A 71,786-nucleotide genomic window follows, 5' to 3' on the forward strand; every position below is an offset into this window, starting at 1 on the left:
AAATCATTTTCAAATAATAATTAGTCTAGTAATTTTTTAAATAGACCATTAATAGTTAATATTAGTTTTAATGAATGATGCTGGACCGATTTCTATTCTTTTTTTGTCGTACCAAAATTTTGTCGGTCGGAAAATTTGATAGTCATATACATATATTTAAAATATATTTAAAATGCAATAGTTTTCATCGCGATATATTAAAACAAAAAAAAAACAATAAATTAAAAACAACTTCTTTATTCAATATATAAATTATTACAAGTAACTTATCTTAGATGATCACATTTTAATTGACATTTTGTTTAATAATAAAGTCTTTTATGTAATTCTTAAGACTATGAAAGCACGAATTCAGATCCGTGAATATTCATTTTTCATTCAACAAGTTATTTTGATTTGTATGATCTGAGGTATTTTTCAGTAGTAATATTATGTTATAGTCTAGTTTTTATTGTTATTTTATAGGAGTTTTGACAAGCATAATATTTAAAATTAACAATTACAACAAACGGTTCCATGCAAAAATATCGTACAGAGTATAAAAATATCAGTCTTCAGTATTCATTTGATCACTAACAAACAATTATCATACTAAAACGTGAGATTGCTCGTGCCGACTAATCGACGTCCGTGTCCATGGGCTGCGAGAGGTCTGCGGGCGGCGCGAGCAGGTCTGTGGGGGTGGCGGGGTCTGCGGGGTCTGCGGGGTCGGCGGGGTCGGCGGGGTCGGCGGGGCTGAGCGGCGGCGCGGGCGCGGCCAGCGGGCGCAGCGCGTCGCGCAGCTCCACGTAGCGCCGCTTGAAGGCGAGCCCGCAGCCGCGCGAGCGCCGGAACTCCAGCATGACGCGCTCGGCGCCGCCGCCCGCCGCGCGCACGCGCACCGCCCACGCGCGCATCTTCACCGACCCGCACTCGATCGCCAGCTGAACGTGACAAATTATCTACGTTTTAAAAACGTTGCGAAACAATCTGTGTACCTCAAAGAACTCTAAACGTCTTGTCCGGTGGACGATCGCATAAACGATAAAAATGATTCATCGGTGATGGATTATAACATCGAGAAAAACACGGTTTAATAAGCTCGTGGAATCATTGTATCGTTACTGATTTTCAATAAGCGTACATAAAATAAAATGAGCATTAAATCTGTGCATTCAGAGGAGGGGGTCGGGCACTCACGATGCGGGGGTGCAGGTAGCGCCACAGGTAGCCGCGCGCGTCCAGCAGGTCGGTGAGCGCGCGCAGGGCGGCGGGCTCGGGCGCGCGCACGAACACGCGCGTCATGCGGCGCACGAGGCGCTGCAGCGGCGCCGGCCCGCGCTCGGGCGAGCCCAGCAGCAGCTCGTCGCCGCGCGCCGGCTGCGAGTAGCTCAGCAGCTCGTCCATGTCGCGCGCGCTGAGCCCGTCCGCGTCGCCGCCCGCCCCGCCCCCCGCCCCGCCCGCCGGCTGCGAGCTCCACACGCGCGCGCCGTCCGTCGCGTCTGTCGCACAACACACAACACGGCTTAGATACGAGCCATTCACACGGATACACATACGACCTCTGAACTCTTGCTTCTGGCAGAGTATAGCAATAGCATAAAATCACAGTATTACCATATTTCCTACAGTAGTGCGACGAATGTACTTGTGCAGAGAAACGGAGGGGAACTGGCGGGGGGTCGGGCGACGCGGGCCGCGTAAAGCAATCACGCTGAGATTGCTTTACCTATCGCGAAAGGACGACGCAGTCACATGAGTAGAAAGACGGAACAGAGACTAAGCTTCAAACAACCGCGCGAATCGATTGCACTACTACAAGTACGCGGGGCATGTGTGTGTGACCACAGGCCGCTTGTCGCGTACGCAGCGATTCTGGAAAAAACCGGTTTGCGCTTGCACAGGCTGAGGACAGTCTCAGGGTTGATACGACGCACGTTGTTTGATTTATTAGTTGCAACTTGCAAGTTTGAATATCTATATATTATATAAAACTCAAAGGTGACTGATATAGTGATCTATCAACGCACAGCCCAAACCACTGGACGTATCGGGCTGAAATTTGGCATGCAGGTAGATGTCATAACGTAGGCGTCCCCTAAGAAAGGATTTTGATCAATTCTACCCCCAAGGGGATAAAATAGGGGATGAAAATTATTACCATGAAAATTTTTCTTTTCCACGCAGGCGAAGCTGCGGGCAACAGCTAGTTTTAATATAAAACGTAATATTTTATTGTTAAAAATGGTTGTTTATTGTACTGTGTGTATGAATAACACTAGAAAAACTAAAAATATATCATACTTCAACTATCCCAGGGAGTACAATAGGTGAGTAAATATTTTGATTATTACTTTTTCAAGTAAGTACCTACTTGCGTTTATTTTATTAGATCCATTTTGAATAAGAAGAGAATTGTACACGGTGTGTTTTTACCTTTCATTATTATTACAAGTTTAGCATTTGTAAGTAAGTATGTAATGATGTGTAATTATAAAACTATTTAACAAATGTTTTGTTTTATTTGTCTTAACCTATTGTGACAACCCTACCAAAATAGGTAACAATTTTGCACGTTCTTAAGAAGCTTAGTCTCTGTTCCGTCTTTCTACTCATGTGACGCAGTCGTATTTTTTGTGTAATAATTTTATTATACATAGGTACTTACATATTCTGTTATGGCGCGCACAAACTGTTCCGTTTACGGATGTAAATCTACATTGAAATCCCAGAAGGAAACAATATTTCATATGTTGTCCTCATTATTTCCTAATCAGATTGTACATCCCAATGCGAATGCATTACTTAGTTAAATGTTATAATATACAATTAAGAACATCCAAAAATAAAGTGTCCACGTAAATAATATTTAGCAGTGCAATATCTGTAATTATATATTTATGAACAAATAATTACATCAGATTTAATAATCGCAATTATTTTGAATGTACATAGAATAAATGATTTCATCATAATACATATTAATAATCACAATTGTTTTATTTCCCATTTGTTGCAACCCTAGCGTATTTTCGTGTGGCAGCGTAAGTACCTACGCTGGCGGCGGCATCGCGCGACATCAAAGGCGATTCCTTACTGTAGGAAATAATATTGTAATACTGTGATAAAATCATTAGTTAACTATTAATTATTATTCATATATGAAAATGAGGACGAGTTATGTGAAAAAAAACAAAACTTTTATCCTTATAATATTATGGTCTCTTATTAAAAAAATAATATCGATTGACTCAAAACAACAACAAAAATACAAGATTTCTATTAAACCAATCTAAATATTATAATCGTGATAATATTGTAAACTATACGTTTTCAAGTATTATTCTTTTGAATACAGTATTTTTAAAATTATGGAATTAGACGGTAAATAATGAGGTCCGCTCAGTATATGATCAACTTTGAAAAAGTAACACCAAATATAAACCAAAGACAAATGTGTTCTGTGAAAAAAATCATGAAATTTGGATGTGTTATAAACAGGTGCGTGTCAGGCAACGATCAGTGTAGAATATACAACGTAGAATGAAGGAAGATATTATCTCAAACTGACAATTGTTAATTAATTAATTCACGTTTTGCTTAACTGTACCACAATATACAGATACATACAGTAAGGAAACTTCATACAAAATGTTCGAAATGGCTCCCCCCCCCCCCATCAAGCGTGTTTACGAGGGTATTGAGGGGGATCGATAGTAGCGGGTGACACATCCACAGATTTTGAATGACAAAGATACATAGTATAGAAAAAAGTTTAAAGTGATGTCATTTCACATTAAATAAATATCGATTGTTTCAGTTTGTAGCCCTTTCAATAATTATATTTGTAAATACCGTATCTGACTACAAGTTAAAAAGAGACTATTTTTTTAATTTCTATACAAATGATACCTATTAGGAGTCCATGAAGTCTGTTTAAAGATAGCATCTATTTTTTACGCAATCTAGAAGAGCACGAAAATCTAAAAAAATGGAAACCTTAAAAAAATCTTGTTTAAATTAATGTGCATAATTACGTAAATATTAGGGAAGAAAAAGATAGATATTATAATTATTGTATTTTTATCGATACGTGGCGTCTCCACTTTGTCAATCACTAAGCCTGTCAAACTATTTTCTTTTTCATCCTAAAACAAAAAGGTGGAGGTTCTATGCTCGTATAATAATAATTTTAATTTATTTTTGCATATTTTGTGTTTTTTAGTTTAATTTAATTTATCGTTTTAAAAATAATTTAGTAGGTATACCTACATACAAGTATTGTTAATTCTGGTTTAAAATAATTATTATTGAATATATGTATCATACAAATATCAAGCATTATAAATAATTTAGGTAGGTACATTAAATAGCCTTCGGCGTCCATAACGAAACAAGATTTCGAAATACAGTACTGATAAAAACGTATTTACTTTTACAAGCTGTATTAATTCGGATTGTTTCTTCTTGTAAATTCATATTTGGGCTACACCATTTTTGTATTTTAACGGGTTTTAATCTCAAAATTACCACAAAATCGACTGTGAAAAAAAGCAAACAGAAATATACAGGCCGAATTGATAACCTCCTCCTTTATTTTGAAGTCGGTTAAATATCAAAAAGGTAACAGCCCTATAGCTATACGTCATAATTTCATCGCAGGGGCTTAGTTTCCTAACTGTATGTACGTAGTATATATCTGTCAACTGTGACTGTACATTACGTAAAATTAGGCAACTTTTCATTTAAAGACACGGAACACTAAAAAAAAAATAACAAAATTGCAAATAAGAGATTGCATAAATTATAATAATATACATACAACATACATTTCAATTTATTCACGCCATCATCATAGATTTCTTCAAATCTTCAACCGTCGATATGAGCTAGCGCGATGCTTTGGTAATCTAGCTTTATGAGCAAATCACGTCATGGAGCTAAATCGCCAAAGGACCGAACCGAGCCCAGTTCTCGAAGGCGACTGGCGCGAAGCGAAGGCGAGGCGGGTCGAAGCGAAGGCGAGGCGTGGCGTCGGGCTGAGGCACCAGGCGTCTCTGAGACCGGCGCCACTCAGAGTCACCTAGTACCTGACCCGAACGCACCGCATCCTCGAGCCATATACGTCCGTCTCGGGTCCGCTTCTGTATTTTAGGATATCATTTGACAGTACAAAACATAGAAAATAAAAAGGGGGCGGCGGTACCTGTGGGCTCGCGCTCGTCGCGCAGCCAGCGGTGCGCGAGCAGCGCGTCGAGCGCGGGGCGGCGCGCGGGGTCGGGGCGCAGCGCGCGGCGCAGCAGGCCCAGCGCGCCCGCCGCCAGCCTGCGCCACGCGCCGCGCGGCGGCTCGCCCCCGCTCGCGCCCTGCGCCCACGCCCGCCACGCGCAGTACCGCGCGTCCTCCTCGCTGGCGCGCTCCCACGGCAGCTCTGCAAGCGGTCGCCGAATGAGACGCGTCGGCCGGCCGTGCGGGTGCGGGCGGTCCATGCGGCGAGGCTTCGAGGCTGCGAGGAGGCGGCGCCTCGTAACTTCGGTACCATAACTTTAGGGAGCGACAACGCCTACAGCTAGGATACCAAAGAGACGAGAGGCGGCCCGCGCCGGGCTGCACGCGCGAGCGACACACTCTTCGTTTCGATCGAAAGATGCTTTATGAGGTTAGATTCTCAATGGGCCGAACGAGATTCTAAAAGTTTACAATTTACTAGATAACCGAGCTCCGATATCTACGTGTTCTTAATGAGGATTTATATTTTTAATGTATTCGTATATTTTTTGTTTTCAACGGATAAATTTAGTGAATTGAGAACTTAACCTTAATAAAAATCGAGCCAAACCATCACACTCATTTCAGTGACAGATCAAGCTTATGAAGTGAACTTATCATGACATGCAAATTTTTGTGATTTTAATTTAGTTTATGAGCGAATGGTTTTGCTGATTTTAATGACAATTGACAGGCTGTAAAACACTACAAATACATGCATATATTATTACGATAATTAAAAAATATTGTAACACGACAATACAAAATGCAACTAATCCATACATAACACAATCACTATTATAGTAGAGTCATTTTAATAGGCAACATTTGACAGTTCAACAAAATTCAACAACGTAACCTAGTAACGACGGCATAGAATTACTATAGTTACTATTTCGTTTTGTTAGAACTGCACATTTGTTAAACTTTTTTCAATTACCATTACATATTAATAATAATAACCGATACGAGTAATTTTAATATTTGATTTTACTAATAAACCATTCGAAACATAATAAACAATTTCTGATTAAAAAAACTGACGTCGCTATAATGATGTGTCAGTTAACCTTTTTTCTTTTTAAGTACAAGAGATGTTACTCTAAAATTCGAAATGTGATATCTAGAATCGGATGCAATGATTACTTGTGAATAAATATCACCATAAATTATTAATAAATGCTTGTGTTTATAATAAACCAAATATTATTTCTTATTCTTTTAAATTATCTATAAAGTACAGGTGTACTTTAAGTATTCAGGTGAATAAACATTTTTTTTAATTATGTAGATGCCTGTTTCATTTTGCTCCTTTGAATTTACGAAAGATTTGCCTGATGAATTTTAAAATTGCCATATTATGTTTCAAGTCCGATTGACATGTGTTTCATGTCCGTATCGATTAATTCACTTTAATCGATGTTTTTACGCAGGTTACCTCCCTACGAAGATAACATTGATAGACGTCAAATGTTACCTATTAAATTGGCTCCACTATTGTGTTTTTCAGAGAGTACAAAACTTGAAGGGATAGATTATTTAAAATAAATAAACACTAATTTCGAACTGTGTGACATTCCTGGAAACAACATAACACTGGATTTGATTCTGTTGTTAATAATGCACAAGAAAACATAATGTACATACTAATATTATTATGTGTATTACTGATTCATACACATACATAAAGGTTGCTGTTAAACATTCAACTATCAAGTTATAAATTGTATTTTGTTACAGGTTACTGAACACTTATTGTAAAATTTGTATTTTGTACTTGATTACTAAAAAATTAATGATATAAGCCAATATATAAATAGTGAAGCAAAAACATAACAAGAATAAATTTCGATTCCGTTAGAAAAGCACATTTCATATATGATATACATTATACAGAGTGTCCCACCATCGGTATACTAAGCACGAGGCTATAGTTTTGCATACGCAGAGTACGTAAAAAATACTTATAAAATTCCAGACGCATTTTTTTAAATAGATGAATTCAACTAACTTTAACTTTAACTCCAGTGCCTTTAGCCCTAACAAGCAACCCGCCCAACTTTGCCACCTGCACGTGAGCATGCCGGCTGCGCGAAGCTACAGAAGAAAACATGGATTTTAAGCAAAAATTGAGCAAAACATTTTCGACGTAATTTTGTTAAGTATTTTTTACGTGATCAATGTATGCAAAACTACAAGTCCCTTCGCGCTTAGTATACCGATAGTCGGACAGCCCGTATATAAAGATATAGTATTAAGAGGAAATATTTGTTTTTATGTATGTCTGTAATCGTAATAGATTAACTCAAAAATAAAAAGCGATTTTGAAAATCTTTTCACGATAGAATATTCATGAGTTACACAATGGTGCATTTCTTTTTATCAAATGAAATGAAAATTTATTTATTTGTTTGAAAATTAATTTCTTTTTATCATTTGTCAACAAAGGCTGGGCGGCTAGTTAATCTTTGATTACCATAGAGAAGTAAGGATCATTCGATTTGTATATTCAAATAAGTATCGTAGGACGTAAGTGATGAAAGTCAATCATAGACAGTTTATCTCGGTACAGTTTAGCGGTCGCGGGTGTGCGTACCTCCGACGAGCATGGCGAGCAGCACGAGCGCGGCGGCCCACAGGTCGGCGGGCGGCGCGCGGTACGGCCGGCGCGGCGCCGCCAGCACCTCGGGCGCGGCGTACGGCTCCGTGCCGCACACGCGCGACAGCAGCCGCTCGCGCGCGCCGTGCCTGCGGGGGGCGGCGCGTTAGTGGGCGCGCTAGTGGGGCGGGGGGGGGGAGCGGGCCGACAGACACTCACCGGAACAGCGTGGCCATGCCGAAGTCGGATATCTTGAGCGTGTCGTTGTGGTCGAGCAGCAGGTTCTCGGGCTTGATGTCGCGGTGCGCCACGCCGCGCGCGTGCAGGTAGCGCAGGCCGGCCGCCAGCTGCAGCCAGTAGCGGCGCGCGCTGCCCGCCGCCATGCCCGCGTCCGGCTCTGCACACCACACTCCGCTCAGCCCACCAGCCCACCAGCCCACCAGCCCACCACCCGTCCGCCCGACGCGCTAGCCTTCGCCGCCGTGGCCGAAGGCCATTTCAGACTCGCTTCGAATCTATTCTTAAAAAAGAAAATCTAGTCTCTTTTAGGGTCGACGACGGACGAGTGGTCGGAGACATTATTATTTTATAAACAAAAATCTAAACCGCCTTCAAATTGTCAGAAAAGAAAAGCGAATTTATATGTTAAATGTGGTGCCGTTTAAATTCGATTTGGCAACAGTTTGAATCAGAAACACTATCGAAATTTGTTCACCCAATTTCGATTGGACATCGTCGATGTGTATATCGTACTTTTGACAATAATAGTGCGAATTTACAATTTTATATTATAATATTATCTCACTCTTAAGTAACTCTAAAATGGAATTCCTCGGATTCTGACGGATACGGTCCTCCCGGGGTTTCAGTTCTTAATACGAGGAGCTGTGTTAATTATTATTGTTCGTTAAAATCTATCGATGCGTCGATCTAGTGCGCCGCACCCGTCACTGCCGCGGGAGAACCGGCAACTCGTCGAGAGAAGCGAAATGTCCCACCGATACGATCGAAGAGCTCGCCGCCTTGCGCGTACTCGAGGAAGAGATAGTGCACGCCGGCGTGGTGGCGCTCGCCCAGACAGCGCAGCACGTTGGGGTGCCGCAGCGCGCGGTGCAGCGCGGCCTCGCGCGCGCCCGCCGCGCCGCCCGCCGCCTCGCGCACCGCCTTCAGCGCCACGCACGCGCCCGACCGCGCGTGCATCAGCAGCCGGACCCTGCGACCGACACTCCACTTTACACGTCGTCGCTAGTTACATCCTTGTGATACAATAATAATCGTTATGCCTAGCGTTACGCGAACTTCACATTATGCTACCAAGAAGAAATATTTGAGTTCAAATAAAAACAATGCAATATTAGTTGATTAGAAAAATTCTCGGATATAATTACATCTGTAACTATTTCTGCACACAAATTTTTCCATAATGAATAAATTCTAATAGTGATTAAGTTGTACTACACGGTATGCCTTATGTACAATGTTCATGTTTCTAATAATTAGGGTCCGAACCACAGAAGGAAAAACCGGAACCCTTATAGGATCACTGTTGTCTGTCCATCTGTCAGGACCTTAGAGTTTATTGCTATAGAGCGCGTGTCACTATTATATTCTTGCAACGACAACAACTTGCAAGTCTAATTCCGCGTTTCCACTTGCAAGTAGACTTGCAAGTTGCTGTCAGACAGACTGTCGGACATTTCTCGCGGAAGTTTTCTTGCAGGTGGACAGGCGGCCTTATAAGCCCAAATTGGAACATTTTCCTTGACATACACAATCAGTATATAAACAATACCTATCAAAATAAATCAACGAGAAATATTTTGTTTGTTTTTATATAAAAATGGTGAAATGTGCGGTGCCATGTTGTAAAATTATTCCCGTAAGCAAAGTAACAGAAAAAATAATATTTCTTTTCATCGGTAAATAGTTTTTCATTCATAATTTAATCATTTCTGAAAATTTTGAAAAGTCTGAAAAGGGGTTGCGAGAGACGCGGGACGGGACAGCTCTAAGGTGCAAACCCTTTTTCTCAGGAACGTGTGGAAGTATCAAGGTGAAATTATATTATCAAATTTGAAATAGAAGTTTATAGAAATAAAGTTTGATTTTATCACAAACTTAAACTTTAAAGGTATTATAGACATGATTTTTTGATGTGAATTTTGATATATTATGTACATATTATGTAAGCTTAACATTAAAATTATAAAAAATATGTTTTTTTATAATACGTTTTATTTTGTAAGGAACCTTTAGTGCGCGAGTTCGACTCACACTTGAACGGTTTATTTTGTTTAAGAATTATGTACTTACATATATATAGCACAAATTTGGCACAATCCTTAGCATTGCTGTTATTTTAAACATATTTCTTAAAAAAATTTACTGATTAAGTTGTCATTGCTTTGTTTTTTTAATTACATATTAACTTACTTAAAATAAATGTGAAACCAAAATACAATGATGATTAATGATTATGATTTATTTACAATACGAAACTTATAACTTGTAGCCAAATGTATTTAATTTCTAAACGAAAGACAATCGAAGGGTCGCCGGTCGCCATAACGGAAATTCGGCGGATGACATTCATAATTTAATTTTCATTACTTATTTAATTACAATAAAATAATGGGTTGTGTATATTTTATAATCCTAACTTTATAGTACCTACTAGATAAATACGAAAGTAACTCTGTCTGTCTGTCTCATCTTCACGCCTCAGTCACTGAAGCGATTTCGATGAAATTTGGTACAGCGATAGCTTGAGATCTGAGAAAGGATATTGGATAGGTTTTATCCCGGAAATCATACCTAGCGGATTTTCCTTAGACAACGCGAGCGAAGCCGCGGGCCTTAAGTTAGTTTGGAACAAAAGTAGGTATTAGGTATATGTATTAGATAAAATATTTTATTCATTAACATTTAAATCAAGAACGTAAATAGTTTTTAGTTTTATTATTTTATGATTAGGAGCGTATGTCATATAACTACAATATACATATTATTATTATTTTAAAGTTTTAGAATAGTCGGACTATGAAATGCAAATAGTAGCATACCTACGCCATTTTATGCACGGCGCTTATGCCGAAAATACGTGTTTATGTAAAAAACGCGAAGTCTGGCCGCGCGCGCCACTGACCGCGCGAGGTGGATAAACTTTCAAGGATGCTCTCCGCGCCACTAACACTTTTTGTGCGTTGCAGCACCTACATCCGCTTTCCGAGCGTGCCCGCTGGCCCGCCGCGCTGGCCCGCTGGCCGAGCCGGGCCCGCTGGCCGAGCCGGGCCCGCTGGCCGAGCCGCGCCCGCTCGCGCCGCGCCCGCCCGCTCGGCGCCCGCCAGCGCCATCCCGGTACGGTTACGTAATAGAGCTCACGGCTATTTCACATTTTCGATTATATTATCTTACACTTAGCTCACTTTAATAGATTTATTTACATAAAAGAAGACAATGGACGAAATATTAAAACGAAAAAATTTACTAGACACAAAGAAACAAGCAAAGTTTAATCTAGGGAAATGTATAATATTCATCAAAAAATATAAATGCAACTATAGTTTTAAGAAGGCTAAGATGTACCTACACCTAAGTATATCTTAGCTTGATAAAGAAAGACTGTACAGTACCCACAAAGCAACATGAAATAAAACTATCATAACTAACTTACCTATATAAAGATGCAAGCCTTTGATGTGTAAAACAAATCCAAACCTACCTAACGTACCTATATACCTACTTTCTTTGAAAATACATAAAATTTTGTTCATAGAAATACCTAAGTCCAATTTTAATAACATAATAAATTTTTGACAAAAATCTTAACTGCCTTTGAATTTTCAGTCACAAAATTGTATAAAAGACCAACCCGAAGGCACTAGCTCTTAAATAAAAACAAAATTTATTCATTCAGGTGAAAGTTGGTAACAAATCATATGAAAACAGTTGAATTAACTTAAGAAAACCTCCTATATATTTGAAGTCAGATGAAAATAGTTATTACGATTTTTAATTAATACTACTTAATACATATGTACATACATAATATCTTTAATCAATCAATGGATTACATTTACATGAATGTTCTGTACCATTCTATGCTTCAAATTCATTTCAATAAGAAAAAAGAAATGGCCAAGTAAGCTAAGCTGCTAACTTAAGTAGAATATGTTTTTTTTAAACAACAATCCAAAAAAGGATATGCTAGTGCTAATCTCATAAAAAATTTAGTAATTAATAAATTAAATTTCACTGAATATTATAAAAAATAAAATGTTATTTTTTCTGTTGTACCTATAGCTGTTAATTCCTCAAAATAATAATTTTCGTTTGTAACAAGATACCTACCTACCTAATAAACTGACACTATGAATTAACTTTGCATGAACCAAATAAAATCTCTATGTAAGTTTGGACCTTATTCCAAGTGAGAAAAAAAATAGGTAAATAATACGTACTGTTTACATAATATCTTTAGACTGGTACATACCTTTGTTTAATAAATAATGTAAAATACCGTTTTTGGTTAATTATAACGATTAAAAACATTGGCTTTTTACGGATTTATCGTAAAAATAAACTTACTCTCCATAGGCCCCTTCACCCAGCACCTGCGTGACGACCCACCCTTCCACGAATTCGCCGCCTGAAGACATGGCTCCTCGGTCCTGCAACACCTGCTAGCTTTAGCATGGAATTTAGAATCCTAGCTTATGTTGGTGAACCGGCTAACTGCTCAGAAATGACCACGCCATGTCCCGCCACAGAGGTCAAAAATTGCGGTATATAGCCATTTAACGCAAAAAATATTAACAAATTATTACCGGTCGATAGCTCTGCTTTAATATATGCCAGTTGCAGCATTACTTTTTCACGTAAATCACTTAAAATCAGTACTAAATGGCGGAAGGCACGTGGAGTTTAGCGAACAAAGCCTTTGCCGAACTTGACGTCGCCCCGTCGCCTACCTCGCCCGATAACGGTAATCATTATTTCTATATTACACGATAATGATCAAGTATTTTGTAATCTGCAACGACACCGAAAAACATTTGATAATTAATTATTAATCAAATACTAACCTTAGCCGTTCTTACACCATTTTGCCATTTTTCTTTTCCTTCTTTCTACAAATCGTTCACCAATCGGCAACCAACCCGACCGCGCCGTCGAGCTCAATCGGCTTTTTTTTTGCACGAAAGATCAATGGCTAGTCACGTTCGGAAATATAAACACAATAGTCAGTACTTTAGTGAAAAGTTAAATTATTTATTTTTAAATATTACTTTAGAAATATATCTACTTAAATATGCGTAATTTATTATAGTGCAAGTAAAAAATATCATCAATAATTCAATAGACTCAATATTGTAAATATAGGTACAGTTTCTAATTTACTATCTTCTTGATTCATTTTTGTTGTTAGAATCTTATTTTAGACATGTATCAAAATAAAACAATTAATATTATGTTAGTTAACGATTGTAATTTATTTTAATCTTTATTATTAAATAGCTTTAAATAGAGTCTGGCCAGCCAAAGCTGAATCCAGTGTTTTTTGTAGCGGCCACACTATCTGGAATGTTAAAGTTCAGACGTTCGAATATGGTACGGACCGCACCGTGACCTTGGTGCGCTCCGGACCATATTCGATTTTAACCAATACAGCATGAATCCTTAACCAATTATGTACCTTGAATACGTTGTTAATTTAATATAGATCTATATTATAGCCCATTACACCGTATGATTTAAGTTAATATTTTCGAAGATTTAAGAAGCCGGGGCGGGTCGCTAGTTTCCAATAAAACAAGATGTCACTTTTTCGGGCCTAAAAACATATAGTGCGACGTCCTCACTCCTCGCTGTCCAGTAGCACGGAAAAACGGACCGATTGGTACGGTGCGGTCGTGTGGCGAGTCGATCGCACCGCACGAGTGCGGTGGTCAGGTCGTACCAAGTTCGAACGTCTGTTAATACTATTATCATGGCGAAGTTGTGGCGAAGTCATGGCGTTTCTGCGCTATTTAGTTGTCATTTTTGTTGAAAAAGGTTCAACTTATTTGCGAATTCATTGGTTTTAGAGTTGAAATATGGGTAAAACTATAAAGAATGCTGTGCGGTAGCTTTTATTTATAATAATTAGTAAATACAAAGAGTTACAATGATTAGTAAATACAAAAAAAAAAAAAATAATGTAAGTATGTTTTATAGGGCTACCACACCCTTTATTAACTTTTAAATCCTGATTTTTTGTGTTCCTAATGTACCCATATATAGTATGATCACCTCTAAAGAATATCAAAAGTATTAAAAATTTTTTTCCTAACTAAGCCAATGACATTTTTTAAATTTGCCGCCTTTTACTGGGTTCAGCTTTGGCTGGCCAGACTCTACTGGTTTTATCGAACATAATAATTATTTCTTCAGTACAATTACTTTTTTTTATAAAGTGCCACAAACTCAAAAACTTAACTGACGGTGGCAAAAACTGGAACTACGTGCCGCCTTTTTGAAATGTCACATTTGCACAGACTTTTCATACGGAATATTTTGTATAAATAAAAAGTTACATAATAATGTTAATTTACACTTGATTTACACCATTGGTAATGACATTATTTTTACCCTTGCATCCGGGGAAATACTATTTAGCGGCACAGCGGCACTAAAATCGACATCAGTGACACCGTCACCGGGTCAGTTAAGTTTGTGGCACTGTACCCATCTATTTTTTTATCTGCATTCGATGTGTTGTATTCGTAGGTTGTATTATTGGTTGTATTCTTGGTTGTATTGCGTCATGATGTCATTTGAATGTGACATTAGAAAAATACAAATTTCCTTACGTCTAACGTCAGCTAACGTCATCCCTTTTGTACAACTTTTGTACCTAATTGGAAATATTTGTTTTCCATAAATAGATTGAAAAAAGTGAAAATATGGTTTGTGTGATATAATTATTTTTATATGAATAAATGTAATATTCACATTGAATACTTATGTACCTATATAATACTTAAATAATATTTTTTTTCCAGGCTGGATATTCTGAGGATCAGTTGGCAGGTGAGTCATTAGTGATAATAGTAAGGAAAAATTCTTTAATATCTATTGTTATAGCATTCCACAACAAATGTGACATCTACGAACTTAATATGTAAAAGTGATAAGTAATTCTTGTATTTTTTTAAAGTCAACTTAAAAGTAATTGTCGATAAATAAGTGAAACGTGTCGTTAGCTCGTCGATCGCCCTATGACTCACGTCAATCAACGATCTTACCGAAAGCGTCGCCTTTTGCAACTTGCAAGCGCCCTACATTCCATATAAGGTTTGTATTTTAAACACTCATGTCGGAGGCCGTGTGCAGCGCGCTGCGCTCATTGCGTCGTCAAGTTCTCGCTGGCCAACATGTTTATGTACGAACCGCCCACCAAGCTCAAGCTAACATCTGTTGAAGGTTTGTGGTGCTGGGTGTATGTCTGTCTCATAATACACGTGTCTGTGATAATTAAAGTCCCATTCATTTTACAGAGTTTCAAGAAGCCTTTCAGCTTTTTGATTCTCGTGGAGATGGAAAAATTCATGTGGCGCAGATTGGAGATGCCCTGAGAGCCCTCGGTCAGAACCCCACTGAGTCGGATGTCAAAAAGTGTACTCTCCACTTGAAACCTGATGAGAGAATTTCTTTTGAAGTGTTTCTGCCTATTTACCAGGTATTGACATTTCTACTTTGCTATTGGACCAGTACACTGCTACTATATATAAATATATATCCTTTTATAGATATGCCCTGCATTTAAAGATGTTAAGATCCACAAGAATTAGTTTCAAACACAATATACCTATTTAACTAATGTTATTATTTCAGACACAATCAGTATTCTTATAATGATTGTGTCTTTTTTCATGTAAAAATGTACACAAGTGTACCAAATATTTGCACTTGCGACCTCAAGAATCAAGGTGCTCAAGTTGTTTTGCCATACTCTTGTGACCATAATTTTACTTTTTTGGTTTTATGTTAAGATAATAAACTCAGAATAAGTATTAAATTTCTTGGAACAATATTCTTAGTTAAATATAATTTTTGTAATGTGAAAAGCTTAGTATTATTTTCCAAATTGCAAGGTTAAATAAATAAAAATCCCATCAATCCATATTATATCTATAATTTATGAGATAGTTGGCAAAATAAGTGCATAGGTACCACTCCTGTAAACTGCACATTTTTTCAAATTGATATACCACTACAATTAATTACTTATCAATTAAATTTTTTTATTACAAGTATTTTGCCCTAAGTAGAATATCTTGTACATAACTGAGTATAATAAACATGCTCTTCTAATTGCAGTGCTAATTAAGCAATGGTCATATAAACAGTACTGGTAAAGTAAACTAATAGTGTTAGACCCATTCGTAAAAAAGTCTTCAAATAACTAATAATAACGAAATATATCCGAATTCAAGTGATTTTAACTTGTAACAACAAAGCAGTGTTCGGATATCGGCGTTCTATTGTACTAAATTAGTCGAATTGAAATTTCCAGTTTTCAATCAATTTTCAGTCTATCAATTAACATTCCCAATTCAGCTATATTATTTTATTTTCTGTGTTAACTTTTAAATGTAAACCAATTTTATATATCGATGTTTGATATCTGGCGCCAACACATGAGGTGTTCCCATTTTATTAATCGTAGTCCTACTTGAAGTCAGTTCTTTTTATTTTATTTAGAATTAGCGAACTCGATAGGCGTTGTCCTGTCTTGGAGCAAATTGTCGAATCCGTGAAGTTTATAAGGCCGTTATCGCATTTTCAAAATTTTTTGTCGTAAATTTCTTGAGATTTTCTTTCCTAAGGGCTAAGATCCTTCCACTGACACTAACGAAAACATCGAAATAAGAGTTATATGCGGGATTTCAGTTCACATCAGTATTCTTATAATGTTTATCCTCTCAATCATTTAGTTTGTTTATGTTAATGTTACAAATCATAAATTTGCAGGCGATATCGAAAGCTCGAAGCGGCGACACGGCCAATGACTTCATCGAGGGCCTCAGGCACTTCGACAAGGACGGCAACGGCTTCATTTCGTCGGCGGAGCTGCGCCATCTGCTCTCCACCCTCGGGGAAAAGCTCAGTGACGACGAGGTAATTGATTCAAGTAATTTCAATTAAGAGGACATTACATCTAAGCCACGATTGAATTCGTCACTTACATGTGATTCAGAATTTCAAGTCAATTTGATATGAATTCAGATTAGATCAGTAATTAAATGCTGAAATTAAAATATTTGGTAATGTTGTTTGTGAAATTAGTCTATACTAGATTTTCTCCCGCGGCTTCGCCCACATTTTCAAAGAAAAGACCGCATCCCGTTCCTCTGGATAAAAAGTAGCCTATGTGTTATTCTTGGTCTTCAGTTACCTACATAACAGATTTCATTGTAATCGGTTCAGTAGTTTTGACGTGAGGGATTAACAAATATCCATGATCCGTACTACTCAAGTTTGGCGTGTATAATATCAGCAGGATGTTTGGTTGGTTGTAATGCCTTGTCGTGTGGGCAGGTGGAGCAGCTGCTGCAGGGGCAGGAGGACTCGCAGGGCAACATCAACTACGAGAACTTTGTGCATCTCATCATGCAGGGTTGATGCCATCTCTCATATAATAACAAAACTTTAAATACTATATCATTAATTATTATAAGATATTATATTAACTTTATATTTGTAATGTTTTTAACTGCATTGTACTTAGATGTTTTTACAAAACTTGTTTGTGAAATGGGTAATTAATTCATTTACATTTTTATCAGTGGCATAACCGGAATGCGTGTGACGAAACGCGCCTATTCTTACCGTTTTGTTGAAGTCGAACAAATAATGTGACGTTGTAATAATTAATTGAAGCATTGGGTGCAACAAGGGCGTATGTTGTAAAATAGAGTTTCGAGAAAAATGATAATGAAAGTTGTAATGCCTTACATTATTTTAATACTTATAATTTGACTTACATTTACTGTATAATTTATTAGACCCATGATTTAGCAAAAAGATGAAGGTATTATGATTATTTTGAAAAAATCAGAAATATCATAAAATCAATTTTTTTTAACTTGTGTTATCCGCCCTTGTTGCACCCAACTGGTAAAACAGATAGGACGTTAATTTTGCTATTGATTTTGCGTTGAAAATAAAATAAGAAATGTAAGTTAATGTCTATTTATTACAACCACCGTTCAAATATTCAACTTAATCATTTTTTCTGACTTTCGTGGTTTTAATCAGATTCATCAAAATGGACTTTGGCCGTTTTTCCGAGATTTTTAGTAGCGACAGTAATTTCCTTTCTGCAAATGTTTATCTTTAATCCGTCTACTGTTAAAAAGTATTTCCATTGAAAGTTTCAACTTATCAGGCCCAACATTTTCTCTCAACTTTAACACTTTTTCTAAACACGACATTATGAGGGTATCTTGCTGCGCATTGTCACCTATGTTTCAAAAGTTACAAAAAAATCTTCTCTGTGCATTTTTTTGGAACAACACGTGGTAATATGTTAACAAACTTTTCTAGGTATCTTCCTTCCTTGAGCTGGTGTATATTCTTCACCAAAACTTCTCTAACTTTCGGCACGTTTTTTTTTCACATGTTTTCATTCTTCACCTTCTTTCTTCCCCTTTTTTGAGGGGCTCATGTTCGCTCTGGTCAGCATCTGATCTTAAGTCACTTGAATCACTCGTTTCAATCATTTTTTACACAATAAGTTTTTACAAACTGCAGACAGGTCGTAAAGTGTTCGAATTTAAACGCACTTTTGATATCTATGCAATAAGGGCGTAGTGCCACCTTTGACATTATTGATTCTCACGCCATCAAAAAGCGGCTGATCTAAACAAGTTTTCGGGATACGAAACTAGATGGCTCTGTGCATGTTTTGATGTAATAACATCAAAACGGACTTTGGGTACCGAACGCCCTTGTTGCTCCCAATGCTTCAATTATGTACCTATTTCCCAAATGTAAAATGTTTTAACCGTTGTAGATTATAAATAGTTTCTATATGATTTCCATTATTGATAAGTTCAAAATATTCCAAAATGTATTATTAACGTTAGTTATGACTTAGTGGTGTGTTTTATCGTGCAGATAGATGGAGCATTTATTGCCTTTTTATAGTGATAAAATAAATAAACATGATACATTTTATTATCTTTTTCTTTTCTTCCTGGTCTATTTATTTATTTATAACAATCTATAGTCCTGTTAGGTATAGTACTAATAATATTAAGGAAGGCAATGACCCATCCTTCCTTTACCTTCTCGCACGTTGCTGACTGCAGGCTGCAGGCTGCAGGCCGGCGCGCCGCTCATTGGCCATGGACTCATGGTCCAACATGCTTGTTTGCGTAATGTTCATATTTAAGAACGCTGCAGCTGTTGAAACATTAGCTAGGAAAATAACCTATTAACAAATAGTCGAGATAAGACGACTTCAGAATAATTCTCGGTTATTTCCGTCTAGCTTTCCGCCCGCGGTTTCACCCGCGTTTTGAAAGAAAAAACCGCGTAGTTCCCGTTCTCGTGGGATTTCTGGGATTGCGTCATTTTCCCGGGATAAAAAAAAGCCTATGTCCTTTCACGGGTATCAGAATATCTCCATACCATATTTCATGCAAATTGGTTCAGTAGTTTAGGCGTGATTGAGTAAGAGACAGACAGACAGAGTTACTTTCGCATTTATAATATTAGTGTGGATTATATCAAAATGAAGCAAAGTCTCCTTCCGTTACATATAACGGAAGGAGAACTACATATAAAATACATATATTTAGACGCGCTATTTTGTATGTATTTAGACGCGCGCTATATGCACAGTGAAGTTTTCGGAGCCAAAAAGTGACATTCTTGATCTTCACTCTTGTTTCATTGAAGATACCTTGGGGCCTTTTGCTCTAAGTACACGAGTAGAGTTTATTAATTTAAATACTGTTAATTTCGTATTCATATTTTTTTAATTAAACCTTTAAGTATTAAGTAACTAGAACTAGACCAGAATGGGATCACACGGGAGGTGCCAAATTTTCTTGTATTGCAGATAACACAGTTCAATAAAAAGACAAAATTTATTTGTTGCCCTGGATATTTCACACAGTGACCTGGATACAGTTTAGGAATATGTATAATATTCATCAAAATTAGGAAATTTTCTCTTTTTTTTATTTAATTCTCTTATGGCTCTTCACAATACCGGTAAACAACAAGTGTTATTTTTTTCGGTAGATTTTGTTTTCTGCTCTTGTCAAAGTACCTATTATAAATTTATAACAGAATAAATTAAATTGTTTCTGCAAAAATATTTCTATGAACAACAATGTTAGGTTAAGGTTAGGTTGGTATTGAATTGAAGAATGCGAGTAGGTATTACTTGGTCAGCAAAGTGGATATGTCGTGGCCATATCGTAGATTTGATTATCGTAGGTTGCATTTAAAGATGTGGCCAACATAGTTTGACCAGATCTTTAAATCGTCATTGTTTCACGATTTTGTAATCCACACTTGGCCAGATCGTATAAAATATATATAAAATATTAAAAAAAAATCAGAATATTTTAAGAACTTGTTTATTGTCATTTAAGATAGTGCCGCGGCTGTGGCCGGCTATAAGTGCCAGAAGTGTTTTTGTAATAGGATACAGGTTAGGTTAGGTTAGACTTTGATAAACAACGCACGAGCCGAGCGAGCAAAGCGAGCGTACCGCGGCAGCGGCCGGCGAGTGCCAGAAGCGAATCGCTTTTTAGAAAAGAAACAATTATAATAATATAGTAATTAGGATCATGTTAGGATATATAAATATAGTTATAGGATTTTATACGCATTTTTTAGCATTATTTGCTCCAAATGAAATTCTCTACAACTTTGGTCCAGTAACTTTTTGTCGTAGAACTAACTTATAAATAAAGAAGTTAAAAGCGAAAATGTTCAGAAATTAGAGCTATTTATATTTTTCGATATTTTTTTTATCATTTTACGAAGAAGCGATAGGTATCAGACCATTTTTGTAGATTGTTTTTCGAGGAACAACTTTTATATAGTTACTACCATTTTTAAAGGTTTTACGGCGCTCTGAAGTGAGTACTATTTTTCAGTACTCTTAACCACAGTATTACAATTAGATATTATAATACTGTGCTATAATATAACCTTCCTCGATAAATGGCCTATCTAAAACGGAAATAATTTTTCAAATCGGATAGTCAGGATCAGTAGTTCGCGTTGAAACAAACAAACAAACTCTTCAGCATTACAATATTAGTACCTACCTAAGTATTGTAATAGTAACTACCTAGTAAAAATTGATTTAAGAAACTTATACCGGAAAGAAATGTAGAAAAATAAAAATAAAATTCTCGTCAATCAACACTTTATTTTTTTTCGGTTGAGAGTTTGAAACACGATAGTTGCGTAAAACTTAATTCATAATCGAATTGTATTTTATAAGCTGTAGATCTACTATGCGGAGACAGGTATTAAAAACTAAAATCGTCTTTTCTGAGCATTATGAGTCGTGCACTTTTGGATTCTCCCTCAGGATTCTCCAAACTTTTTTATATGTACATACTTTGATTAGATTTGTAATCTTTATTACAATAATTCTGTATCACAGAATATATTATTATAATAGTACCTACTACGAATGGCTGTATGCGCGTTATGAGTAAAGTCTACAAGCTTTTGTTTGGTGCTAGGTAGGTACGCAAAAAGATAAAATACGCACGCAGGTCGCTCCGCATTGAAATTCAAGCTCACTCAGGTTTTCATTTTTCATCACGACACAACCTTACGGGTGAAAGATAATACATCACATCGGCAAATTTAGTATGATGATCTATCATCTAAGTGAACATGAAATCATGCACCTAAATAACTAAGTATTTTTCCTATTGAAGATTACCTGCTCTAATCCAACGAAGCTTGGTAATGATTCGCAAAGATGATCTGGGAACATAGGAGAGATAAAGCACATAAACGGTGTGGCCATTAGCGGCGCTTCCTGCTCGCGCCTGGCATTGTTTGCGCGCTCGGGGGGCGCTGCGGCCGGCGCGCGGTCAGTCTCCGAGCGGGGCTGGACGACGCTGGCCAGGAGCAATGCGCGCGGTCGCGCTGTTGTGTGCGGCGCTGGCGCTGGCGCCGCGGGCGCGCCCCTCGCTGCTGCCGCTGGCTGCGGAGCGCCTGCAAGCCTCCGTCGGCGGCTACGCGGTCATGAACTGCCACCTCGACTTTCCTTTCGGAAATGAGATCCCGTATCACCTCCAATGGGATAAAGACGTGAGTCTCGCTATACGCATTTTTAAAAATTTCACAGATTCTTTTTTGTATTTCGTCATTGACTTGATATAAGTAATATTATAAATTATAATGTCGAAACCTTTTATCTATTATAAACTAGTCTACTCGCCCCGGCTCCGCTCGCATAGACGTTTTTGAAAGTTTTTAATATACACGATGGAAAGTTTGAATTGGCGCTGAACTAAGGCCCTGAAGGAAAAGTGCTTGAAATACCGCGCGCACTCAGGAATTATATATACACTATATCTATAGGTTGGAAAATTTCTAGGGGCTCTGGTGGGAAAGTATTTAAAATGCTGGATATAGCAAATTTTCTACAACATATTTTTAAAATAATTTTTAAAAAATAAATAATATGTTGTAGAAAATTGTTTGTTTGGATTGGAATGTATTATATTTTAGGAAGTTCGATTCCCGGTTGTGGCGAGTTTCCGAAAATCTTTAAATGCCGTTTTATTTATTAAAAAAAAAAGAATGTTTCTTTTTAACAACATGGGACAACACGGGAGATTTGCTATCTCCAGTAGGTATTTTAAGTAGGTACCTACTTTCCCGCCAGGGCCCATAGAAAATTTCCACCTGTATAATATGTACCTACCTACCTAGGTATATGCCTGAGTACGCGCGTTTCGATCAACGTATTGTTATCCCCTTTCGCTGTACTAATTCTAATATTCGATATTCAAGATTCGAAGAGCTTAAGAAATTTAACAACATTTTACATTATTATAGCTTACTAAGTAGTAAGTACGTGCACTTACATAATATTCACAAAATTATAAGAACGTTTGGAAGCCTTTGTGAATTGTGGCAATAGTGACGTGGACTTGCACTTAGTTCAATTTTTCAGGTTGAATTTTTATATAGGTACCTACGTACTACGTTCCCATCTAACTACCTAGTAGCTAACTTAGGTACTCATAGTATAACTTTCATTGGTCATCATCTGTCTGTTGGTCAAGGTTGGACAATAAAATAATTGTAAATAACATTGTCCAATGGCTCCACGACCGCAATCACCTCTGTGGTTGACTCGGTGTTCGATTTACGTTACATTTTTAGACCTCATTACCTATATATTAATATTATATAGGTACTTAATTAGGTATGTATTAATATTATATAGGTAGGGTAATTGCGCTGGTTTGCCGTCCAGCTTCTGTTTTCGTCCATTTGACTGACCTGCTACAATCACGTGCGTAAAACTTGAATACAAACCTACCTTCCCGCGCAAGTATTGCACTTTTTACGGTCCATAATGTTTAAGCAACAGTACTATCAACATTAAAATTTGATGTGACAAGAAGAGAGTTCAAAAAATTAACGTAAATGTGGCCGCTTCGCATACGTGCCTTGCAGATGTCATCGCGCGAGAGAAAAATTTGCCGGCGAGAAAAGTTCATGGTAAGGTAAATCACTGTTTTAGCTAGTTTACGTAATGTTTTTGGTACGTATGTTTATTTATAAGCATAATAAACGCAATTATAAGTGTTTATCATACATTTTTATAATACTCTTCGAAATATTAAGTGGACGGATACTAGGTTACCAAATTCTCAAAATATTTGGTTTTCGTCCAAGTGGACGGAAACTCAAACAGCTACGTGAATATTTGTTAGGGTCATTTTACTTTATCGGACCTTTAAAATACTGAATAGTTTCTCCCGAAGTGATCTTTATTGCTATTAGTTTAGTTTTTTTGGTTTCCGTCCACTGCTATGTCAGTGCTGCCAAAATAAAAAAATATTTAAAGAAGTGGACGAAAACTAAATTTAGCTTTAAATGTTTTAGTTTTCGTCCATGAATGAGTATTGGAGTATCCAAAAATTAAATATAGCCATTCTTTTGCATTACTTTTCGTCTATTTTTACGTATTGAAAAGTTTTCTATTCAGTATCTTCCTTATAAATAATTGGTGAGGGCCAGAGTGTTGTAGGTACCTAATATTGTCATTCATTCAGTCATGTATCATTCTCCTTATGTGAAGTAGAGTCAATTATTCGTAGCATAAATGGGGGTAGGTCAGACATAATACACTGTATTTTTCTTGATTATCATTCACTTGAGTATCATCTTTTAGTCTAGGTCTGTTTTGCCAATGCAGTATTTTTTTATTATACTTACTCAACGTATCCTCAGAAAGATCTTATTGTTTTTAGATGGCCTCGAAGGAGTCTAAGAAATCTAGAAAAAAAAGACGCTGCGTACACTGAAGATTCTGTGGCTAAAACTTATTATTATGGCTGTGTGTTTATAGTACGTTTCATTTGATAAACAAAGTATTAGAATGAAAATTTTTGTTGTTAGAATGAATATTTCTGTTTTTTGATGTTATTTCTTAGTCCTGTAATTATTACTTGTTTCATTTACATTGTAAGGAACGCATTCCTTTCTTTATCACGAATGATTATACAGTCATCACTAACGCCTATAAGGACTGCCAGATCTACATAGATCTCAGTGTTGACTAGTTATATTGATTATTATTAGTAAAACCACAAGTAAAACTAAACCTGTAAGGTAGTGAGAAATTGTAATGTTAATTAAATAAACGTATATATTTACCTGTAATTGATTTTTAACTTAATAGTTGACCTACCCTCCTTTTTCTACACGGTGCCGCGGTGGTCGAAAACTAGCTTACACTAGGACGAAAACCAGTTTTTTTGGACGAAAACTAGCATTTACCCTACTTTTGCAGAAAATAATTTAAATAAAAAGATACATCAAAATGATTTATTTTCCCTTAATATTATTATCTTAAAGAAGACTATATAAGGACTTAAAAAAAAAATTATATGTTTAAGGAAGGGTGCTCCAAAATATTTATTTCGTATCACAAAGTTGGCAACTCCTATAATTGGACGAAAACCAGCGCAATGACCCTACTTAATTAGGTATGTATAAACTATAAACTTTCGATCTACCTTTTTTCTTTTTATGGTTATGGTTATTATAACGGTTGTGAGTGGCTGTATTTTCGTATGAATTGGGGACTGGGGTTCATGATCAATAGGTAATACCTATTTCATATTATGCTTTTTTATACTGTCGGTGGACGGTGATCGAGTGAGATTTAGACTGGTAAAAATTAAAAGAATAATTTAAAAGCACTCATACCTACTTCAATTACTACAAGAAAGTTGTTACGACAAAACACTAATCTGCCAGTAACCTTGCAATGAAGAATTACTACAACAGAATTACTGCAAGTTGCAGTAACCATGCAGTAACTTCATATTTTATTTATTCTCAATTTTTTTAGGTACCTACCTACATTAAATTAGGTATTACTTTTATATTAACTAGGTATAACTATGTATTTAATAAAAATATATAAGTAAATACTTATGTGATTAAAATACTTTAACAAGAAGGGCGTTAAAAAAATGATATTCGTTTTCCTAAAAATAGTCGATGATTGCACAAGCACTTTTTTGTTTTATTCAACAACTCCATTATTTATTGTTGCGATTGATAACAGAAAAAAATATTTATTTATTTATTTAATTTTGCACCTATTTGTGTAATTAATAAAAGTCAATTTGTGATATTTTATTGGCATTTAAAATCTTTGTACCTATATTTATCGCGCAACTTTTCTTAGTTTGAAGTCTACTGAAATAACGTCGATAAAAATAAAATACCAACTCTATTACTCTACAATATAGGTAAGTACATTTTCATTCTTCGGGATCAAAATCAATAATTGTTAAGCAAATTCTTTTTGGAATCATCATTATAAATTATAATCAACCCATACAATATGTTTCCACTGCAGGGATATGGGCCTCCAATGAGGTTTAAGACAATAATCCACACTCATCCATCACTTATAAAGAAAATACCTACGAGTAGATAAGTACCTACAGCTACGTAGACCTTCATGAACTGTGCACACGTAGACAGTAGACTGTTATGAAGCTGGCTGCTGGTGACTCGTACATGTAGCTGTGCAGATAGTTCCTCTCAAAATAATTTTATACTCGTGGGAAACCGATCTTATAATTCTGAATGAATAAAACTTATAATGTAATACATATATACATAATATTATGCTAAGGAATCAAGATAGGATTAATAATAATAAGATTTAAATAGAAATGTTAAAAGTTAAAACCGTTTTAAAGAAAGGCAAAGCGAATCTCTTTCGGGCTTTAGTTCATCGGCCGCAACTCCCGAGGCGCAGCACGTCGCGGGTCGCCTGCACTGGCCAGCACTCTCGGGAGCGGCCATTGTGTGGCGCGGCGGCCGGCGGCTAGCGCGGCTGCCGGGCCCCGCCCCGCTGCGGCGCGCGCGCTACTCTGCGCAATGTCGCCCATTCGACCGTTACCTACAACAATAACCTGCTACTGTATTTCACCATGACCCATTTTAATAGGATTGTATAAAAACAAATGCCGCAACTGGATACGAGTGTCATGGACGGAACACAAAATATCTTTTTTCTTTTTTGTTCACTCTCTGGGTTGGCATTAAAATAAAAAGAAATCATTAAAATCAAATAACAAGGCAATGTTATTTAGATTTAGAAATCTAGATGTAATTTATACTAGCGTCGCCGTCGCGTAAACTTATTACATTTAGAATTTATTGGTAGCTAGGACATTTTATTATGTACCTACCTTAATAAACCATCCTCCACAGAGCAAGTAATATAGGTACACCCACGGTACACCGTAGCTGTACGTACTCTTAAGCGGGTAAGTGGAATTCGGAGGTGGTTTTTAAGTAAATCGAACCTAACTTAACCCATCATATCTGATATTGAACATCAGAGTCTAATCTAACAGTTCCACATCTATAAATTATAATTTTCCCAAAAATAATGCAATTTATTGTACCTAGTAAGCATGATGTTACGGATTACAATCAGTCAATCAGATTATATACTGTCGCGGATATAGGTACAGGGGTCAGGGTGTAATTGTTAAATGTGCACAGACGATTATTCCGTAACTATATTGCAGGTATCAGAAAATTTTAAACTGATATCGGAAGTACCTAATTAAGTACATAACCAAATGAGTAAAATGACATAACTTCTCAAACGACGAGAAATATTAGTCTAAGATCCGGCTGCAGGATTAGTGCGTTCATCGGTTTTTTGCTGAAAACCGTATTTTTATGTACATATTTATCTTAGATATTTATAATAATTAGGAGAATATATATCGACGAGGTTGCCAGTCAAAATTTGGCCGCAAGCATGTTTAATTAAAATTTTTCTAATCGATTTTTGGGAAAAAAATTCGTTCACTTGTTTTTTGATTAAAATGTAGTCTACATCACGGCAAATGATATAAAGATTCAAAAAAATCACGGTTGCCGCTTTTCACCTGGCCGCAACATCTTGGCAGCCTGGTGCAAACAGGTATGATTTCGATTCATATTTACGTTCATAACGTACATTTATGAATCATATATCAAATTAAAGCTATTTTTTTTCTATTTATTATCATATATGGTTGCCTAATTAAATCCGGCCGCAAATAAGGGTTGCCGGCTTTTTTTGTAAATCGGTTCAGAAACTTCTGCGTAATCGGTATAGGAAAAAATATACCGGCCGAATTGATAACCTCCTCCTTTTTTTTGAAGACGGTTAAAATATGCAAATCTATCTGACAATTTTCTTGGTGGTTTCGTGAAAAAAATTGACGAGCGCGTCAGAATTAGCAAATAAATAAAGAAGTCACAATTTTACCGATAATTTGAGTGTAACATGATCGATTTATTGATCAATCTGACGGGTCGGTCTTCTGCGCGCGCTCGTAAGTCGTCGGTGTGAGCCATAGAAATCTAAATAACAGCACAAAACAGTGTCTTGTTATTTAGATTTCTATGGTGTGAGCTGTGTTACACAGATTCAACGATGACCCGTTTTGTTCGTTCAAGTTTATTAAATTATTATAATAAAATAAGTGTCGTATGGAATTCGGCCGCAATCCGGAGCGATTATAGGAAAATTGGTGTAATGGAACAGGTAGAGAGAGACGACGCGAACAATTGCGTAGTGGTAGTGGATCGAGTGACGTGGGTGGGAGTCGTCGCGGCCATCGTTTAGTTAAGCAGCACAATTCACGGCTGCGTCCTGAGGGATTGCGCGGAGGTCGCGCTGGACACGAGGCCCGGCCGGAGCGCGGGAGCGGGGCGCGGGGCGCGGGCCGAGTCGCGCGGGCGGGCGGTGACGCTCCCGACAATTATCTCGTTGATGCACGGAGCCCTCGCTACGACAATTGCTGGATAACTATGTGCATACTAACAAGGATTTAATTAACACCACTTCGTTTGCCTTCACTCTCTACGCTCACCTGCACTTCCGTTCGATATACTCCTTCCTCGTTCCTCTAAATTTCATAATCAAAATAAAACAAACTAAATAATCCTTGCCCAATTAATACTATTCTAAACAGGACGTCTTATGAGATGATGATAACCACGAACCCATTTAAAATATTGTTTATTCATCATTAGTCAACCCGGGAAGAGCCGGGACCAGGGGCTAGACGCTAGTATTGTGTTCAGCTAAATGTAAACATAGGTACCTAGGTAGGTACTTTAAAGGGGTTTGGGTAAAGTTGGCGTTGTGATGAACTTTCGCGGCCAGCGGATGGAACTTGGATATTTTAAAAGAACAATAAATTATGAGAAAAAGTTATTATGGACATAGTTAATACTTAGGTATATCTCGCAACGTAGGTATTAGGAACAGAAATATTTGGTTTTGTATTATTCATTTACCTAGAATCTAGATGCTTTATTATAAGATTTTTCTGAGTTTTTTAGGTTTCTCCTTTATTTATTTAAGAATTCTAATCAAAGCGATGAATATGAACTTATGTATATGTCGTGGTCATATCGTAGATTTGATCATTTCATGATATGAGTGGCCATTTCACGAAATGGTCGCATATCGTGAAATGGCCAATTTAGTTTGGCCACATCATGATGTGGTTTGGGCAGATCAATGATAAGAAATCGTTTCACGATATGGCCAATTAACGCACGGTTTTTTCATGAAATGACAAAAATTATTTGATCATATCGTAAAATAGTTACATTAATCGTTGGTAGAGGCGCTGCAAGCTCTGTGTTTATGTGATAAGATGGCGGCCGCTGGCGAAAATTAAATTATTCGCAGTTAAAAACTTCATAATTCGTTTAATAACAATATTATGAAGAAAGTCATAGCAAAGAATTTACGACGAAGAGGTACGAGTACTATGGAAAATGTGGATATCTTATATTATGTATTTAAGAAAAAATGCGACTTAAATAAAATAATTTAAGAAACTACTACTATATTATTATAATTGTTTGTTTTTTAAAAAGCGATCCGCTTCTGGCACTCGCCGGCCGCTGCCGCGGCACGCTTGCTTTGCTCGCTCGGCTCGTGCGTTGTTTATCAAAGTGTAACCTAACCTAACCTAATTGTTTTCTATTGCAAAAACGATTCGCTTCTGGCATTCGCCGGCCGCTGCCGCGGCACTAAATGACATTAAACAAGTTTTTAGAATATAGTTATTCTGAATTTTTTTAATATTTTATGGACTCTTTATATTTTATACTATATGGCCAAATGTGGATGACCAAATCGTGAAACGTTGACGATTTAACGATCTGATCAAACTATGTTGGCCATTTCACGATATGCGACCATTTCGTGAAATGGCCACTCATATCATGAAATGATCAAATCTACGATATGACCACGACATATATACGAAATATATTGCTCTTTTAAAATATCCAAGTTTCATCACTGACCGCAAAAGATCATCACGACGCCACTATAGCCCATACAAAAGTACCCAAAAAACCCATTTCATTTAACCCTTCCAAACAAAAGATGAAGAAATTTATGTGATGAGGCCAAAAACAAAGTTCCCATTTAGCTTCATTTCCATTAATTTATTTTGAAATCTTCCGAGCATGACTGACGTGTTAGCCGTTAAGTAACAGGAAGCATGTTATGATCTAATTCAAATGACCCACATTAGAGCACATCGCGGGTTGCGGCCACTCCGCGTCGAATTAAACGACACTTGGCTAATGATGCAACGTCTTCCCAATGAGTCATCATTAAAAGTTTCTCATAGTAAACGGAAATTTATTCAAAACGGTGCACGCTACCTCAACGTAAGTTCCTTCGTCAGGTACCTGTAAATAATGAGATATGATTTTATTTGGAAGGGCGAAAGCATCTTCTCGTGGTACAGCGGCGACGAGGCGCCGCGGCTGGCGGACCGCTGGGGAGGGCGCGTGCGGCGCGCGGAGGGCGCGGGGCTCGGCGGCGGCGCCGTCAACCTCACCTCCGTGCGCGAGACCGACGCCGGCCTCTACCGCTGCCTCGTCACCTTCCCCAACCGCACGCCGCCCGCCAGGAATAACGGCACCTTCTACTACCTCGACGTTGACGGTACGCTCGATGACATCATAATATTATCTTCCTATCGCAGTTCACGAATTGAACTTAACAATTAACGTGAAAATGTAAATCTAGCCCTGAAATTTCTTCAAAACGACTGTAACAACCACGTAACAACATATCTAAGTGTTGTCATAATGCGGGATTAATCATCAATGCAAGTAAAACAAAATTATTGCATATAAAGTCTCCATATATGAAATATGTAACTAATTTAATTATAAAAGTAATGAAACAGTGTTTATACATATTATATAATTGACGTTTGAATGAATTTGCATCACGATCAAATCGTACTGATTTATGTGATGCTTTACTGTATATTTTCATGTTTGTTTTTCTGTTCAATAAATGGTTAAAAAAAAAACATGGCATCATTATCAGGTGGCAACTTGATAGTGACGCCGCCGATGAACAAGACTGTGATGGAAGGCGAGAGCGCGGAGCTGGAGTGTCTGCCGAAGAGTCGCGAGTGGGCGGTGCAGTGGTTCCACGAGGACACGAGCATGGCGGAGCTGCCGGAGCTTGCGGCGCGTGCGCTGCAGGCGGCCAACGGCAGCCTGCTGCTGCGGCACGCGCTCAGCACGGACCCGGGCCGCTACGAGTGCCGCGTGGCCGCGCCCGACGGCCAGCGGCAGAGCGCCAGCGCCTACCTAGACGTGCAGTGTGAGCACTTTATTATTTTACCTTTTTAATATTCATTTTAAAAATGCTGTATATAAAAAAAACTAGAACTTTAGGCGTTCGCAAACATCCGGTTTGGTACTCACGATCCCTTGTCCGCGTCATTCGAGAAAAATTAAAAATTCATTCTCGTTGGAAAAAATATGTTGATCCCCGAGATTATCAGGAATTTAAATTACTGCGATCCCGTGAAAAGATTTTCTTTTCTGGCTTACTGAATGTCACGTTAATTATATAAAATCATCCGAAAACAACATTAAATCAAAATATTTATTTCAAACCCTAAATATTTCTGGACCTTTGGTGCTACTATTTGCGATCTTTTTAATTCTTACTTTCATTCCATTTTTGTATCTGTTACCGGAAATGTATGAAATCAAGGAATTGTATACAAATCCTAGGAAATGTGTACAATTCCGATACCATTTAGGAAATGTATAAAATATTGTTTATTAAACTATTTAATGCATAGATATCCTAGGAAATGTATAATCTTCCTAGGAATTGTATACAATTCCAATATCGTATTAGGAAATGTATAAAATAAATGATTTCTGTAATAAAACACTGTATCGGGTAACAGTCTTACCGTAAAATAACAATAATATGTTCATATTATCTTACTAATTAACATTTCTTAAATCAACTTATATTCAATCAAATCAAATTTTCATTTGTTTAGTAATCAGTCCCCTCGTCCCGCTGTCTCGTTGTACACGTCCCAGTCGGATTGTATATTCTGCGGTATTACAAACGGCCGGCATTTTGTAATATGCCGAAATTCGTATTTTTCCAAAATTCTACAAAAAGAGGTCGTGAGCCGACGGAGACCCACTTCGTGGGGCTCCTATTTCTATCTAGTTTTAAAAAAACACGAACCTAACTTAACCCACCCCCTTATCCAAACCAAAAATTCTGATTACGAATTTTCGGCCCTCCCCCCATCGACCCGCGTACCTTCCAATATCTTAGATGTTTTACATTTCCGATTGCTATTTAGGAAATGTATAGATTTCCTAGGCAATGTATATAAAATAATTTATTTCACACATTTCCGTGCGATTTTATTACATTTCTTATTTTCATACATTTCCTAGGAATTGTATACAATGATGGATTACATACATTTCCGGTAACATATCCAACGATACGATAACGACAACCTTGAACAAAAAAATAAGAATAAAATAAAAACAGAAATGGTAAAAGTTCATATTAAGCTTACGTGGATGATATTTTTATCAAATTTTGAAAATAAAGCATAAATCAAAAACTTAATGGTTTAGGAATTAAGACAATAAATTTTAGTATTTTTGTTAGATAATAAGTCCCTCTACTCCCCGTAACCCGTTGGTCCACTACTTACGGGACACCCTGTATACAATAATTTTCCCGATATTTGGAAAAAGGCTTTAATTACACCCATTTCAAAAGGCGGTAATAAACAAAACGTTCAAAATTATAGGCCGATCTCTAAATTATGCGTATTAGGAAAAATTTTTGAAAAGATAGTCACAAACCAATTAAAACAGATAACATCTCGCCATATTTCACAGCATCAACATGGTTTCTTCCGGAGGCGTAGCGTAGAGACTAATCTTGTACTATATACGGACTTTATTTTGAATGCTCTTGATGCCGGCTTGCAGGTGGACGCCGTGTATACTGACTTTTCAAAAGCTTTCGATAAAATTAATCACTCCACACTCGTAATGAAAATATCCAAGTTTTCCATACACGGTGACCTTCTCCGCTGGCTTCAATCGTATATTTCTAATAGAAGCCAAGCTGTCGCACTTAAGGGTTACACTTCTGGATTCCTAAAGATTCCTTCGGGTATTCCACAAGGTTCCCATTTGGGTCCATTCTTGTTTACTGTTTATATAAACGTTATAGGTTCTTGTTTTCAGAATTTACACCATCTACTTTACGCCGATGATACAAAAAATTTTATGACAGTTAATGCACTTGAAGATTGTTTAAAATTGCAATCAGATTTAGAGAAGTTTGAAGTTGGAGACGGGCTATCATTCGGCTGAAGTTTCTGCAACATCAATCAATTATTTCTTAACCCCGATAAATGTCAAATTATTTCATTCAACAGAAAACGTAATCCCCTTATTTTCGATTACGCCTTCTCCGGTCATAAAATATAACGCGTCACGGAAGTAAGCTTTAATTTACACATTGAATACATAATCTCTAAAAGCCTATAAGCAACTAGGAATGATACTTCGTCTTGCTAAACCATTTAAACAACCGTCCACTTATAAAATATTATATTATGTTATTTTGTTCGCAGTATTTTGGAATTTTCATCTACTGTATGGAGCCCTTATTACAATGTCCACATCACTCGTATAGAAAAAAAAATCAAAATAAATTTCTAAAAGCTTTAGAATATCTAGACTGGAAATACCTTTATCAATTATGAAACTACTTCTAAAAAACACAATATAAGTTTACTGGAAAAGCGTCGTCTATTTTTGGACCAGATGTTTCTTTACATTTTACAAGATCATGCATTGCATAACTGATTCAGGCTTGTTATTGGAAAAAAATAAAATTAAGAGTTCCCAGAATTTCCTCACGTTGCACATACACATTTGAAGTCACTCCCTGTAATACAAATTACGCCAAGAATGCCTTCTTAAAAAGAGCAGCCTTTTATACTGATAAATCATTAGAGTTCATTTGCGTGAGGCTTGTCTTCTTTTTTAAATGCTGTTTTTCTTTTTTTTAACAATAGAACATGTTGTGTGATCGTAGTGAACTTTAGAACTTTGTTATATTAAATCATGTATGGCTGTTATGTTCTTATACAAATAAAATAAAATAAAATAATAAAAACCTGTATTATTAAAACATTTTCAAGAAATGTTCAATAAATGTCACATACATGAATTATTTTTTAAAAGTATTAAGTATCATTTCCTGAAACATTTAATTTTTTAACAAATTGCGCAATCACCTTTTTTTTTCTAAAAATAAGCTAATGAGGAAGTACATTATTATTGAAACCGATGCAGATTTTTTTTTTTTTTTTTAATAGGTCCACCAAACTGGACATAGCACTACAAAAATAATAGATATGGTTATTCTATGATACATCACAAGTAATAGGTGCTAGACCTTCTAGAGGTGAACACAGCCTGCAATAATGTACGCGAATACATATAATTACATTATTACAATATTAACATAATTTAGAAAAATAACATTATGGAACAATTTAAATACAATATTTATGTAATTTTGGAAACTAATTTTTTAAATGAATTTAGGGATGCGCTAAATATATCGACGTTATTACATACTATTTCGTTGTAAGCTGAACACATGCGGTGCAATGACGAGTGTTGAGCGTAGTTTGTACGACAAAAGGGAAGACTAAACGTTTTCATGTTAGTGGGACGGCTGAATGGCCTTGGTACATGTATGCTAATTTTTCCCAATAATTGAGAATTATCTATTTTACCATTTATAATTTTGTATAGAAACACGATATCAGAAAGGGTCCGTCTGCTTTCAAGCGATTTCATTTTAAAATGCATAAGTCTAGAAGAATAAGACGTTAGGTTACGGCAAAGGTTGTGAGCGAAAGTTAGGTGGTACAGGAATTGTTTCTGTATCCGTTCCAACCGCTGTATGTGTACGGCATAAGTAAGATTCCACACAGGGCTACAGTATTCGAGGAGAGATCGTACGTAGTAATTAAAAAGCAATACTGGTACTTCAGAGTCATTAAAGAATTTGGTCTGTCTAATGATGAATCCCGAAAGGCGTGCGGCCCTTGTTGCTACCGAGTCTATGTGCTCGCGAAAGTCGACTTTTCTGTCCACCACAACACCGAGATCGCGGATGTTCGTGACTTCACCGATTGGAATGTTATCGATAGAGTAAGTTACATGAAGTGGATTTCGTTTCCTTGTGAATTTCATATGATAACACTTAGATACGTTAAGGAACATGTTATTTTTTGCGCACCATAATGTAATGTTGATATCGTTTTGTAATGCTAAAGTATCTTCATGGTTTTTTATTACCCTATACAATTTGAGATCGTCGGCGAACATTTGGTACTTAGACGTAATGTTGGCACCTAGGTCGTTAACGTATAGTAAAAAAAAGAGAGGACCGAGGTGAGAGCCTTGAGGTACACCTGAGGGTACTGGTCCAGCGACTGACTTGTAACCTCTGAGTATAACTAATTGGGACCTATTACGAACATATGATTCGCACCATCTGAGCAGAGAGCCGCAAATACCTGCGTGGTACAACTTTTGGACAAGAAGGCTATGATCAACCATGTCAAATGCCTTGGAGAAATCTGTGTAGATAGCATGAATTTCATTTTGTTTTTCGAGCTCTTCATTTATGTCGCTGACGTATTCCAAAAGGTTAGACATGGTTGAACGCCCTGGAAGAAAACCGTGTTGACAGGGGTCAAACAGAGGTTTGAGATGAAAATAAAATCTATTGTAAATTATGGATTCGAACAGCTTACCCATGGCTGACAGTATTGATATCGGCCTATAATTCTTAACTTTCTGGTCGCCTTTTTTGTGTATTGGAGTGATGTGGGCAATTTTCCATTTAGTCGGAAAATGGCCGAGGGAGATAGATTTATTGTAGATGTGGTACAGAGGCTTTGTGAGTTGCGCAGAACAAGTTTTTAAGAACAGGGGAGCGATTCCGTCTGGGCCTGGTCCCTTGTTAATGTCTATTCGTTGAAGTGATTTGTAGATTTCAGTTTCAGAGATGTTGCAAGAGCTGAGAGATCCATTGTTAGTGAAAGGTGTCATAGCGAAATCTACTGAATGGGGTGCAAGTTTACTATTGTATATGGAGTGGAAGTATTCGGAAAAGAGATTACAGATATTGTCCCCGCCTTGAACGTTTCGGTCATGAAGATACATTTCATCAGGAATGTCCCTACTATTTGATCTTAAGGATTTTATAAAGGACCAGAAGTATTTTGGGTCTTTTTTTATTTGAGCCTTTGCCTCAGATTTAAGTCTATTGATACTTAGTATTGATACATGTCAGTAGCATTTTTTGGCAACGGTCACGTAACATTTGAAAAGTAACCAGGTCCATTGGATTAGAGTATTTTTTGTACCTGTTGTGATACTTTGACTTTTCGTTTAGGCATTTAATTAATGACCGACTGAACCAAAAGGGATAGTTCTTGTTATTTTTTGGTCGTAAGGGCGTGTATTGTGTTATTATGGGAGTTATAATACTATAGAATGTATCAACTGTTTCGTCTACTGTTTGTTTAGATTCAAAATAGCTATCCCAACGTATTTTATCTAATTCCTCTTTGATTTTATTGTAGTCTGCCTTAGAAAAATTGAGGCTAGGAAACTTATTAATTTTGGGTGGTTTGTAATTTTTAAGTTTTATATGTATGTCTAAAGGAGGGTGATGATTATCAATTTTTACAAGGGGGAATGGATTGATCATAACTTGAGATGAGTCTTTTGCGTTAGTGACAATAAGATCTAGCGTGCGGTAATTAATGTTTGTGACAGGATTTATTTGGTGGAGACTATTGAATGAAAGGGTGTCAATTAGCAGATTGTCAATTGGATTTGACAAGCAGATAGGGACTAGATCTTTGTTTGTATCTAATTTCCATTGGATGTGAGGCAGATTAAAATCACCCGCCAACAAGATCACCGATTTCTTCGGTAGTTTATGCTGAACAATATTGTTTAAGTTTGAGGTGAAGTTTTTTAAATTATTTAAAGAGATAGGAGGAGGGAGGTATACTGCGCAAATAAATAGGGGGACGATGGAATTGCCATGTTTCAGCTTAACAGCTAGCCATAGGTCTTCGGTTGAGGATTCCCATTGCAGCTTACGAATTGGCTGGAACTTATTTAGGACAGCTACAAGTACACCACCTCCAGAGATTTTCTTAGAATCAGAGGAGCTTCGGTCCCTTCTGAATACCGTTGTAGGGGCTTGTTATGTGCGGGTGTAATAAAAGATGAAATTACTACGCAAAGGTTATATTTCGTTAACTACATATATTTAACCGTATGTAATTAATATTCGACCTAATGCGACCCACCCGCGTCCCGACAAGCCCGTAACTGTCTGTGCATAGCGCACGAACTGTTTATATATGAGTTACCGTGTGAACTTTCTTAGCGTTACACTTGAAATTCGATAACTCATAAATTGGCTTGTCGACGCTACATCATTCCCCCCTTAAAAAATAAAAAGGGTATACAAGTAAAAAAAACTTACAATAAAAGTAAACTAAACAATAAACAGATGGGTGTATATAAAGTGTCGCTATATAAGGTTACAAAATGTTTACAATATAAAGTATAAAAAAGGTTCACAATATAAATCAATCATAACGTATACAAGTGGTTAACAGTTAACACCTAACTTCGTTAAACTATTTATGTTATTACAAAAACTCGGTTGGGTCTTCTAAGTGGCGTGCGATAATTGTTACACGTCATCTAACACTTAGTAACATTAACATTTCAAATCCCAATACGTTTTTCTTACACTTGTATCGTTTAATATTACAAAGGCTATTACTATACACTCATAAGCCATAAATCAAAAGTATACTTAAATTTCTAAGTAAGTAGTAAACATTTCAATAAAAACTCAACACAAACATAAATTTGAAATACCATAGGTACCTAAAACGTTAAACCATTAATAATGAACTCGTTTCAAATTTCACAAGTGCTATTATTTATTAAATACGATGTGTTGATTACTAAGTATTTATTATACATTTCTATGAAGTCTTATATGAATACTTATAATCATCGTAATTCTAATAAATTTAAAATAGTTGAAACAATTACAAATACAATACTATTACCTAAATCGTACTGGTAATCGTATAGCTCTTCCACTACGCGTGGTATGTGTATTAGGCAATTCACTACTTGGAATTTGTAATGGAACCTCAGTATCTGCCCCAGATGTCGTATCACTATCATCATTCAAATAATATGCAGGATTTAGACGGTCTACAGATATTCTAACTTTCCTGCCAGTCATTTGAATGTAAAATACCTTTTCCTCTCGACTCAGCACACGATAAGGACCGTCGTATGTTGGTTGTAGAGGCTTACGCACTGCGTCGTTTCTTACAAAAACATAATCGCATTTTTCTAAATCGGGGTGAATAAATATGTTCCGTCTTACATTCTGCCTAATAGCTACTGACTGATATTTCCTAATAGTATCTCGTAATTTACTTACATACTCTAGACTGCTATCTATTTCAAAACTCGATTTTTTATCGTAATAATCACTACACAGTACACTCACTCGCGGATCGGTTATTTTTCGACACTGGTAAAATTAAAACATTTCTGATTGCGCCGGTGTCCACTAAAAACTTAATAGATGCTGCTTCCGCCACACACAAGGTTGAAAGCACTTGCTGGCGTTATGCTTATAGCGGTAATGGTAATAACATAACCAATTTGGTCTTCTCTGTTTTGATATTCTTGCACGATCGCGATTTTGAGATGCGGAACGATGCGTGCTATTTCCATACCTTCGACCGCTAAACGATTTGCTTCTCGAGCCTGCACATTCCAGCTGGTTTACCCGCTGCTTTAGTTGTGCTAACTGCTCGAGAAGGGTATACTGTACCGACGAAACTGCTCGAACTGGAACTGCCGGATTCATTTTTAATTATTAACAAACGATATCTATGCAATTCACTATAATAATGTTCACTTTTCGTCGGGAGTCACCAATATAGGGTCTTGTTATGTGCGGGTGTAATGAAAGATGAATAACTACGCAAAAGGTTATATTTCGTTAACTACATATATTTAACCGTATGTAATTAATATTCGACCTAATGCGACCCACCCGCGTCCCGACAAGCCCGTAACTGTCTGTGCATAGCGCACGAACTGTTTATATATGAGTTACCGTGTGAACTTTCTTAGCGTTACACTTGAAATTCGATAACTCATAAATTGGCTTGTCGACGCTACACCGTGTATCTATTGTCAAAAAGTTCGCGATCAAAAACCGAGTCATTCAGCCAAGTCTCCGTAAAAATAACAATATCGGCATTTTGTTTTAAAACATTTGTAAAAAGTTCTTCAGATGATTGCAACGCAACAGAAAGCTCGATCGTTTTGACATTTTGCAGACAAAGCTAAAGTCGTGTACTCGCCCAAAGAACGGCACCTGCCGTACGGCAAGCCGGCCAGCCTGGACTGCCATTTTAGCGCCAACCCGCCGCTCACCAACCTGCGCTGGGAGAAGGACGGCTTCCTCTTCGACCCGTACAATGTGCCCGGCGTATTCTACAGTCGCAACGGCAGTCTGCTGTTTAATAAAGTGAATATTATCTTTTGTTATTTAAGCATTTATGTCCAAAATACAACTCTATAGAATCCTCTTTTCGTTGATTGCTCTGTCTGAAGGTAAAAACTAAGTACCTACTTAAAAATAGTCTTTAAAAGAATCATCAAATGAATAAACCAAGTAAAAACTAAAAAGTTAGTGAATTGAAAATCTCCTCCATTCCTTGAAGTAGGTTAAAAATAGCGTTATTGTGCAATGCCTGCAAATTTGTGCAATTTTTTCACACCTAGATATGAGTGGTGCTTTCGGATAGGTATTAAATTTCATTGAAATCGGTTCAGTCAATCGGAGAATACCGAGCATGGTCTCTTTATTGAAAGGCGCTGTTCAACTTACCGCTTTAAATATAACTACCTAGGTATTTGCCTAGACGAGTCCGCACACAGTGAGAATATGAGTTCATATTACGTAATGTATTATTCTAGCATGATTAAGCAACATAATTCGGTGACAGGTGGACGAGTCGCACGAAGGTGTGTACTCGTGCACGCCCTACAACGCGCTGGGGTCAGGCGGGCCGTCGGGCGGCGTGCGCGTGCGCGTGCAGCGCCCGCCCGCGCTGGTGCAGCGGCCCAGCCCGCTGTACCTCGCGCGGCTCGGCCAGGAGCTCACGCTGCCCTGCTCCGCTGCGCTCGACCCTCCGCACGCTCCGCCCACCGTCGTATGGACAAGGGTGCGTGTCGCTTAATTCTTTGAAACCCAAACTCGAACAAGGACGTGAAAACGGTATGGAAACAAACTAAAGAGAACGGTTATTTCATTTCCAGAAGGACGGAGGTTCGCTGCCCGAGGGGCGGTACTCAATAGACGACGGCAACCTCACGATCAGCGAGATTTCAGAAGATGATCGCGGTGTATACGTTTGCACAGTGAGCAACGAGGCGGACGTCCTCGCGGTCGAGAGCGAACTGCTCATAGAGAACGTGCCGCCGCGCGCTCCGTACAACCTCACCGCGCTCGCCACGCACGACTCCATACACCTCTCTTGGGTGCCGGGTAAACAATCTCGCTAGGAAAAAACGTTGTATTCGGCAAAGTCTAGAAGTGTATGATCATTTTTCAAATTATAGGACATAATGGACTCGATGTGGAGTACAACGTATGGTACCGAGAACGCACGGACAGCGAATGGCGAACTATGAAGATACTGTCGCGGGGAGTGACCGACGCGACGGTGGTGGGCCTGCGCCCCGCTACGCAGTATGAGCTTCGCGTGCTGTCGCAAGATCTCATAGGGGATGGACTATTTAGTAAACCCATTTTCGTCACGACATTAGGTTCGTTTATGTGGCTATTCTGTCCTTAATCTATGACAATGTATATTATATCGTTAGGTCTATACATATAAATATGATCGATTATATTATCAGTCATCCGTGCTCTTTTATGATGAAACAGATGTAGAAGTGAGCGAGGCGGTGAGCGAGTCGGCCGTGGCCGCGACGGAGGCGGCGCCGGGCGGCGGGGGGCGGGGGGAGAGCGGTGGGCGGCGGGGGGAGAGCGGCGGGCAGCGCGCCGAGCTGAGCGGGCCGGCCGAGCTGGACGTGAGCGTGCGCCTGCTGGACGAGGGCGCGCTGGTGCGCTGGGTGCCGCACGCGCCGGGCCGCTGCGCGCTGCGCTGGTACCGCGACGAGCCCGAGCGCACGCTGCTCGCCACGGCGCACACACATCACGACTACATACTCGGTGAGCGCTGCGTCACCGCATGCCAACGATTATTATCTTAATTCTAACAATCTTATCTATTCCTTTAATGAAGTCGATCGAGGTACCGTAAAATGCTGTAACATTGCCTTTATAGCTCAACATTGCCTAAATTCAAAAAAGTTAAATTATTCCCGCTGCGAAATGTTTTTTATTGTCTATGGTATTACTAAAAGCAAGTCGGCAATCTGTATGGCAACATTCAATCACACGTCACTCCAAATTTTAGATAACAAACTGTCAGAGTCCTTTTCATTGTCGGTGCGGATACTCGCTTTTTACCGGCTCTCAGGAAAATTTCATTTTGTGAATATTTATGCTTTATTTCCTAGCGTAATATGTTATATAGCAAAGAAAATATGCTCTTTTATGTATTTTAACTGTTTTTCTGTATTATATCTTAATTTAAACCGTTAAATCATGGTCGGCAAAGTTGTGTCAGATTTTCGCAACTTTTTACTCAACATTATCTAGGGTTAGGGCTGCCCCTTTTAATTTTTTCAACAAACTCTTAATCGACCGTGGTTTTGCTTGTATAATTTTTTTTTGTAATTGATCTAACAACGTTTTATAGAAGCTAGAACTATTGTTTCTTTATTTATCATCATCAGAAATTAAGGATGTCGAATTTAATTTTCTTTAAGTCATTTATAGTACTTATGATTACATGAGCAACCCACCCAAGAGTAGATGCTGAATGTGGCGGTAGATTTAGTCACATGTAAGATAATATCTTCATACGAGGCGGAGAAGCAATTCGGTATTCCTAGGCGTACAAAACAAAATATGTAAGAATCTTCATGTAAAATCTGTGGGCCATCCTACAAAATTATTTGCAGAAGAAGAAAAGCATATTGCTGAAGTTGTTAATTTATCAGCAGAGTTCGGTTGTCAATTGAGTAAAGATTGAGTATGATTGACTTGCGTATTGTTCTGCACGATTATTTAGAAAAAAATGACCGATTGCAGGTTTTTAATGGAAAATGTTGGAAAACTATTTGTTGATCTCACTAATGTAAAACTCTTTGTTGATTTTATGTAAAACTATTTGTTTATCTCACTGCAGGCTGCTGTTGTAATCTTTATTACTTATACGTAATAGATACCAACATTATTTTTTTTAATGTTATTACAGAATATTAACCTAATATTATTACATAATATTTGTTTTCCTATGAAAAAATGTGATTAAAATTTAAGTACAACAATTTGATTTATTAAAAATATATTTGAATATTAAGAAAAATTGTTGCATTTCCTTTGGGGCAGCCCTACACCAAACTCACTTTTGTATGGGAGTTTTAGAGAAACATGCACAACTTTGCCTAGCATTGTAAAAACAAATTTCTTGTGCTATTCAAGATTCAGTGAAGTCTGACGTGGAAAAGAACTTCATGGCAATATGGGTGTCAAATTCGTTACCAAAATACCTATTCATTTAAAAAGATATTATGACAGGCAATATTGTATACCCGGCGCGGCCTAAGATGATCCGTATGACACTGACAGTTATTCTCAAGAGACAAACTTGTAATGGCGTCACCATTAAATTAGAAACGTATTGGAGGCGTCTAAAAATGGCATTTATTAATTTTTACGTAGCTTTATGCTATTACAACGATATTCCGTTGGAATTATAACAATTCTTATCATTTACGAGAAATTATATTATAATTATATCAATCTGACTTTACGTTTACGTCCTTCAAAACTTACATCGTTGGCATTTATCGACTAGTGCGGAAAGTATCGATAAACAAGTTTCGATAATGGAAAGTCACATTTCGAGTTCACATTTTTTCCATGCTTAAGCATGAATGAAGCATTTATGGAACAGAAGATCGCAGCATAATTAATTAATTAATTACCGTTCGCGTTAATTTACTTACCTATGATAATATAAGTTTTTTAGAAAAATTAAATGGGGGATTCCATTTTCATGATAAAATAATATACACTGTGTTAAACGGGTTAAAAATTACGAGAAAATGATAAGGTGCATTTTTATGTTTTGGAAAACTTTCGTTTTACTTACCGTTTCGTTTACTTAATAGACGTTAAAAATTCATTTTATAATATTTGTAAAAACATGTTTACCGACGTGGCTGAATGCAAACCACGCCTTTGCCTATAAAATAGTAAAGTATCGACACGATCCATCATACGAGCAATCACTAAGACGAACTGTCATAGGGATCATCTTAGGCCGCGCCGGGTATAGTTTTTACCTCAACTTTGCCTACGTTTTCAAAGCAATTTTTTGGTGCTTTATAGGTGTTTTTTTTACTAATAGCAAATGTATTTCTATAGCTTAAAGTCCAATATTGGACAGTAATTGAAAAAACATACGACTTTCTTAACGATTAAAGATTTATCGAAGAAAAACGTCAAAATCCGTGCAAAGTTGCAGCATTTTACGGTATCCACCTGTATTACCCGTTTCCGACATATTTTGCAATGTACCTATGTACGGGTGTCCAGTGGCAGATTTCAATGTTTGAGGGCTTGTAAAAAAAGAAGTATTATTTCTAAACAAAATATTTTTATTAAAGTCAAAAGAAGACGAGTGCGGATTTTATCTCCTGAAAATTACATTTTCCAAATGCCGCCCTTCTCTGTGATCCGTGTCTAGCGAGGACTTAAAAGCATTTAAGTAAAAGCTTGTTTTTAAAAAGGTTTTTTACTTTTAATTAAGTAATTGTTTCTTTTTTGTATACAAATGTAACAGATACGTAAACGATAAATAGCATTATATCATTGTTAATTCTCGAATAAACGTCGCAGTGAGCGAAGTGGAGGAGGGCGGGAGCTACTGGGCGCACGTGGAGTGCGGCTCGGCGTGGGGCGGCGCGGCGCTGCACGTGCCGCAGTACGCGCGCATGCGCGGCGTGGCGCTCGGCGTGGGCGTGGGCGCGCTGCTGCTGGCCGCGCTGGCCGCCGCCGCGCTGCTGCTGCGCCGCCGCCTGTGCGCGCCCGCCAAGCGCGCGCGCTGACCGCCCGCCGCCCGCCGCCGCCGCCTGCCGCCTGACACGGGACAGCCTACGTCTAACTCCACTACGGCTGTTGAGCGAGCCCTATTCCAATACTAATTGCGCAAAGAGACTTTGTTTTCGTGTAGGCAATGTTATTCGTGAACTGATAATCTTAGAATATAAAAAAATACAAAAATCTTTTTATTGTTACTACCAAAAATAATACAATCATGCACTAATCTCCACTGTAAGATTCCCTGTGTTGTGGAGAATAGTCTAAGCTAGTAAATAATATGGTAATTTGGACCAAGCTCGTGCTAGATTAAGATAGATAGACTAAGATAATATTAGGCACGAGGTAGTACCTCGTGCCTAATATTATTATCTTAGCTTAGCATTGGATTTTAATTAGATTCGGATGTGTTTCATCTCATCGATAAATTAAGTGTGGGTACATGTTATTAGCATGTATAATGATGAAAAAAATTACTTACAACAGTATGAAGTATGTATTGATTACCGTAAATCTTTATTTTTAATAATATAAAGAATATAATTTGGAGTATAAAAACGTCTTGTCATGCACAAGGTTGGGCTTGTTACATTTACTACGGAGTACGGAATAATTGATATATCTAAGCTAACAATCTAACATATAAATAAATTATATTATTATAATGTATGACTTGGATTATATTCTTTTGTTCCGTATTATAAAATAACTTTCAACCAGATTTCTGATATATCTGATCCAATAGGTAGTCACAATCGAAATAATCGGACTCGCGACACAATGCGATCCGTAGGTACAAATAAGCTATAGTAAAGTATGTATTTTTTTCTTTGCCCTCTAAAGCCCTCTTTATTATGTATATTATGGTATTAATTTAATAAAATAACTTGTACATAATAATATAATATTATAATATATAAATCTCGTGTCACAATGTTTGTCCTCAATGGACTCCTAAACCACTTAACCGATTATAATAAAATTCGCACACCATGTGCAGTTCGATCCAACTTGAGAGATAGGATAGTTTAAATCTCAAATCGTTTTAGAGAAAGCGGGCGAAGCCGCGGGCGGTAAGTTAGTAATATTATATAAATTTAGCATCATTTGGATTAATGTTACCAATAAAGTATAGATGTCGCTATTATCAATATTGTAAAGACTTTCATAATAATTAATACGTACCGTGTCACGTTTTTTATATCTTTAACTAGCGGTCCGCCCCGGCTTCGCCCGTGGTACATATTCACGTTTTCTCTACATAAGAACCATCTTCGTACTTCAAGGAATATAATAAAAAAAGAATTAAAGATATCGTTTCAGCTGTTCTAAATACCAACACATTTTGGGATTCATTTTTATAATATTATAGACTAGCGACCCGCCCCAGCTTCGCCCGTGCATGTTTACGTTTTGTCTCCCTAAGAACTATCCTCGTATTTCAAGGAATATTAAAAAAAAAAAAGATATTAAGATATCGGTTCAGAATTTCTCGAGATTTGCGCTAAGCAACTAATTTAGCGTTTCATTTTTATATTATAGAAGATTATTAAAGTGGCAACAGAAATAAACATTCTCTGAAATTTTAAAATATCTTACTATCACCGATCATAAGATACAGCCTTGTGACAGAAGGACGGATGGACGGACGGATAGACAGACGGCGAAGTCTCAGTAGCAGGATTCCGTTTTACCCTTTCAGTACGGAACCCTTATAAAACTATTGTTGCAAGAATTATGTTGTTGATACTTTCTGAGGGACGCGACGGACGTTATAAGATAAAAGAATCACTCTTCCTATCAAAAAATCGCATTAAAATCCGTTGCGCTGTTACCTATAATATTTAAACGTACATAATATAGTGACGAGCAGAGATCAACAGGGACTATGCTATGTAGTGATAAGTAATTTATAAATTATACGTAATCGACGGTGTATTTGTATTCATCGAAATATGTATTTGTTTGTTTTTGATTGATTTCAAGAATTAAAAATATCTTTGTAACTACTGTCCTCAAATCAATGAATTACTTATTAGTTCTTACATCATCTTTTGATCTGTAATTGTTACAGGCCGTCAGTCTCAATAGCATACCTATCATATTAAAAACAATCTATTGTTATTACCTAGTACCTACCTACTATCAAAATATTGTGTCTGAATATTGAGATATACATATGGAGACGACACCGCCTACATCACTCATGTTCCGCTTTCACCATAAGCCATATGGCTTAACTGCACGCTCATTTTTTATTTGTTTTAAAGTGAAACGCATCAATTATGCCTTCGTGTGTGTTACGATATTGCACAAATAATACAAATAATACGTTAATACACAAATAATACAAATAATACAAATAATAATTCGGTAAGTACCTAACTAGATAATAATTTTTTAAACTTAGAGCAAAAAAATGGCGCACAGATTTTGCTCATGGTGTCTCCTCCATACGTAGTAATATTATCTCAATGTGTCTAAACGAATTCTAATTCCAATTACGTCATGACAATAATTTATACAGCCACTACGTTCTGGGGACTGTATGAAAATGCGATAATAAAATTATAACAAGTATGATCTTAAATCATTGTAAACGCAATTATAACAATTGTTTTATTTTTAAATAAAAGTATTCATAATTTAACTGCAGACTGTGAAATCATTTTTGGTTAAAAATTTAAGTAACGGTATCTATTTTCTCTGTTGTCTTTAAGTTGTAAATATAATTATTTAATAAACTAATGTAATAGAAATTGTTTGAATTATATGCAATAATTTATTAAAATATATTCTTATAAATTTCGAAGTTTTTTTTTACCCCGAATTTAATTTCATTTGCATTTTTGTCAATTTAAAAAAACTTAAAACTGATGTCTGAAAAATTGTTAAATTTCATCTCTCATATAAGTCATAAAAATCACCTGACGATTTGCATGGTGCGTACATTTTGATTGATAACTTTTACACGTAACTACTACACTAGAAACATTGTAAGTAGATACGGCTTCTATTCTGACCCCTAGGTCCTATAGTTATTGGGCGGAGGTAGATGGGGCAAAAAACAGCTAGCAATGAAGTGAAAATAGTTGTGATCCCAAAACACAAAAGAAATTGGAATCATGTATAAATATACATTTATTTACCAAAACAATTTTTTTCCCGAGCACAGCTCGACTTCAAAATAATTGGACCTACGTTAGAACTATCTATATAAATAAATAAATATAAATAAATGTCTTTATTTGCATAATGTGTGTTTATAGATAACAAAATTACATTACAATTCGAATCCATAAGGTAGCCATAAATGGCGTACAAATTACATCAGCTCCGCAAATAATATGTAGCCTGTATACATTATTTCTTTTTATGTTCTTATATGTGTATTTTTATGTAGAATAAAAATAAAAAATATAAAAAGTAATAAATACCGCGATTTAAACTTGTTTCATTCATCATCGTGTAAATTTAAGACAAAAATACATATTTAGTATTTTAAATGACCTACCTAGGTCAAATTTTATTTAAATGTATTTGGAATTAGTTTATAAAAATCGGTCAAGCCGTTTAGACTGCAGAGGCGCACATAGAATCAAACATACATACATACAGCTCAAACACATTACCCTCCTTCTGGGATTACCCTCCTTCTGGGTCCGTCAGGTAAAAAGAAACAAGGTGATTTGAAAACTACATATTTTTATTTATTTTTTGTAGATATTCTCCTTCATTTTTACTCCCTTGCTCCACTATCCTGCGTACTGTGCTTGCCGAAACCCCTATAACAAACGAATTAAGATGAATAAAATCAAATAGTACATTTAACATATTTATTTAGTAGCTTAAAACTATTTTTTTTTATGTCGGAGGCCAAGACTCACTTTGGGTCCCTGCGCCACTCTAGTATGTAGTAAGTAAGGAATCATAGATAGCTGTATTAATTCAGGATCCATCGCGCATTTTTGCAAGTGACTACTATCAAGCTAATTTTCCGTTTGTAGCTTTATTTTGATGAGACGCCTAATAATTTCGTGTACGAAACTCTCAATTGTGGTAGATAATAGAGATAACAAGGATATTTTTTTTTAATTTGATGGTTCTCAAATAGTAAGTGATATGGTGCGGTCGATGCGGCGCGTGCGGGGGATTTGAGGTAGTCTAAGTTTTCCCCTCGGTCTTCATAAACTATAACCTCATGATGTTTTGAGGCAGTGACTCATACGCAGAGGTCCACAACTTCACCTTTCTGATACCCGATGGCCATAGCGTCGATGCTAATAATGCGGGGTAGGTGTGCAGTGTGCACCCGCTGATTGGCAACTCTGCGCAAGACTGGTAAGTATCAAACATGCCTGGGCGAATGGGGACTCGACTTTCCATTCGAGGAGTATGACTGCCTTGTTTTGCAATCGTACCACCCGGCAGGAGTGGCCCATGAATCTTGCCAGAGGAAGCGCTATGTAGCTACTACGCTTCATCACGGCTTTGTTGTTACTTCCAAACCGCAGAGCTGCGAGGCCGGGTGAGATGGCCAGCTGATTGTTTGTGATTTCCCGGCAGAAGGAAATTCCAAATGACTCATTGTCGTTGTCCATGAAGAGTGCGACGCTACGAACTCTCAGTTTTGGTGCCCCTATTTTGGCGAACTCCAGTAGTTGTTCACTGGAGTTTATCGGCGCTGGGGTAATGACGTTATTTACACCTGCTGTGGTTATTATGACATGTAATGATATATGTATGTTAGGTTAGGTTAGGTTAGGTTTTTTTTTTTTTTATATAAATAAAAGCACCCGCCATCTCAGGGTGTTGTGTGCTTTCCTCTGGAATATTGTCCAGAGATGTTTATTTTGCTTTTAGTCAAATAATTACCACACTATTATTTTTATTTATACATTAGGCCTAAATGAATACAATTTAAAATAAAAAATACAAGTTAACAATTTACAATATTACATTTCCAAATTAATAATAAAATACTAAAATTAAATATCACATTTAAAAACTTACATTAATTAAAAACATTGCAATAAGAATAATAAAAAATAAAATAAAATAAATTAATACAATTAAAAGTAAATAATACAATTTAAAATTTACAATGAAATTTCCAAGATAATAATAAAATACTAAAATTAAATATTGCATTTAAAACTTACATATATTAAAAACATTACAATGAAAAGAAATAAAACAATACGGCACAACACTTAAAGAAAAAACTTAACCCTAATATCACAGTAGCTTATCACAATTTCGTTTGTTCACCACCCTCACAATTTGTTGACAAAACTCTAAAAACTCATTTCTCGTCTCGTCCCCCAGGGCCGCAGGCAGATTCTCACCCGTCATCGCGATGCCCAATTTTTGCTCAATAACATATCTATCTCTTGCAAAAATCGGACACTCGAGCAACAGGTGAGAAACCGTCTCGTCGACTCCGGGCTGACACAGACACGATGGATTCTCCTTCAGCTTGAATCTGTTCAAGTAGAAGGCGAATCCACCGTGTCCAGTCAGTGCTTGTGTGGTGTGGTGAGTGAGGTTAGGTTAGGTTAGGTTAGGTTAGGTTAGGTTAGGTTAGGTTAGGTTAGGTTAGGTTAGGTTAGGTTAGGTTAGGTTAGGTTCCCGTGTGGAGTTTCTGGTCTCCCATCGGGCGCGTCCTCAGGTGGCGGATAGGGGGAGGCCCTCCAGATATGGGGGGTACCGGTTGTCTTGCCGGCGCGGACCAAAACCAGCGTGGAGGAACTCGAGGGCTGCCACGTCCTTGTTGCAATTTCTGCTTTGCAGAGAATGTGCTGGGTTCATATTCGAACAGTGCTGCTTTTGCGGCGAGGTATGGCAACCAGTGGTTGCGGATGTTTTAGTCCTACTGGACGACGGGCTGCTCTGCAGCGATGGATGGCGGTTGTATCAATCGCGGCGCGGCGGGCTGGGCGGCAGGTTTTCTGTTGCCTGGTTAGGGGCTTCGGCCTCCCGTCGGGCAACCTGTTATCCGTCGTAGTGTTGTTGTCACGTCTAGCAGCTACGACGGACCAGGGGGCTTGCCTTAATCGGCTGGCCTGAGAGGAAGGACACCTCATCAAAAACCCTCAAATCCGCGTTGTAGTCCAGCGGCGTGGAATTCCTGTCCTTCTTGGACAGTTTGGCTCGGGAGAGCGTGAGCTTTTAGCTGTGTACACCCATGGATACCGCCCGACCTCCATGGTGTAAAAGGGTTATCCGGGTGCAGGGGGCACCGCCCGGATGGACGTTTTATATCCCCCATACTCGTGGGAACAAAAATGTCCTTTAACTCCGAAATGATCAACGACGACTCTGGCAAACACACAATTGACACTGAAAACTTTTATGATTGGGAAGACACTGACGGAAGTATGTCTCCAGCGCGTGTCGAGACAAGGCGGGGCAGGGCTGTGCTGCGTTCAAGCTCCAGCTCTGTCAACAGCATTAAAGAAAAGGATGGAAGAGACAGGCTGTGGCGGAAGCGGACGCTGGACACCAGCTGTTCAGGTTCCGACACAGATGGCACAGGGGTTTTTACATCCCCATTTTTGAAGACCACCTCAAAAAGAGGGAAGGGCCGCCCATCGGGTTCAAGCGCCACTCGGCGTGAGGCCACATTTGATATGACGAGGATGCGTAAGATGGAGTTGGAGGCGCAGGCCGAGAAAGAGGTTGCTGAGTGCGCCGAGCGCATTGAAGTGGCGCGAGCTAGCGCTCCTCTCCCTCCCATCCCAGTAAAGTTGAACACATCTGAGGATCTCAGTCGCCGCATTGCCGATGACCTGGCTGCAATAGAGAAGGTGTTGACCAGGTCATCAAATCTCAAGGGCACTTTCAAAAAGACCTTGAAGATAGCTCACGATGATATTGAGCAGTCAGTGGCACAGTTGGAGAAGCGCACTGTGTCTGAGGAGACGAGATTGCTGCAGGCAGCCAATTCCCGCCTCCAGGCGGAGCTCGACTCCCTGAAAAGGGAGCTCCAAGAGGTGAAGGCCCCTCAGGGCTCGTCGCTGCCTGTTCAGCCCCAAGATTCAGACTCCGATCTGGTTGCTGTCATCTTGCGCCAGGTCGGAGCAATGATAAACGCGAGATTCGAGGCCCTAGAGGAGCGTCTGCTGCCGGCCAAGCGCATAAGACCTCCGCTGGCGGCGGATAGCAGGAAAGCGACGAAGGCGGCTGAAGAAGAGATGGCCGAAGAACTTGCACCGTCCCCTCCATCAAAGGCGAAAACATACGCAGGTGTTGCGGCAACATCGAAACCAGGCAGACCTGTGCCTGGGCCCGCAATAAAGAAAACCTCGAAGCAGGCAGCGGTCCCAGCGGTGGGGACCGAGGCAACCTCGAAGAAAAACAAGAAAAAGAAATTGGAAAAGGGGAAAGAAACGGGCGTCGTGCAGCCTGTTCCGGCGGGTTCAAAGCCCCCCAGAAAAGATGGCCTCCCGCAGCAGCCGTCTAAGGATGGAGAGTGGACTGTGGTTGGAAAGCGAGGAAAAGGAAACAAGGGGAAAGGGAAGAAGCGCGCGGCTAAGTCCCGCAAGAAGTCGCGAAAGCTCCACGCTCCGAATTCCTCGGCTGTCGTCCTTACCCTGCAGCCGAGTGCGAAGGAGCGTGGCGTAACCTACGCCGGTGTTTTGACGGAGGCGCGGCGTGAAATAGACCTCGCCGAAATTGGCATCAGAGCAATGCGTTTTAAGCGCGCCGTCACTGGTGCCAGGATACTAGAGATCCCCGGTGCTTCCAGCACCAAAGAAGCGGACTCCCTTGCCGCCAAATTGCGGGAGGTCCTCGGTGAGGATAACGTTAAGGTGTCCAGGCCGGTCAAGTGCGCAGACTTGCGAATCACTGGCCTGGATGACTCGGCCACAGTCGAGGACATTGCGGCCGCGGTCTCGCACGCAGGGGAGTGTACCGCGGAGCATGTGAAGTGTGGTGGCCTGCGCGCGGGCCCCCGAGGTGCTGTATCAGCCTGGGTTAGTTGCCCGGTGACTGCGGCGAAGAAGCTGGCGCAGGCGGGGCGCGTAATGGTTGGGTGGGTTTCGGCGAAAGTATCTCTCACTGAGCAGAAGCCCCTGCGCTGTTACCGCTGCCTGGAGTTGGGCCATGTCAGCGCCACATGCTCCTCGTCGACGGACAGGAGTGCCACTTGCTTCCGCTGCGGTGAAACAGGCCATAAAGCTGGTGGATGCGATGCCGCCTCCGCTCGCTGCGCCCTATGCACGGAGGCAAAGCTACCGGCAGAGCATCGGATTGGAAGCGCAGCCTGTAAGGCCCCGAAGCCTAAAAGAGGCGGAATGCGGAAGCAAGATGGCGCTCGAGTCCCATCGTGCTCTGCTCCGGTACCTGATGAGGTACCACAAACGGAGGCAGCCATGGAAACGCAGTAATGGCCCCACTGCGTTTCCTACAGGCCAACATCAACCACTGTGCCAGGGCTCAGGACCTTTTACATCAGAGTCTGGCAGAGTGGGGGATTGACGTGGCGGTAGTGTCCGAGCCATACAATCTGCCCCCCCGGGATAACTGGGCGGGCGATCTGGATGGCTTGGTGACGCTAGTTGCTCAAGGCGTCACACAGCTTGAGCAAGTCATAAGGCGGCGGGGATGCGTCTCGGCGGTTGTCAAGGGTTTCACCGTTGTTGGGGCGTACTTCTCGCCGAATCGCTGCCTCGCCGATTTCGAGCAGTTCCTGGTTGAGTTGAGGGATCTGCTAGACTTCGCACAACCTCAATCTGTGCTTCTGGCCGGGGACCTTAACGCCAAGTCGGTGTCTTGGGGCTGTGTGGCAAGTGATATACGTGGCTCTATACTCGCTGACTGGGCAGTTGCGTCGGGACTGACGGTTATTAACCGTGGAGCAGAATTAACTTGTGTTCGGCAGAGGGGTGGATCCATTGTAGATGTCACGTTTGCGAGCCCCCCTCTCGCTCGTCGTATACAAGACTGGAGGGTTCTTTTGGACGTGGAGACGCTCTCGGATCACCGTTATATCCGGTTTAGCGTCTCCACGCCCTCAACGGCTCCCAGTCAATTCCCCCCTGGCGATTGTCGTCCGCGCTGGGCACTTGGTAGCCTCGATAGGGAGCTCCTCATTGAGGCTGCCTTAGTGCAGGCTTGGCTCCCGTCGCAGCAGAATGGCAGCGTAAACGTAGAGGAAGAGGCCACTTGGCTTGCTGAAGCAATGTCAAAGGTGTGCGACGCGAGCATGCGGAGGGTGCGGTCGGTTCCACGTAGGCGCCAAATGTACTGGTGGTCCGCCGATGTTGCCCAGCTGCGTGCTTCATGTGTGGCTGCGAGGCGGGCGTACACCAGGCACAGGCGCCGTAGGCGGCGTGACGAAGATGAGGAAGCGCGGTTATACGCCGTCTATAGGGACTGTACTGTGTCTCTGCAGGACGCAATCAGAAGCGCTAAGACCCGTGCATGGGAGGAGATGCTCGAGAGTTTGAACCGTGAACCCTGGGGTCGGCCGTATAAGAGGGTGAGGCAAAAGCTTCGCCCTTGGGCCCCGCCCCTGTCTCAAAGTCTCGAGCCACGATTTCTGGAGCAAGTGGTGACGTCCTTGTTTCCGGATCGGGGAAGACATTCTCCCCCACCGATGGCACCCGCCATGACTGCGCAGGAGGAGCTCAACAACGAAAATGTCCCTCCAGTCACTCGCAACGAGCTCGCTGTGGCAGTAGAGCGCCTAAAGGCGAAGAATGCCGCCCCCGGCCCTGACGGTGTTCCCGGGCGGGCTTGGGTGCTGGCGCTAGAGTCACTTGGACCCAGGATGGAACAGCTGTTCACGGAATGCCTCCAACAGGGCCAATTTCCCCGTAGGTGGAAGACCGGGAACTTGGTCCTGTTGCAGAAGGAGGGACGCCCGCGCGACTCGCCCTCGGCTTATAGGCCGATCGTGCTGCTCGATGAGGTGAGCAAGCTCTTTGAGCGCGTCTTCGCAGCTCGCCTCATCGACCATCTGGAGGGAGTGGGGCCGGACCTAAGCGAGAACCAATTTGGATTTCGCCGGGGACGGTCCACTATCGATGCGATTGCTGAATTGCGGAACCTCGCTGATGATGCGGATAATGAAGGCGGAGTGCTTTTGGCGGTGTCTCTTGACATCGCCAACGCATTCAACACTCTGCCATGGAGCTGCGTGATCGAAGCGCTCCGCTACCACAACGTGCCCGGGTATATGGTACGCTTGTTGCAGTCCTACTTATCGGAGAGGGCTGTGGCGTACCCCGCGCGCCGTGGATGGCAAGAAAAGGAAGTGACGTGCGGTGTTCCACAGGGCTCGGTTCTTGGGCCCCTTCTGTGGAACATCGGCTACGACTGGGTCCTGCGTGCCACTTATCTACCGGGTGTCAGCGTGCTTTGCTACGCGGATGACACCCTGGTAACTGCACGCGGGGCCTCGTATAGGGAGGCAGCCCTTATTGCGACCGCTGGTGTGGCGGAAGTTGTGCGCCGAATCAGACGACTTGGCTTAGAGGTCGCTCTCAACAAGTCCGAAGCGATTTTGTTTCGCGGCCGTCGAAGGGCGCAGGCTGCTGGTTCAGCTATCCAGGTGGGTGGCACGTCCATCGGCGTCGGTTCCACCTTGCGCTACCTGGGCATCGTGCTGGACAGCCGGTGGACATTTGTGGAGCACTTTCGTCGCCTCGCTCCCCGTCTTGTTGGGGTGGCCGGGGCACTTGGAAGTCTGCTCCCGAATCTAAGAGGGGCTGGGGGTGCGTGTCGTCGTCTATACACCGGCGTCATTCGCTCCATGGCCCTTTATGGTGCGCCCATTTGGGCCGACTCTTTGAGCGTCCGTACCCGACCCTACTTGCGTAGACCGCAGCGGGTCATGGCGCTCAGAGTCGTGAGGGCATATCGCACAGTGTCCTTCGAGGCCGCGTGTGTCATGGCTGGGACGCCCCCGTGGGACCTGGATGCCGAGATGCTGGCGGACGTTTATCGCCGCGTCACCGCGTCCAGATCGCATGGAATTAATCCATACCTGGAACAAGTCCAGCAATGGAGGGCCGATGCTCTCGAGCGGCGGTTCAGGGAGTGGGAACGCCGGCTCGAGAGGCCCAGCGCAGGAGCGAGGACGGTCGAAGCCATCCGACCGGTCCTACGCGAATGGTGCGACAGGCGGCATGGGGCAATTACCTTCCGCCTGACACAGGTGCTGTCCGGACACGGCTGCTTCGGGTGGTACTTGTGCAAAGTCGCCAGGCGGGAAACGCAAATGGCTTGCCATTGGTGTGACAGTCCGGAGGACACGGCAGACCACACTCTCGCCGTGTGCCCCGCGTGGTCCGAGCCCCGTGCTCGCCTAGTCGCAGTCGTCGGCCCTGACCTCTCTCTGTCTTCCATAGCTCGCGCAATGGTTGGCAGCGACAGGTCGTGGCGCGCGGCTATCACATTCTGTGAAGATGTGATGTCGCAGAAGGAGGAAGCAGAGCGAGTCCGCGAGGGAGATCCCAACGCAGATCCTATTCGGCGGCGACGTCTTATTGGGCGCAGTCGCCGAGTCGCAACCGCTGTACACGGTCGCGACTTGCTTCCCTAATGATGGGTGCCGGACGGTGGAACGGGGACATAATCCATCGTCCGGTGCGGTGAGGCGGCGTGAGACGTGTTCCGTTCACGCCGCCCCCCAGGAAGGAGAAACTGGCGAACTCAAGCCAGGCCTTAATCGCGATGGGCCTATATAAAAAATAGGCTGCCGCTGACGGGGTTGCGGAAGTGGTTCGACCAAATACCCGCGACCCTGCCAATACAGCGGAGTGACGGAACACAGTGGAGTTTAGTCGGTAGTCGCCGCATTCTGCGGTGTGAGTCCGACATAACCCAGGGCCCTTTCCCCGAGCGCTCTGGGTATGCCTAAATGCATTCTCCACTATAAAAAAAAAAAAAAAAAAAAAAAGGTTAGGTTAGGTTAGGTTGTTTTTTTTTTTTTTTTTGTAAAAAGCACCCGCCATCTCAGGGTGTTGTGTGCTTTTCTCTGGAATATAGTCCAGAGGTGTTTTTTATTCTTTTAATCAAATAAATACCAAACAGTTTTTTATTCACATTAGGCCTAAATAAATACAATTTAAAATAAAAAAATACAAGTTAACAATTTACAATAACATTTCCAAATTGATAATAAAATACTAAAAATTAATATTATTACATTTAAAAACTTACATTATTAAAACATTGCAATGAGAATAATAAAAAACGGGATAAAATAAATGAATACAATTAAAAGTTTAAAATACAAATTAATAATTTACAATGAAATTTCTAAGATAATAATAAAATACTAAAATTAAATATTACATTTTAAAAAACTTACATCAATTTAAAACATTACAATGAACATAATAAAACAATACGGCACAACACTTATAAAACTTAACCCTAATATCACAGTAGCTTATCACAATTTCGTTTGTTCACCACCCTCACAATTTGTTGACAGAACTCTAAAAACTCATTTCTCGTCTCGTCCCCCAGGGCCGCAGGCAGATTCTCACCCGTCATCGCGATGCCCAATTTTTGCTCAATAACATATCTATCTCTTGCAAAAATCGGACACTCGAGCAACAGGTGAGAAACCGTCTCGTCGACTCCGGGCTGACACAGACACGATGGATTCTCCTTCAGCTTGAATCTGTTCAAGTAGAAGGCGAATCCACCGTGTCCAGTCAGTGCTTGTGTGGTGTGGTGAGTGATGTTTATTTTCCGAACTATTTTGTATGCAGCAGCAGCGCTTGGGAAAAAGAGCTTCGTGCCTCCAGCCGTCTCCCCCACATCGTATCTCCTGTCCCATTCCCCGATCGTATCCTGTCTCAGGATACGCTTGACGAATGAAACAGGACACAGATCGTAGTCGGGTTTCCTCTTCGACCCCAGAGCGGCCTCCTTGGCTAATTGGTCCACTCTTTCGTTCCCCCTTAGCCCTGCGTGCGCCTTAATCCAAAACAGAGCGACCTCCCGCCTCTGCGAAGCAGCTTTTCGGAGGGCCGCCCTTGTTTGCACAGCAAGGGGGTGGGGGGAACCGAGTGTGATGGCCTGGAGGGCCGATCTGGAGTCGCTGAAGATGCCGACCTTCGACACTCCACTCTTGCAGGCTCTATCTACTGCTCTTTGGAGCGCTAGAAGTTCGGCCTGGTAGACGGTGCAATACGGCGGCAAAGCAAGCTTGACGGCTTTCGTCTCGGCCTCCCCCTCCCATACGGAAAGGGCGGCTCCGACTCGACCCTCAATCTTGCTGCCGTCCGTGTAGATCCTATGTACGTGGCAATTAGCCACGTCGGAATACGAGTCCTCGTCCACCAGCCCGAACCCCAGCCCTTCCTGCTCTGCCGGATGTGGGTCCTCAATCGCCGGAGCCATTCTTTCCACCTCCCTGTCTCCCAACGCTGGGTGCGACACCCCCTTCTTGATCCCATATAGTCTCGAAACTTCGAGTATTCTGAGGTCAAGGGGGAGTATCCCAGCCAACAGCATAGCTGAGTTCAGGGAGACGGTCCGATATGCTCGGCAGATCTTTTGGGCGAACCCCCGTTGTACGGTGTTCAGCCTTTTTTGGACCCCCATCTTTTCCACGGTGGGTGCCCACGCTGCCGATGCATACATAATAGTCGGCTCGATAACTGCTACATAAATAGTCCTAATAATATCTGGGCTAAGTCCCCAACCAACTCTGGCTGCCCTTGCCAGGAGTTTATACCGGGCGATTGCCTTTTGGCATACCGTCCCGACGTGGGCATTAAAAGTGAGGCCGCTGTCAATTGTAAGGCCCAGTATTTTTATCTGAGAAAGATAATTAATTTCCACATTCCCCATAGCGAGCCGCGGCACGTCATATTTCAGCCTCCTCGTGGAGAGGAGGGCACAAGTTTTTTTGTGGTGCAAATTTTAGTTTATTTTCCTCTCCCCATTCATTTATTACACTAAGGACACGGTTCGCTTTCGTTTCAATTTCAAGGGCCGTGTCTCCCTCGAAGACCAACACAATGTCGTCGGCAAACGCTTGACAGAATACTTTCATCTCCTCTAACATCCATAGCAGAGGGTCCAGCAATAGGTTCCACAGGATTGGTCCGCCTATGGACCCCTGCACGCACCCCTTGCTGGTCCCCCTACTCACTTGCACACCCGCATATCTAACTTTCACTCCCCTTTCACTCAGGTAGCTGCTGATCACCCGCCTCACGTTCCCCGGGCACCCAACTTCAGCCAACCGCACCTTTATGGCTGGCCACCAGGCGCTGTCGAAGGCTCCCTCTATGTCCAGCGATACCACAACAGAAATCTTCTTCTCCTCCCTCATATTTCTGATGTGGTTCACTAGTCTATAGAGGGCGTCCTCGGTGCTCCTCTGTGGCATAAAGCCATACTGGTGGGGGCTTATTTTGGGCAACAGGTAAAACCTGAGTCGGCCAACCAGCATCTTTTCGAAGATTTTGCCGAGAACAGGTAAGAGGCCGATCGGTCGATAGGCTTTCGGTACCCGGTATGATTCCCTGCCCGGCTTTCGCAGTATAACCACGGTCGCCCACTTCCACTGTGCGGGGAAGTAGGCGGCAGAGAGGCATCTGTTGAGCAAGGCAAGGAACCATCCCGGGTTACAATCTACAGCGTGCTGACAGATGTCGGCCGTGAGGCCATCCGCCCCGGGGGCCTTCTTGGGGTTGAAGGACCTTACGGCTCTCTTCAACTCCTCCATGATGAAAGGAGGGTCGTCCGGGCCCGCCGGCGGTTCGGTGTCCAAGGACTCCGCACACCGGCGCACCCGACGATGTCCCTCACTTTCACCACTTTCCTGGTCCTCGGGGTAGAAGGTCTCCGCCAACAGTTCTGCCGAGCTCCGGGCATCGAGGGTCTCACCACCCCTCGAAAGGGGCAGATCCTCCTCTCTCCCTGTGGCTCTACTAAGCACCCTGTAGATGCCCTCCCAGACCCCCTCCCTATCCTGTTTCCGGCAAAACTCCTTCCAACTCTTCTCTTGCGCTTCTTTCGCCGCCTTTTCATACATCTCTCTTTCTTCCAGGTACAATCCAACCACGCGGTCTCTGCGATCAGGTGCTGCGTTTCGGATCCTGCGTCTCCTCGTGGCCACCTGCTTCTTCATCTGCGCGAGCTCATCATTCCACCACGACAAGGTGAATTTCTGCGTGTGTTTTTTGGTCGGCATTGTGTCTCTGCATGTCTGTGTGATTGCTTCAGTGTATCTGTCTATTGCGTCATCTATTTGTTGTGTGCTGTGTATTGTGTCTATGTCTTGTATAGTTAATTGTCTGCCCGACATCAGCTGGGTCAGTTTCTCATGAAACTGAGTCCAGTTTGCCTTGTGTGTGTTAAATATGCGTGTAGTTCGTATTATGTTCGTGCCTGTGGATTTATGTTGTCTGATGCCGAAGGATATGTCGTTGTGGTCCGAGCTCGTGAGACACTCCTCAACCCTCCAGTTGTCCACTCGGTTCAGCAGATCGTCGGAGCACGCTGTCACATCCACGTAGCTGGAGTACCTTTTCCCACCTCTGATGGTATCGAACGTAGGGATGTCCCCGGTGTTGAGTATGTGCATTCCCATTTCTTCCAGTACAGCAGACACGTCTCTTCCTCGCGGGTCTTCCACTTCGCCACCCCACCACGGGCTTTTTGCGTTCGCATCGCCTCCCAGGACCATCCTATGGATACCCAGCTCTCTCCCTATCCGCCTAAGATGGTCCAGGTAGAGCTCCACTGGTTTATCGGGCTCGAAGTAGAAGGACACTACAATCATCTCCCAGGCTTTGGTTCTGAGGGTGGCCACAACGATGTTGTTACTGCTAAGGCGTGTATGTAGTTCGACATCCAGTGTGTCGTCGAGTACCACAATACACGCCTTTACTGCGCCACCCCCTTCCCCTTCGCACTGGAAGATCCTCACTCCATTGTATGTCCTCATACTTTTCGCCCCACCAACATAGGGCTCTTGTAGCAACGCTACGCATGCCTTACGCTTGGTGGCTTCGAGCAGTAGCTCCCTTGTGGCGATTTGGCTCCGCTGGAGATTAGCCTGCAATATTCGGTACTGGAAGGACTCACCTTGGGCAACCCTAGCAATACGCTACCGCCGATCTGGCTAGAGCGTCCCACTTCTTTCGTTCAAAACATTCACGATCAAAGGCGCTGTGCTCAGCGCTACCTTTCTTGGCCTTAGTGCAGTTAATGCACTGAGGCGCTTCTCCCCGCAACCACTTGTCGCATTCAGTCCTCATATGAGGACCAGCGCAGTGGCTGCATCGGTCCTTCTCTTCCCTACACACCCGCCTCGTGTGCCCATACCCAAGACAGCGCGAGCACTGCACTAGGGGACTTTGATCCATTACTCTCACTCTGCCCAACCCTATGTGGGCGTATCCCTCATTCATCCATCTTCTCCATACCTGTGGGTCCGCTCTTACCACTACGTGGTTTTGGAGGGGGTTCCTAGCTTTCATCACATATGCTATCTCAACATTTCGCTCTTCCCCCTTCAAGCCCTCAAGTATGCCTGCGTTTTGGTTCTTCAGCGCAGTGATGAAGTCAGCAGTGTCACACTTCATCACATCCCTGAAGACCAGAAGGGGGCTCTTATTTCTAACATCTTCCACTACTAGTCCCTCATTCTTACTCAGTCTTTCCTTCACCTTGACTCTTTCTTCCTCATTCGCACAGCCGACGACTACCCTTCTATTCTTAACCTTTCTTACTCTCTCCACCTTTACCCATCCGTCCCTTGCATCCACAGTCTTCCTTATCTTCTCTAGCACCTCATCGCCTGTCTCTTGTTCGTCTTTGGATGACACCATGACTGAATGCAGCGCCCTTGCTTCGGGGAGTTTCTCAATGACTCCCCTCGAGACAACGCTCGCATAAGTCGCCGTTTTGGCGACAGCCATGTTGCCCTCCAGAAGCGAACTCAGTCTCTCCATTTTGCTTTCATTTTCCTTCATGCTTTCTGTCATCTCTTTCATTCTAGTCATCATTTCTTTCATTCCTTCAGTTAGGTCCACACTGGAGCCAGCATCGGATGGCGGGGGGGGATGTATAGGGTCCCCACTACGGCCTCCACTACCAGCCCTGGCATTGGTGAGTTCAATCTCCATCTCTTTTATTATGTCATACATTCTTTCCAGCGCCAGTATAACCCCATCTTTTATGTCAGTTTTTAAATTACGAGACTCTCGCAGATGGGCTTTTCCTTTCATCAGACAGGCTTTCCCTTCTGCAGTCCGACTTGTCATAGTTTTAGGCGCTGCTGTGGTTGCAGGCTTTTTAGATTCCGAAATTGTGAACGTGTCACTGGCACGCCTCTGGGGAGTGTGGATCATTGCGACGACTTAGGGGAAAAAAAAAAAAAAAAAACCCCTGTCAATAGTACTTAACTCTATCAGGCCTCCCAATAGGGGAGACTCTATTGGGATATATCTATTAAGTTGTATTTATATAGTCAGTCAATAATTACAATATCACAGTAAGATATTAATAATATCTAGGTCAATAAATAAAGCTAAAGCTGGTCAATACTGAGAACTCAAGTCAATAATTATTATACAAAATAATCTATCTGTACGATGATTATCGTACGGCTCGACCTAGTAAGCTAGCTAGTAAGCTTGTCAATAGTCAATACTAAAAACTCAAGTCAATAATTATTTTACTTAAAACTATCAGGCCTCCCAATAGGGGATACACCTGTCAATAATTGAGAATAAAAATGAATCACAGTAAAATATTAATATCTAGGTCAATAAATGTAGTCAATAGTAAGAAGTCAAGTCATAATTAATGAAAAATCAAATTAATCAATACGTACAATAATTATCGTATTTGTACGATAATTATCGTACAAATGTAATTATCGTTCTTGTACGATAATTATCGTACGACACTTTAAAAGTCAATATTAATGTCAATGTTTTAAAATGAATCACAAAAGTTTAATATAGATAGTATTAATATATTATAATATCTAGGTCAATTCAAAATGTTCTGTGGTTTCATGTTACCACGGCAAAGCGAAACTTAATATAATTATCAACACGACAATTATTATACCTAGTAAGCTAGCTAGTAAGCTAGTCAATACTTAACACTATCAGGTCTCCCAATAGGGGAGTCGCCTGTCAATAATTTAAGATAATATATAGTTAAAATGAAAATGAATACATGTATAAACAAATAAATAATACATATGAATAATATATGATAAAATTATAATATTGTGTTGTGTGTATCTAATGGTCCCTAAGCACTCAATATACAGCTAAATCTAACAGCTACACCAAAAATGATATAGCTGGTCTATTACTTACACTTACAATTTATAATTTACTAGTAAAAGAACAAAAATCCAAAATATAAATTAAATTAAAAAGATAATAATTTAGGTTAGGTTAGGTTAGGTTAGGTTAGGTTAGGTTAGGTTAGGTTAGGTTAGGTTAGGTTAGGTTAGGTTAGGTTAGGTTAGGTTAGGTTAGGTTAGGTTAGGTTAGGTTAGGTTAGGTTAGGTTAGGTTAGGTTAGGTTAGGTTAGGTTAGGTTAGGTTAGGTTAGGTTAGGTTAGGTTTTTTTTTTTTTTTTTTTTTTTTTTATTAAAGCACCCGCCATCTCAGGGTGTTGTGTGCTTTGCTCTGGAATATAGTCCAGAGGTGTTTTTTATTCATTTAATCAAATACCACAAAAAATTTTTATTAACAATTAGGCCTAAATTAAAAATACAATGATTATAAATACAAATATGAAATACAAATATTAACAATGTCCGGTAAAATTATTTAAAATTAATATTAAAATACAATAATAAAAGATGACATTTAAAACAAAATATTACAATTAAACATTACAATCAAATAAAACAATATTAATTAAAACGGCACAACAATTACTTAACCCTAATATCACAGTAGCTTATCACAATTTCGTTTGTTCACCACCCTCACAATTTGTTGACAAAACTCTAAAAACTCATTTCTCGTCTCGTCCCCCAGGGCCGCAGGCAGATTCTCACCCGTCATCGCGATGCCCAATTTTTGCTCAATAACATATCTATCTCTTGCAAAAATCGGACACTCGAGCAACAGGTGAGAAACCGTCTCGTCGACTCCGGGCTGACACAGACACGATGGATTCTCCTTCAGCTTGAATCTGTTCAAGTAGAAGGCGAATCCACCGTGTCCAGTCAGTGCTTGTGTGGTGTGGTGAGTGATGTTTATTTTCCGAACTATTTTGTATGCAGCAGCAGCGCTTGGGAAAAAGAGCTTCGTGCCTCCAGCCGTCTCCCCCACATCGTATCTCCTGTCCCATTCCCCGATCGTATCCTGTCTCAGGATACGCTTGACGAATGAAACAGGACACAGATCGTAGTCGGGTTTCCTCTTCGACCCCAGAGCGGCCTCCTTGGCTAATTGGTCCACTCTTTCGTTCCCCCTTAGCCCTGCGTGCGCCTTAATCCAAAACAGAGCGACCTCCCGCCTCTGCGAAGCAGCTTTTCGGAGGGCCGCCCTTGTTTGCACAGCAAGGGGGTGGGGGGAACCGAGTGTGACGGCCTGGAGGGCCGATCTGGAGTCGCTGAAGATGCCGACCTTCGCCACTCCACTCTTGCAGGCTCTAATTACTGCTCTTTGGAGCGCTAGGAGTTCGGCCTGGTAGACGGTGCAATACGGCGGCAAAGCAAGCTTGACGGCCTTCGTCTCGGCCTCCCCCTCCCATACGGAAAGGGCGGCTCCGACTCGACCCTCAATCTTGCTGCCGTCCGTGTAGATCCTATGTACGTGGCTATTAGCCACGTCGGAATACGAGTCCTCGTCCACCAGCCCGAACCCCAGCCCTTCCTGCTCTGCCGGATGTGGGTCCTCAATCGCCGGAGCCATTCTTTCCACCTCCCTGTCTCCCAACGCTGGGTGCGACACCCCCTTCTTGATCCCATATAATCTCGAAACTTCGAGTATTCTGAGGTCAAGGGGGAGTATCCCAGCCAACAGCATAGCTGAGTTCAGGGAGACGGTCCGATATGCTCGGCAGATCTTTTGGGCGAACCCCCGTTGTATGGTGTTCAGCCTTTTTTGGACCCCCATCTTTTCCACGGTGGGTGCCCACGCTGCCGATGCATACATAATAGTCGGTTCGATAACAGCTACATAAATAGTTCTAATGATATCTGGGCTAAGTGATACTTACTGACCATGCGGGGAGATCTGTTTACGACTTTGCATTGGCTAATGGTCTAAGACAACTGGTGTCTTCGATCACGAGGCTGCCTGATGTTGTGGACCATACCCCTTCCATGTTAGACCTCCTGCTCACCTCCCATCCAAATAACTATCAGGTCAATACTGATGCCCCTTTAGGCACATCAGACCATTGCCTGGTTCGCAGTGTGGTGCCAATCTTGCGCTCAAGGCGGCCCCGATCTGGTGGCTGCCGGCGCGTTTGGCACTACAGAGCGGCTGATTGGGATGGAATGCGGGAGTTCTTTTCATCCTATCCCTGGAAGCAAGTTTGTTTTGCACACGATCCTAGTGCTTATGCTGACTCTGTCGCGGATGTGGTTCTGCAGGGAATGGAACTTTTCATACCGAGTTCTGTAGTACCCATCGGCGGCAAGTCTCAGCCCTGGTACGGTCATCTTTGCAAAGAGGCATTTCGCCAGAAGCAAGATTGTTTCCGTAACTGGGCAGATGCATTTTTAAAACAGGATCCGAATGCCAGTGCTCTTAAAAAACAATATAACTTTGCCTGCAGGCAGTACAAAAGGAAAATGAGCATAGCAAAGTCCGAGTTTATACGCGGTATTGGCAAAAAACTGACACGTTTCCCATCCGGTAGCCGAGCTTTCTGGTCGCTCGCTAAAGCCATCCAAGGAAACTTTTGTCAGCCGACGTTCCCACCCTTGCGCCGGGAAGATGATACCTTAGCCCACTCGCCCAAAGAGAAAGCCGATTTATTAGGCGCTCTCTTTGCGTCCAATTCCACCTTGGACGACAGGGGAAAGGTACCGCCTACTATCTCGCGGTGCCAGTACTTTATGTCCGATGTACGCTTTACTCAACGTGAAGTGCGTAAGGTACTTTTTTCTCTTGACACCCATAAAGCGAGTGGCCCTGATGGTATCCCTGCAATTGTTTTGAGAACGTGCGCTCCAGAATTGGCTCCCGTTTTTGCGCATTTGTTTCAGCACTCTTATGATGTCGGCATTGCTCCAGCTTCGTGGAAAACCGCCGCCGTGCACCCGATCCCTAAGAAAGGCGATCAATCAGACCCCTCTAACTACAGGCCCATTGCTATTACCTCTTTGCTCTCAAAAGCCATGGAAAGCATAATCAACCGTCAGCTCTTAGGCTACCTAGAGGAGAACCAGCTGATCAGTGACCATCAGTATGGTTTTCGCCATGGACGTTCGGCTGGTGATCTCTTGGTCTTTCTAACTCACCGATGGGCTGCGGCTATTGAGAGTAAAGGGGAAGCATTAGCCGTTAGTCTTGATGTCGCAAAAGCCTTTGATCGGGTGTGGCACCGGGCTCTACTATCGAAGCTAACATCATATGGACTCCCCGAGAAGTTACGCACATGGATAGCCAGCTTTCTTGCAGCACGAAATATTCGGGTCTTAGTCGACGGATCGTGCTCGGAGCTTATGCCTGTAAACGCTGGCGTCCCTCAAGGCTGTGTTCTTTCACCCACACTATTTCTTCTGCATATCAATGACATGTTACAAATTAGTAACATTCATTGTTATGCAGATGATAGTACTGGTGACGCCTCTTACACTGGCCATGCTAACTTCTCGAGAGAAAATGTCGATGAGTGCAGAAACATTTTGGTGTCCAAGATTGAAACTCTTTTGGAAGAAGTTTCAAAGTGGGGTCGTAAAAACCTCGTAGAGTTTAACCCCACTAAGACACAACTATGTGCATTCACGGCCAAAAAAAAGCCATTTGAATCGGCTCCCCTCTTTATGAACACTCCCCTCAGCGTCAAGTCTAGCATCGCGATTCTTGGCGTCAATATTTCTGACGATGTTCAGTTTCGCGATCATTTGGAAGGCAAAGCTTCTCTAGCTTCAAAAAAACTGGGCGTCCTTTACAGAGCGAAGCAGTATTTCAGGCCTGACCATCTTCTGTTACTATATAAAGCTCAGATACGGCCACACATGGAATACTGCTCACATCTCTGGGCCGGCGCCCCGTTATACCAACTCCTTCCACTTGATCGCGTTCAACGTAGAGCAGTTAGAATGATTGGCGACCCAAGACTTAGCGATCGGCTTGACCCTCTTGCTTTGCGACGAGACATTGCTTCACTGTGTGTCTTTTATCGCATATACCATGGGGAGTGTTCAGAGGAGTTATTCGAGTTCATACCAGCAGCGGAATTTCACCACCGCTCCGCCCGTCACAAAGCAAACTTCCATCCACACCATTTGGACCGCTGGCGAACGAGTACCGTACGCTTCTCGCGACACTTTTTACCCCGCACTACCATCTTGTGGAACAGTCTACCCCCTTCTGTATTCCCGCACGTGTATGACTTAAATACCTTTAAAAAGAGAGCCTACATCCATCTTCGACAGCCGGTAACAGCCTCACAAGGGTAACTTTGTCAGTGCTCATGGGCGGTGGTGTCACTTCATTAGGTGATCCACCTGCTCAGTTACCTGCTCTTACATAAAAAAAAAAAAAAAAAAAAAAGTCCCCAACCAACTCTGGCTGCCCTAGCCAAGAGTTTATACCGGGCGATTGCCTTTTGGCATACCGTCCCGACGTGGGCATTAAAAGTGAGGCCGCTGTCAATTGTAAGGCCCAGTATTTTTATCTGAGAAAGATAATTAATTTCCACATTCCCCATAGCGAGCCGCGGCACGTCATATTTCAGCCTCCTCGTGGAGAGGAGGGCACAAGTTTTATGTGGTGCAAAATTTAATTTATTGTCTTTACCCCATTTGTGTATTAGATTTAGGACACGGTTCGCTTCAACTTCTATTTCAAGTGCAGTATCACCCTCAAACACCAACACAATGTCGTCGGCAAACGCCTGACAGAATACTTTCATCTCCTCTAACATCCATAGCAGAGGGTCCAGCAAGAGGTTCCACAGGATTGGTCCGCCTATGGACCCCTGCACGCACCCCTTGCTGGTCCCCCTACACACTTCCACACCCGCATATCTAACTTTCACTCCCCTTTCACTCAGGTAGCTGCTGATCACCCGCCTCACGTTCACCGGGCACCCAACTTCAGCCAACCGCACCTTTATGGCTGGCCACCAGGCGCTGTCGAAGGCTCCCTCTATGTCCAGCGATACCACAACAGAAATCTTCTTCTCCTCCCTCATATTTCTGATGTGGTTCACTAGTCTATAGAGGGCGTCCTCGGTGCTCCTCTGTGGCATAAAGCCATACTGGTGGGGGCTTATTTTGGGCAACAGGTAAAACCTGAGTCGGCCGACCAGCATCTTTTCGAAGATTTTGCCGAGAACAGGTAAGAGGCCGATCGGTCGATGGTTAGGTTAGGTTAGGTTAGGTTAGGTTAGGTTAGGTTAGGTTAGGTTAGGTTAGGTTAGGTTAGGTTAGGTTAGGTTAGGTTAGGTTAGGTTAGGTTAGGTTAGGTTAGGTTAGGTTAGGTTAGGTTAGGTTAGGTTAGGTTAGGTTAGGTTAGGTTAGGTTAGGTTAGGTTAGGTTAGGTTAGGTTAGGTTAGGTTAGGTTAGGTTAGGTTAGGTTAGGTTAGGTTAGGTTAGGTTAGGTTAGGTTAGGTTAGGTTAGGTTAGGTTAGGTTAGGTTAGGTTAGGTTAGGTTAGGTTAGGTTAGGTTAGGTTAGGTTAGGTTAGGTTAGGTTAGGTTAGGTTAGGTTAGGTTAGGTTAGGTTAGGTTAGGTTAGGTTAGGTTAGGTTAGGTTAGGTTAGGTTAGGTTAGGTTAGGTTAGGTTAGGTTAGGTTAGGTTAGGTTAGGTTAGGTTAGGTTAGGTTAGGTTAGGTTAGGTTAGGTTAGGTTAGGTTAGGTTAGGTTAGGTTAGGTTAGGTTAGGTTAGGTTAGGTTAGGTTAGGTTAGGTTAGGTTAGGTTAGGTTAGGTTAGGTTAGGTTAGGTTAGGTTAGGTTAGGTTAGGTTAGGTTAGGTTAGGTTAGGTTAGGTTAGGTTAGGTTAGGTTAGGTTAGGTTAGGTTAGGTTAGGTTAGGTTAGGTTAGGTTAGGTTAGGTTAGGTTAGGTTAGGTTAGGTTAGGTTAGGTTAGGTTAGGTTAGGTTAGGTTAGGTTAGGTTAGGTTAGGTTAGGTTAGGTTAGGTTAGGTTAGGTTAGGTTAGGTTAGGTTAGGTTAGGTTAGGTTAGGTTAGGTTAGGTTAGGTTAGGTTAGGTTAGGTTAGGTTAGGTTAGGTTCCCGTGTGGAGTTTCTGGTCTCCCATCGGGCGCGTCCTCAGGTGGCGGATAGGGGGAGGCCCTCCAGATATGGGGGGTACCGGTTGTCTTGCCGGCGCGGACCAAAACCAGCGTGGAGGAACTCGAGGGCTACCACGTCCTTGTTGCAATTTCTGCTTTGCAGAGAATGTGCTGGGTTCATATTCGAACAGTGCTGCTTTTGCGGCGAGGTATGGCAACCAGTGGTTGCGGATGTTTTAGTCCTACTGGACGACGGGCTGCTCTGCAGCGATGGATGGCGGTTGTATCAATCGCGGCGCGGCGGGCTGGGCGGCAGGTTTTCTGTTGCCTGGTTAGGGGCTTCGGCCTCCCGTCGGGCAACCTGTTATCCGTCGTAGTGTTGTTGTCACGTCTAGCAGCTACGACGGACCAGGGGGCTTGCCTTAATCGGCTGGCCTGAGAGGAAGGACACCTCATCAAAAACCCTCAAATCCGCGTTGTAGTCCAGCGGCGTGGAATTCCTGTCCTTCTTGGACAGTTTGGCTCGGGAGAGCGTGAGCTTTTAGCTGTGTACACCCATGGATACCGCCCGACCTCCATGGTGTAAAAGGGTTATCCGGGTGCAGGGGGCACCGCCCGGATGGACGTTTTATATCCCCCATACTCGTGGGAACAAAAATGTCCTTTAACTCCGAAATGATCAACGACGACACTGGCAAACACACAATTGACACTGAAAACTTTTACGATTTACAAGACACTGACGGAAGTATGTCTCCAGCGCGTGTCGAGACAAGGCGGGGCAGGGCTGTGCTGCGTTCAAGCTCCAGCTCTGTCAACAGCATTAAAGAAAAGGATGGAAGAGACAGGCTGTGGCGGAAGCGGACGCTGGACACCAGCTGTTCAGGTTCCGACACAGATGGCACAGGGGTTTTTACATCCCCATTTTTGAAGACCACCTCAAAAAGAGGGAAGGGCCGCCCATCGGGTTCAAGCGCCACTCGGCGTGAGGCCACATTTGATATGACGAGGATGCGTAAGATGGAGTTGGAGGCGCAGGCCGAGAAAGAGGTTGCTGAGTGCGCCGAGCGCATTGAAGTGGCGCGAGCTAGCGCTCCTCTCCCTCCCATCCCAGTAAAGTTGAACACATCTGAGGATCTCAGTCGCCGCATTGCCGATGACCTGGCTGCAATAGAGAAGGTGTTGACCAGGTCATCAAATCTCAAGGGCACTTTCAAAAAGACCTTGAAGATAGCCCACGATGATATTGAGCAGTCGGTGGCACAGTTGGAGAAGCGCACTGTGTCTGAGGAGACGAGATTGCTGCAGGCAGCCAATTCCCGCCTCCAGGCGGAGCTCGACTCCCTGAAAAGGGAGCTCCAAGAGGTGAAGGCCCCTCAGGGCTCGTCGCTGCCTGTTCAGCCCCAAGATTCAGACTCCGATCTGGTTGCTGTCATCTTGCGCCAGGTCGGAGCAATGATAAACGCGAGATTCGAGGCCCTAGAGGAGCGTCTGCTGCCGGCCAAGCGCATAAGACCTCCGCTGGCGGCGGATAGCAGGAAAGCGACGAAGGCGGCTGAAGAAGAGATGGCCGAAGAACTTGCACCGTCCCCTCCATCAAAGGCGAAAACATACGCAGGTGTTGCGGCAACATCGAAACCAGGCAGACCTGTGCCTGGGCCCGCAATAAAGAAAACCTCGAAGCAGGCAGCGGTCCCAGCGGTGGGGACCGAGGCAACCTCGAAGAAAAACAAGAAAAAGAAATTGGAAAAGGGGAAAGAAACAGGCGTCGTGCAGCCTGTTCCGGCGGGTTCAAAGCCCCCCAGAAAAGATGGCCTCCCGCAGCAGCCGTCTAAGGATGGAGAGTGGACTGTGGTTGGAAAGCGAGGAAAAGGAAACAAGGGGAAAGGGAAGAAGCGCGCGGCTAAGTCCCGCAAGAAGTCGCGAAAGCTCCACGCTCCGAATTCCTCGGCTGTCGTCCTTACCCTGCAGCCGAGTGCGAAGGAGCGTGGCATAACCTACGCCGGTGTTTTGACGGAGGCGCGGCGTGAAATAGACCTCGCCGAAATTGGCATCAGTGCAATGCGTTTTAAGCGCGCCGTCACTGGTGCCAGGATACTAGAGATCCCCGGTGCTTCCAGCACCAAAGAAGCGGACTCCCTTGCCGCCAAATTGCGGGAGGTCCTCGGTGAGGATAACGTTAAGGTGTCCAGGCCGGTCAAGTGCGCAGACTTGCGAATCACTGGCCTGGATGACTCGGCCACAGTCGAGGACATTGCGGCCGCGGTCTCGCACGCAGGGGAGTGTACCGCGGAGCATGTGAAGTGTGGTGGCCTGCGCGCGGGCCCCCGAGGTGCTGTATCAGCCTGGGTTAGTTGCCCGGTGACTGCGGCGAAGAAGCTGGCGCAGGCGGGGCGCGTAATGGTTGGGTGGGTTTCGGCGAAAGTATCTCTCACTGAGCAGAAGCCCCTGCGCTGTTACCGCTGCCTGGAGTTGGGCCATGTCAGCGCCACATGCTCCTCGTCGACGGACAGGAGTGCCACTTGCTTCCGCTGCGGTGAAACAGGCCATAAAGCTGGTGGATGCGATGCCGCCTCCGCTCGCTGCGCCCTATGCACGGAGGCAAAGCTACCGGCAGAGCATCGGATTGGAAGCGCAGCCTGTAAGGCCCCGAAGCCTAAAAGAGGCGGAATGCGGAAGCAAGATGGCGCTCGAGTCCCATCGTGCTCTGCTCCGGTACCTGATGAGGTACCACAAACGGAGGCAGCCATGGAAACGCAGTAATGGCCCCACTGCGTTTCCTACAGGCCAACATCAACCACTGTGCCAGGGCTCAGGACCTTTTACATCAGAGTCTGGCAGAGTGGGGGATTGACGTGGCGGTAGTGTCCGAGCCATACAATCTGCCCCCCCGGGATAACTGGGCGGGCGATCTGGATGGCTTGGTGACGCTAGTTGCTCAAGGCGGCACACAGCTTGAGCAAGTCATAAGGCGGCGGGGATGCGTCTCGGCGGTTGTCAAGGGTTTCACCGTTGTAGGGGCGT

The 71,786-nt window shown here is 41.5% G+C and overlaps 4 protein-coding genes across 5 annotated transcripts; 2 read left to right on the forward strand and 2 right to left on the reverse strand.

The window, feature by feature from the left end:
* Positions 1–221: 221 nt before the first annotated feature.
* On the reverse strand, positions 222–13,120 carry LOC123693726 (serine/threonine-protein kinase Chk1). Its single transcript, XM_045638924.1, has 8 exons — positions 12,931–13,120; positions 12,434–12,516; positions 8,845–9,059; positions 8,066–8,243; positions 7,844–7,995; positions 5,186–5,485; positions 1,180–1,586; positions 222–923 (listed from the first exon to the last, which is right to left on the reverse strand). Exons 2-8 carry the CDS (start codon positions 12,502–12,504, stop codon positions 618–620), a joined length of 1,629 nt encoding a protein of 542 aa, XP_045494880.1. The 5' UTR covers positions 12,505–12,516; positions 12,931–13,120; the 3' UTR covers positions 222–617.
* A 1,561-nt stretch (positions 13,121–14,681) lies between these two features.
* LOC123693837 (myosin-2 essential light chain) lies at positions 14,682–17,762 on the forward strand. 2 transcript variants are annotated; one of them, XM_045639076.1, is made up of 5 exons: positions 14,682–14,793; positions 14,890–14,917; positions 15,385–15,566; positions 16,862–17,008; positions 17,429–17,762. In XM_045639076.1, the coding sequence occupies exons 1-5, from the start codon at positions 14,791–14,793 to the stop codon at positions 17,510–17,512; spliced, it is 444 nt and encodes a 147-aa protein (XP_045495032.1). In that variant the 5' UTR covers positions 14,682–14,790; the 3' UTR covers positions 17,513–17,762. The 2 variants fall into 2 exon arrangements, with proteins under 2 accessions (XP_045495032.1, XP_045495031.1); XM_045639075.1 differs by lacking the exons at positions 14,682–14,793; positions 14,890–14,917 and adding an exon at positions 15,177–15,310.
* A 4,182-nt stretch (positions 17,763–21,944) lies between these two features.
* On the forward strand, positions 21,945–45,283 carry LOC123693765 (protein borderless). The gene is made up of 9 exons (XM_045638977.1): positions 21,945–22,189; positions 30,404–30,629; positions 31,023–31,304; positions 39,484–39,674; positions 40,156–40,374; positions 40,469–40,697; positions 40,772–40,978; positions 41,100–41,387; positions 44,190–45,283. Exons 1-9 carry the CDS (start codon positions 22,010–22,012, stop codon positions 44,396–44,398), a joined length of 2,031 nt encoding a protein of 676 aa, XP_045494933.1. The 5' UTR covers positions 21,945–22,009; the 3' UTR covers positions 44,399–45,283.
* Positions 45,284–56,181: 10,898 nt separating this feature from the next.
* LOC123693734 lies at positions 56,182–58,001 on the reverse strand. Its single transcript, XM_045638935.1, has 2 exons — positions 57,155–58,001; positions 56,182–56,258 (listed from the first exon to the last, which is right to left on the reverse strand). Exons 1-2 carry the CDS (start codon positions 57,999–58,001, stop codon positions 56,182–56,184), a joined length of 924 nt encoding a protein of 307 aa, XP_045494891.1.
* Between the last annotated feature and the right edge of the window lie 13,785 nt (positions 58,002–71,786).

This window comes from Colias croceus, chromosome 8, assembly GCF_905220415.1.
Source record: "Colias croceus chromosome 8, ilColCroc2.1".
NCBI classification, from domain to species: domain Eukaryota; kingdom Metazoa; phylum Arthropoda; class Insecta; order Lepidoptera; family Pieridae; genus Colias; species Colias croceus.

What these genes read in the sequence shown, in the direction of transcription:
- LOC123693726 (XM_045638924.1), bottom strand. Translation starts at nt 12,504, where the DNA reads ATGTCTTCAGGCGGCGAATTCGTGGAAGGGTGGGTCGTCACGCAGGTG. An exon ending in GGCATGGCCACGCTGTTCCG is followed by an intron (nt 7,996 to 8,065) that starts GTGAGTGTCTGT and finishes CGCCCCCCGCAG; the next exon opens with GCACGGCGCGCGCGAGCGGC. An exon ending in GCTCGCCATGCTCGTCGGAG is followed by an intron (nt 5,486 to 7,843) that starts GTACGCACACCC and finishes GCCTCCTCGCAG; the next exon opens with CCTCGAAGCCTCGCCGCATG.
- LOC123693837 (XM_045639075.1), top strand. Translation starts at nt 15,262, where the DNA reads ATGTTTATGTACGAACCGCCCACCAAGCTCAAGCTAACATCTGTTGAA. An exon ending in TGTTTCTGCCTATTTACCAG is followed by an intron (nt 15,567 to 16,861) that starts GTATTGACATTT and finishes ATAAATTTGCAG; the next exon opens with GCGATATCGAAAGCTCGAAG. An exon ending in AAAAGCTCAGTGACGACGAG is followed by an intron (nt 17,009 to 17,428) that starts GTAATTGATTCA and finishes TCGTGTGGGCAG; the next exon opens with GTGGAGCAGCTGCTGCAGGG.
- LOC123693765 (XM_045638977.1), top strand. Translation starts at nt 22,010, where the DNA reads ATGCGCGCGGTCGCGCTGTTGTGTGCGGCGCTGGCGCTGGCGCCGCGG. An exon ending in ACCTCCAATGGGATAAAGAC is followed by an intron (nt 22,190 to 30,403) that starts GTGAGTCTCGCT and finishes TTTATTTGGAAG; the next exon opens with GGCGAAAGCATCTTCTCGTG. An exon ending in GCAGTCTGCTGTTTAATAAA is followed by an intron (nt 39,675 to 40,155) that starts GTGAATATTATC and finishes ATTCGGTGACAG; the next exon opens with GTGGACGAGTCGCACGAAGG.
- LOC123693734 (XM_045638935.1), bottom strand. Translation starts at nt 58,001, where the DNA reads ATGTATGCATCGGCAGCGTGGGCACCCACCGTGGAAAAGATGGGGGTC. An exon ending in TGTGGGGGAGACGGCTGGAG is followed by an intron (nt 56,259 to 57,154) that starts GCACGAAGCTCT and finishes GAATGCATTTAG; the next exon opens with GCATACCCAGAGCGCTCGGG.